We start from the raw sequence: 52,949 nt of genomic DNA, 5'->3' as shown, positions 1-52,949 counted from the left end.
ATATCCCAGGGCAGTGAGTTACTGCAGATACAAGATTCTAATCCTACCACTGGTCTTTTCCTAGAAACTGAAACCCTGGGGTAGTAATGGCTGTGATGCTAGCAATGAACAGCCTTTGACAAGCACTGAACGCTCTCAACTTCCTGGGATTCGAAAGCATCAGCATCTGGCAGCATCTCTCCTCCTTCCTTGCCTGCTTAGCTAATATCATCTAGCAATGCAGCACTCATTGTCATAGACGCTCAACACCTCTATCCTTCAGCTGCCTCTATTTGAGGCCCACATTGCTGTATTATCTATCTTTATAGCCCCTGACCCTGTAGGATCTCCATGCTGCTAGACCCATGCCCCTACACAACGCCCCATTGAAGTCAAAGGGGTTCCATGTGCGTGTCAGGAGTCATAAGAACATAAGTATGGCCATACTGGGTCAGACCAAAGGTCCATCCAGCCCAGTATCCTGTCTACCGACAGTGACCAATGCCAGGTGCCCCAGAGGGAGTGAACCTAACAGGTAATGATCAAGTGATCTCTCTCCTGCCATCCATCTCCACCCTCTGACAAACAGAGGCCAGGGACACCATTCCTTACCCATCCTGGCTAATAGCCATTAATGGACTTAACCACCATGAATTTATCTAGTTCTCTTTTAAACCCTGTTATAGTCCTAGCCTTCACAACCTCCTTTCAGGAAGGACAGGCAGGGCAGAAAAGGTGGGGGAGTTGCGTTGTATGTAAGAGAGGAGTATGACTGCTCAGAGCTCCGGTATGATACTGCAGAAAAACCTGAGAGTCTCTGGATAAAGTTGAGAAGTGGGAGCAACAAGGGTGATGTCGTGGTTGGAGTCTGCTATAGACCACCAGACCAGGGGGATGAGGTGGACGAGGCTTTCTTCTGGCAACTAGCAGAAGTTGCTAGATCGCAGGCCCTGGTTCTCATGGGAGACTTTAATCACCCTGATACCTGCTGGGAGAGCAATACAGCGGTGCACAGGCAATCCAGGAAATTTTTGGAAAGCGTAGGGGACAATTTCCTGGTGCAAGTGCTGGAGGAACCAACTAGGGGCAAAGCTTTTCTTGACCTGCTGCTCACAAACAGGGAAGAACTAGTAGGGGAAGCAAAAGTGGATGGGAACCTGGGAGGCAGTGACCATGAGATGGTCGAGTTCAGGATCCTGACACAAGGAAGAAAGGAGAGCAGCAGAATATGGACCCTGGACTTCAGAAAAGCAGACTTTGACTCCCTCAGGGAACAGATGGGCAGGATCCCCTGGGAGAATAACATGAAGGGCAAAGGGGTCCAGGAGAGCTGGCTGTATTTTAAAGAATCCTTATTGAGGTTGCAGGAACAAACCATCCCGATGTGTAGAAAGAATAGTAAATATGGCAGGCGACCAGCTTGGCTTAACAGTGAAATCCTTGCTGATCTTAAACGCAAAAAAGAGGGTTATAAGAAGTGGAAGATTAGACAAATGACCAGGGAGGAGTATAAAAATATTGCTCAGGCGTGCAGGAGTGAAATCAGGAAGGCCAAATCACACTTGGAGTTGCAGTTAGCAAGAGATGTTAAGAGTAACAAGAAGGGTTTCTTCAGGTATGTTAGCAACAAGAAGAAAATCAAGGAAAGTGTGGGCCCCTTACTGAATGAGGGAGGCAACCTAGTGACCGAGGATGTGGAAAAAGCTAATGTACTCAATGATTTTTTTGCCTCTGTCTTCACGCACAAGGTCAGCTCCCAGATTGCTGCACTGGGCAGTACAGCATGGGGAGAAGGTGACCAGCCCTCTGTGGAGAAAGAAGTGGTTCGGGACTATTTAGAAAAACTGGACGTGCACAAGTCCATGGGGCCGGATGCGCTGCATCCGAGGGTGCTAAAGGAGTTGGCGGGTGAGATTGCAGAGCCATTAGCCATTATTTTTGAAAACTCATGGCGATCGGGGGAGGTCCCAGATGACTGGAAAAAGGCTAATGTAGTGCCCATCTTTAAAAAAGGGAAGAAGGAGGATCCGGGGAACTACAGGCCAGTCAGCCTCACCTCAGTCCCTGGAAAAATTATGGAGCAGGTCCTCAAGGAATCAATTATGAAACATTTAGAGGAAAGGAAAGTGATCAGGAACAGTCAGCATGGATTCACGAAGGGGAAGTCGTGCCTGACTAACCTAATTGCCTTCTATGATGAGATAACTGGCTCTGTGGATGAGGGGAAAGCAGTGGATGTGTTATTTCTTGACTTTAGCAAAGCTTTTGATACTGTCTCCCACAGTATTCTTGCCACCAAGTTAAAGAAGTATGGGCTGGATGAATGGACTGTAAGGTGGATAGAAAGCTGGCTAGATCGTCGGGCTCAACGGGTAGTGATCAATGGCTCCATGTCTAGTTGGCAGCCGGTTTCAAGTGGAGTGCCCCAAGGGTAGGTCCTGGGGCCGGTTTTGTTTAATATCTTTATTAATGATCTGGAGGATGGTGTGGACTGCACTCTCAGCAAGTTTGCAGATGACACTAAACTAGGAGGCGTGGTAGATACACTAGAGGGTAGGGATCGGATACAGAGGGACCTAGACAAATTAGAGGATTGGGCAGAAAAAAACCTGATGAGGTTCAACAAGGACAAGTGCAGAGTCCTGCACTTAGGACGGAAGAATCCCATGCACTGCTACAGACTAGGGACCGAATGGCTAGGTAGCAGTTCTGCTGAAAAGGACCTAGGGGTCACAGTGGACGAGAAGCTGGATATGAGTCAACAGTGTGCTCTTGTTGCCAAGAAGGCTAACGGCATTTTGGGCTGTATACGTAGGGGCATTGCCAGCAGATCGAGGAACGTGATCGTTCCCCTTTATTCGACATTGGTGAGGCCTCATCTGGAATACTGTGTCCAGTTTTGGGCCCCACACTACAAGAAGGATGTGGAAAAATTGGAAAGAGTCCAGCGGAGGGCAACAAAAATGATTAGGGATCTGGAGCACATGACTTATGAGGAGAGGCTGAGAGAACTGGGATTGTTTAGTCTCCAGAAGAGAAGAATGAGGGGGGATTTGATAGCAGCCTTCAACTACCTGAAGGGGGGTTCCAAAGAGGATGGAGCTCTGCTGTTCTCAGTGGTGGCAGATGACAGAACAAGGAGCAATGGTCTCAAGTTGCGGTGGGGGAGGTCCAGGTTGGATATCAGGAAAAACTATTTCACTAGGAGGGTGGTGAAACACTGGAATGCGTTACCTAGGGAGGTGGTGGATCTCCTTCCTTGGAGGTTTTTAAGGCCCGGCTTGACAAAGCCCTGGCTGGGATGATTTAGCTGGGAATTGGTCCTGCTTTGAGCAGGGGGTTGGACTAGATAACCTCTTGAGGTCCCTTCCAACTCTGATATTCTATGATTCATTCTATTCTATGATTCCTCAGGCAAGGAGTTCCACAGGTTGACTGTGCCCTGGGTGAAGAAGAACTTCCTTTTATTTGTTTTAAACCTGCTGCCCATTAATTTCATTTGGTGGCCCCTTATATTATGGCAACAAGTAAATAACTTTTCCTTATTCACTTTCTCCACACCACTCATGATTTTATATACCTTTATCATATCCCCCCTTAGTCCTCTTTTCCAAGCTGAAAAGTCCTAGCCTCTTTAATCTCCCCTCATATGGGACCCATTCCAAACCCCTAATCATTTTAGTTGCCCTTCTCTGAACCTTTTCTAATGCCAGTATATCCTTTTTGAGATGAGGAGACCACATCTGTATGCAGTATTCAAGAGGTGGACATACCATGGATTTATGTAAGGGCAATAAGATATAAAAATAAGTCCATCCTTTCTGAGGTCGTTGTAAAATCTGGGCCTTAGATTGTCTATTCTTCAGGGCAGGGACAGTATCTTTTAAGAAGTCCATAAGGCACAACAACACACAGATGCTGCTACATCAGCAATAAAATATCACAATGAATGGATCAAGCTCTGAAAGAATTTATTTGTTTATTTATTTAAGAGCATTTTCAACATTCTTTCTTTGTGTTGGGGAAAGATCTTTGTCATGTATTTCACTGAGTGGCATTTAAAATCTCCCTAGTTCTATCCATCTCTGTCTGCATAGAGCTCAGCTCCCACACAAAGTTGACTTTGGTCACACTGTATTCCAGGTATCAGGGGGTAGCCATGTTAGTCTGTATCTACAAAAACAACAAGGAGTCTGGTGGCACCTTAAAGACTAACCGATTTATTTGGGCATAAGCTTTTGTGGGTAAAAACCTCAGCATCTGAAGAAGTGAGGTTTTTACCCACGAAAGCTTATGCCCAAATAAATCGGTTAGTCTTTAAGGTGCCACCAGACTCCTTGTTGTTTTTGTATTCCAGGGATACTCTATCTAGACCATTTGAATGAAGGAAGGCTAAAATTGATGAGTGGATATTTGCAAATTCCTTTCACTGACATCAGAAACGGGCTTAAAAGCCTAAATAAATAAATATATAAATAAATTGGCTGTGTGTTCAGGATTCCAATTCCCCAAAGTCAGTGACATTTGGATCTAGTTTTGGTTCAGGAAATTGGGGTTTTGCAAAATTAGAATCCAGGTTTGGATTTTGAATGCCTCAAAGTTCCAAAGTGTCACAAACTCCTGTGATTGCGTCGTGAGTCTCATGATATTTGCTGTTTGTCTTAAACACCCAGCTCTTGAAGACATGCAAATATGCGAGACTCTTTTTAAAATGTTAAGTTTTTAGCATTTGTGATGGCAGAGAAAAGCTTGAAAATGTGAGGCCTAAAAGCTCAGAAACCAGAAGGCAAATAAAAAGACTCCAACATGTATTATCGTTTTTAAAACTCATGAGTTTTTGGGGCCTGAGTCATGATTTTTGAACACCTGGGATCAGTAATACTGGGGTCGAGAGGATCCAGGGATTTCTCCCTTAATCACAAGTCAGGGGAGTGATCTTCCCACAAAAGGGGAGGGCCAGGAAGCAGGAGATTGTAGGGGCTTAAGGCTCAAATCGACAAAGGTATTTAGGCTCCTTAGTACCATTGATTTCAATGAGAAAGACAAGGTAGGTGAGGTAATATCTTTTATTGGACTAACCCAGACCTGAAGAAGAGCTATGGACTGATTTCAATGGAACTTAGGAACCAAAATGCTTTTGTGGGTCTAGAATGTTGGGAATTCATTAGAGAGATTGTGTAATTAATGTGGAAGTGTTGTGCAGAGCAAGTCAGTAGACTGTGGAATCAGTAATTAGACAGAGATGGCTACAGTGGTTTGGGCCTGTTATCAGGTTACCCTGGGGCAAAAGCTCCAGGTACATCTTCGATTGGATCCCATCTGGAGGGAAGAGAAGGCATGGTGGACACAGGATGACCTATCAAGAAGGATGCTGCTGTCATGGAAACAATTTATGATGGAGTCAGACATCTTGCTCCGGACAGACAGCAGTGGGAGAAATGGGTTGCCTCCTGTGCCTGTAGGCACAGGAGACTCTAAGGCCTGGTCTACACCTGAAACTTAAGTCGACCTAGCTACATTGCTCAGGGCTGTGAAGCATCTCACGCCCTGTGCGGCACAGTTAGGTTGACCTAAAACAATTGTATATGCAACTAGGTTAATGGAAGAATTCTTCCATTGATCTAACTACCACCTCTCAGGGGTGCATATACTACAGCAATGGAAAAACTCCTTTTCCATCGCCATAGTGTCTACACTACAGCGCTACAGCAGTGCAGCTGCAGCTGTGACACTGTAGTGCCGGTAACCCTCGCTCCCCGTTGTAGCGCCGGCAGTGTAGACGCACCCTCAGTAACCCTCGCTCCCCGCTGTAGCGCCGGCAGTGTAGACGCACCCTCAGTAACCCTCGCTCCCCGCTGTAGCGCCGGCAGTGTAGACGCACCCTCAGTAACCCTCGCTCCCCGCTGTAGCGCCGGCAGTGGAGACACACCCTCAGTAACCCTCGCTCCCCGTTGTAGCGCCGGCAGTGTAGACGCACCCTCAGTAACCCTCGCTCCCCACTGTAGCGCTGGTGCAGTGTAGACGCACCCTCAGTAACCCTCGCTCCCCGCTGTAGCGCTGGTGCAGTGTAGACGCACCCTCAGTAACCCTCGCTCCCCGCTGTAGCGCTGGTGCAGTGTAGACGCACCCTCAGTAACCCTCGCTCCCCGCTGTAGCGCCGGCAGTGGAGACACACCCTCAGTAACCCTCACTCCCCGCTGTAGCGCCGGCAGTGTAGACGCACCCTCAGTAACCCTCGCTCCCCGCTGTAGCGCCGGCAGTGTAGACGCACCCTCAGTAACCCTCGCTCCCCGCTGTAGCGCCAGCAGTGTAGACGCACCCTCAGTAACCCTCGCTCCCCGCTGTAGCGCCGGCAGTGTAGACGCACCCTCAGTAACCCTCGCTCCCCGCTGTAGCGCCGGCAGTGTAGACGCACCCTCAGTAACCCTCGCTCCCCGCTGTAGCGCCGGCAGTGGAGACACACCCTCAGTAACCCTCGCTCCCCGTTGTAGCGCCGGCAGTGTAGACGCACCCTCAGTAACCCTCGCTCCCCACTGTAGCGCTGGTGCAGTGTAGACGCACCCTCAGTAACCCTCGCTCCCCGCTGTAGCGCTGGTGCAGTGTAGACGCACCCTCAGTAACCCTCGCTCCCCGCTGTAGCGCCGGCAGTGTAGACACACCCTCAGTAACCCTCGCTCCCCGCTGTAGCGCCGGCAGTGTAGACGCACCCTCAGTAACCCTCGCTCCCCGCTGTAGCGCCGGCAGTGGAGACACACCCTCAGTAACCCTCGCTCCCCGCTGTAGCGCCGGCAGTGTAGACGCACCCTCCTCTTTACTCCCCTTATGCTCCCCCCAAGCCCTGTCTCCTTGTCAGGGAGGCTCCCCGTACTAGGGATGGATTTGGAGGCTTCCCCCATGACAAGGGGGGAGGGAGGATCTGGCTCAGTGCCCCCCTGGGCGGCGACTCCCCTTAATCCGGGGGTGGGGGTGGAGATGAGAGGGCCCTGGAGCGCCCTCCGGGTGGGGCCGGAACGGTAGTTCCCCGGCTCCGTGTTTCCCGCCTCCGCGGGGGGAAGGTTACACAGACGGGACCAAGATGGCGGCGCCCAGCGCTGCTGCCCCGGAGAGCGAGGAGGGGCCCGGGGGTAAACCGAAGTCCCCAGCCGTCACCCCGCAGAAGATCCGGGAGCTGATAGACGGGGGCATCGCCCCGGAGGAGCCCGGCCTGGAGGGGTGAGCGGGGATCGGGGGGGGACATCTCCCTGGTTACCCCCCTGGGCACCTGCGTTGGGCCCAGTGGCGGGGGTTCAGCCCCACACAGGGTCCGCCAGGCCCCCAGCGTGGGCACCGTTGCGGCCACATGGGCCCAGACAGGCGAGTGTCCCTCTCAAGCCGGGCTGGAGTGAGGCCCCCGGGCGGTCCAGTCGCTCGCGGTCTGGGGGGAGGGCGATGGACCTGGCCGAGGCTTTAGGAGCATTGTTTGCCTGGCCAAAGGCAGGCGGCTGCCCGTTCGGCCCCGGCATCTCGGAGGAGGCCGGTGTTTGCCTTGCGATGGGCCCTATTGTAGCTGCCACGTTGTCAGCACAGCCCCGTGGTTGGGTCCAGTCGGTGATGAGCTCCCAAAATCCTAAGAACCGGTTCCCTACCGGGTCCTCGGCAGCACTTCGGCGGGGGGGGCCTTCACTCACTCCGGGTTTTCAGCGGCATTTCGGCGGCAGGTCCTTTACCCGGAGCGAGTGAAGACCCCTTCCCCCACACTGCCGAAATGCCGCTGAAGACCTGGTAGGGAACCGCGCAGTGAGTACAAGCCCCACGTGCCTGTCTTTCCCCCCTCCCCCCATCCGATCCACCCCCTACTCAACTCGCCCCGCTCCCTGTCTTCTGACACACACCCCTCCTGAGACCCCCCACCCTAACGGCCCCCCAGGACCCCACCCCCTACCCAACTCGCCCCGCTCCCTGTCCCCTGACTGCCCTGACCCCATCCACCACCACCCCGACAGACCCCTGGAACTCCCACACCTACCCAACCCCCCTGTTCCCTGTCTCCTGCCCGCCCGCCCCCAGAACCTCTGCCCCCTCCAACCACTCCCTGCCCCTTATCCAACCCCTCCTCCCAACCCTGGCTCCCTTACTATGCTGTTCAAAGTGGCAGGAGCTGCAGAGCTTCCCAGAGTGCTGGCGCCAGCGGCGTGGTGTGCTGGGGCTCTGCGAGGGGGGGAAGCGGGGAACCTCCCTAGCTTGGAGCTCAGGCGGGCCGTTCAGGACGGTCTCACCCGCCAGCCCCTTTAACAACCGGTTCTACACCGACTTCTAAATTTAACAACCGGTTCTTGCGAACCGGTGCGAACTGGCTCCAGCTCACCACTGGGTCCAGTTTGCACAAGCCTTTGTGTTTACAGCAGCTGACTCTCAAGTGGATTTCTTTTCCCATTGTGAGTCAAAATTGACTCCCTGTGTGGCTAGACTTAAGCACAGCCCTGGTTATGAGTGGTGAGGAAGTGTAGGAGCTGAAGATGGCCCCCAAGTTTTTTGGCTGGGGTGACATGGAGGGTTGTGGTATTTTTTAAAGGTGACCAAGAATGGGTGGAGTGGGGAAGGTTTCAGAGAGGATATTTAAAGTCCAGGTTTGGCCAAAAGTTAATTTAAAATTGACAGCAACGTATCAGGGAGGTGAAGTCTATGTACCAGGCTCTGATGTGGAATTGGATGGAGGCTCACAAACGAAGAAAAAGGTTTGTAATTCATTAGTGAAAAGTCGGTGGTTGAAACCATCTAGCAAGAAGATCTAGAAGGAGAAGAGGACAAGACAAGGGGGGACTCTCACATGGAGAGGGGAGGAGGAAGACCTACCAAAAGAGATGTCGAAAGGAAAAAAATAGAGAAATAGGAGGAGAACCAGGGGAGGACAGAGTTATAGAAGCCAACAGAGCACAAGGTTTTAAGGAGGGCGTTATTGGTGGTGTCAAAAGCAGCACAGGGAGGCCTCTGGGTGCTACCATAAGGAAATAGTAAATAAGAAATTCATACTTTTTCTTTAACAGTGCCTCACAGTCTCTTTTTCACCCCAGAAGCTAATGTAGCCTCGAGATGGGAAGAGAACAATGTCGTCTTGCTCAGAGTCTTGTGCCCTGTCATAGAATCATAGAACTGTGGGACTGGAAGGGTTGAGGTTGAGAGGTTATCTAGTCCAGTCCCCTGCACTCAAGGCAAGACTATGTAGTAGCTAGACCAGGGGTTCTCAAACTGGGGATTGGGACCCCTCAGGGGCTCATGAGGTTATTACATGGGGGGTTGTGAGCTGTCAGCCTCCACCCCAAACCCCACTTTTCCTCCAGCATTTATAATAGTGTTAAATATCTAAACGAGTGTTTTTAATTGATAAGTGGGGGGGTTACACTCAGAATCTTGCTATGTGAAAGGGGTCACCAGTACAAAAGTTTGAGAACCACTGAGCTAGACCATTCCTGACGGATATTTGTCTAACCTGTTCTTAAAAATTCCAATGATGGAGATGCCCCGGTCTCCTTAGGCAATTTGTGCCAGTGCTTAACTATCCTGATAGTTAGAAAGTTTTTCCTAATGTCCAACCTAAACCTCCCTTGCTGCAATTTAAGGCACTGAATCATGCTGCTCCATTGCAAAGTTCTCAGATTTCGTATCCGTTTTCCATATTACTTCACCAGATTTGGGAAAGAGGTGGGGGAACCCTCATGGCAAATGCATATCACCAGCTATTACTGATCAGTGTCAGGAGATTGAGCGCTGATGTTTAGTGTACATCTTTGTTCCGTTTTCTCTTAATTGGCCTTTGTTTCGTTAACCCTTCTTAGAATCTGGGGTTTGTAGGGCTTATGGAAGAAATTTGTTTGGAGGTTAAGCTTGAAGGGTGAGACTGGTAGAGGTGTTGTGGACTCATTGCTGTAATATGCATTTTTCTAGAACGCTAATGAAATCTTTACACAGAGGGCAAAGGGACTTTGCTTGCTGACCTGTTGCTTTATTTTAGAAAGGACACATCTGCATTATCAGAATCAACTAATGGCTCTTCGCAAACAGATGCTCTTCCTTTTGAGACAACTAGTAAAGAAGCCTTCTTCAGCAGAGTAGAAACGTTTACTATATCCTTTTTGGTGCTGAGCTTTCTGTATCAAAAGCTGACCTACCCCTACACTCCCGCCAAAAACCAACCCAGAATTTCTCCTGGCAGTCAGTCCCCATGCGTGTCTCTTCACCCAGCCACTCTGTTTCTTAAAAGGTGGAAACGGTGTCCTTCAATAAAGACCCAGGGGAATTGTTTGGTTGGCCCAAGTATTTAGCTGAATACAGTTGTGATGTCTCTGTATTGTTGTCCTTAACATGAGCACTCTTTGAAGTGGGCAGGCAAACCTCATGAGCTGTCCCCCCTGATATGTGCCAAATATGGATGGACCAATATAGAGAGTGACATGCTGAAGTGCTCCAGCTGCCAGGCCTTCCTCTGTGCAAGTTTGCAGCTGGCATTTGACTTCAACAAGTGTACGTACAACAGTCTCTCCATGCGGCTGTTCGCTTTGTTCCTAATCTGGAAATAAAACTACAGATTTCACAGCGAAGGGCCTAGAGCAGGCACCTAAATTCATACTTGGGCATTTACATTTGGTATTTTCTCTGGAAGCTGGGGCCTCTCTGAAAATGGAGCCGCTTGTTTAGCATGTTTAAGTTCATGCACCCAAGTTTAAAAACACCCTTGGGTTTTAAAGGTCATAAAACCTCCTGCTTGAGGGCATCAACTGAGCTCTACTACCAGGGGCTGGGAAGAGATTTCCCGGTGGGCAGGTTATTCCACTGCAGGGTTACTTGCACCATCTCCTGAAGCAGCTGGTAACTGACCACTGCAGGGACGATCTTTTTGTTCTGTGCTTGGACAGCGCCTAGCACAAAGGTATCCTGGTCCTTGCGTCGGGCTCCTAGATGCTATGGCCATACAAATAATAATGGGCCTCTGCTCTGAGCCAGTCTGGCATTTCCTTTGTAACAAAGAATTTATGGGGAATTGTTAGCAGTTAAACTCTCTCTACCTGTTATGTTCACTTTATGTTGTTTTTTCTAGTCTAGCAACCAATCTCAAGTTTTTCCCTTAGCCTTGGAGTACGATGGTTTCACCGCCCTTTAACTTGCTTTCCTTCCCTGTACATTCCTTTGCCTGGAGACCATATTAACCCACACCCGCAATTGAAACTGGAGCTTTCTGCTTCTTTTGGTCAAGCAAACGCTTCTGGCCAGTGATTCTCTCTCCTTTTTGTGTCTACTATGGAGATGAATACATCAGCGTGTGATAAATAACAATAATTTATCCATTCATATCACTTTGCTTTAAATAAGTAACTGATCTTGTTATTTGCATGTCCACTAGGGGGCATATAATTGTTTGCATAACACGTACCAACACTTGGATTACTAATGATGTCTGAGACAACTTGTGGTTGTGTTTTATCATGCATCTCTTTTAGGCCCTTTCTTTTTTTTTTTTCAGTTTCATTCAGACTGTTGACCCCTCCTTGTTAATTAAATAGTTACATTAATTTGACCAGTAGCTACTTAAAGTATTGATAATAGTACCTGCTTAGAATCATATATTCTTTGTATTACTGTAGCGTCTCCAACGGTGCTAGGCGCTGTACAAACACAGACCAAACAGGTGATCCCTGCCCCACAGAGTTTACAATCTAAGTAACCTGAGGCGATCAAAGCACAGGGTAGAATTTTTTCATTTTATTACTAAATGATTTGGTTCTGTGGGCAGGAGAGGGGGAGGGGTTCGATCAACTTAAAAGGAGAATTAAATGTATCCTTAGCCAAGTCCCCATCACCTGGACGTTGGCAAACGCCTATGGTTTCATGGTGACCACTTGGGAGCAATGCGCCAAGGAGTAGGAGGGTTTGTGGCTGCAGGGAGGTGGAATAGGTTTTGCCTGGCTGAGAATGTCCCCTTCTTTCCCTCGTAACGTGCCCTGCTCCCCACTGCTGCTGGTTCCTGACTGCTCCCTCAGAGCATGAACCAGTGTGGGAAGAGAGAGCAAGGATGAAGGTAAGACAGGGCGGGGAGAAATGAGTGTGGGGCCCAATAGAGTTATCTGCAGGGAAGAAGAGCTGGTGGAGCAGAGCGCATGAGGCAGTCTGCCCCCAACGGGATGGGGTTCCGCTATAGGACAAGGGGAAGGGAAAGGGAGGTGGTTTAAGATGAGACGTTAACATCTGCAGTCAGTAACTTTTCAGGGTTTCTGCAGGGCAGATTTGTATGCAGCCATCCATGCAAATATCAGTCAAAATGACACCACCTTAGACATTAGAGCTATGGACACCCTGTTAGCTCTCCTCCAGCCATCCCTCTGCCAGTGCGGTGTCTTCTCCTGAGCTTTGTCCAACTAGATTGAAATGTCCCACAGGCTTCCTGTGGAAGATAATTCCGCAGCTACCTAGCTTGCAGTGCTGTTTGCCTTTCAGACAAGGAGAGGTGTGCGGTGCTGAAGAAAGCTTTGTGTACTGCCCATGAGAAGTTCTGTTTCTGGCCAGACAGCCCCTGCCCAGGTAGGTGTCACTCAGTCCAACCTGGGCAACAGTCCAAGAATATGCTCTTTCTTCCTTTCTAGTCTTACCGCCCTCTCCTTTCGTATTGGCCTTCTCATAGCATTGCCTTCAGTAGCACCTACCTACGAGGTTGTTACAGTCCCTTTTTACGGAGAGAGATGACTGTTAAAAACTCTAATCGGGATGTGGAGGGGATTGCATGACTTAGGGCACGTGTAAAGGGTTAGAGAATTTATCTTTTTTACAGCCCTCACTTCACTAGGAAGTTGAGCCACGTTTCAGCAATGGATCAGGCTTAAAGGTGACCTGAAAGAGAACAAAATAGTAGGTCCATGCTCCTTATTGTGCTTGGCCTTTTAATGGCAGGAAGACCCTTATTTTTAATTTGGCATCACTGATGCCTGTTCTCTCTCTCTCTCTGTGAAATGACGAGAGGGCAGGGATCTGCATCGAAACTGAAGCCTCCTGCTTTTTGCTTCCTAATAGATCGCTTTGCTGTTTTACTGGTTGGCGAGCCCATAGCCCTTGTCAGTGACTTCCTGGATCGCTTTCAAAGCCTGTGTCAGCTAGAACTTCAGCTGCCCTCCCTGAAACCAGAGGATCTGAAAAATATGGTGAGTTCGTGCTCACCATTGGGAAAAGTGGGAAGGGTCAGATGAAGATGCCTGGCATGCCCGGCACTATCTAAATCCATATAAAAATGACAGTAAGGTTGAGACGTCAGAAGCCAAGGAAGGCTAAAGTGACAGTTGCCTGGGTAACCTTAGCTCTGCCCCTTGCGCATGCATCGTCCTACAGTTTTAATAGTCTGCATGAGTAACCTGAGGTGCTCGCTGATGTTTGAGCGCTTAATTTTGCAACCGCAACGTTCTCCTAACAGAGGTTTTGGTGTGGAATTTCCTAAGGTTTTTTAAAGACGGTTTTCAAAATTGTGTCCAGTAATTGCACAGTTTGGGGAGGCAGCCCCCGAAAGTGGGTTTACATGTCCCAATGTTGCAAATGTGCATAAAGATGTCAGCAGCCTCGGGTTCCCACTGCTTCATGTGGAAAAACGCTCCATGGGAAGGAGACGGTGGACTCCTTTTTGTACAGCATGCCCTTAGCTGCAGAGGGAAGGAGGCCAGCCCTACCAGCAGACCCTCACCTCATTAACAGTTACTCACATTAATCAGTGAGGTGTCCTGAGCAGGAAGTAGCCACCAGCCTTGTCTCGTTAGCTGCAAGGTGATTGTAAGATAGAGCGACCAGAAAGTCTCAGCCTATAAACTCTCATCTTCTAATGGTTGCCCAGAGCACTGGGTCTAGTGCCCATCAGCCATGTACCAAGGCCCATTGCTATAGTCAGGTGTTTGGTTGTCTCTCAGTATGACATCAGGGTGGGACTTATTTGCTGGAACCAAGGGTTCATCAGTTGGTTGTAAAGGAATAACAGTGGAGATGGTTGACTTAGCTACCTCCATGGATAGCATATATATTGGCTTAGGTTTAAAAGCCATAAGGGGCGTGGGCAATAGGTGTTGCCAAGGCAATGGGCACTGAACACATTTCTGTATCCCATCTGTGTCCTTCCTAATGTTCTGTTCTGAAAAGGGCCTCCCCGACAATGGGACCCTGGGGCTCCTTCCTCATTGTGTCTCAGTGATTCCCCATCAATGTGCTCAGTTTACACACACACACACACACACTGCCCCCGCCCTTTGGGATCTGAGAGTCAAGCTGGGTTCATTCTGGCTCCTGCATCCTCGTCAGTAACGAAGATTCTGCAGGCCACATTCCACTTTCCATTTCACCTGTGTGGCCTTCTGGGGGTGGAGGTTAGTCCGGCGATCAGAACTTAGTTCATGATTCTGTTGCTCGTGCATGAGGCAGGATAGAATCCATCCCCCTCTCTGTGTTGGTTCTGAAGAGCTAAGAGGAGTAGAACCTTACAACAGTCGCTAACGTCAGCAGCCCGGATTCTGAAAACACCCAGGGAACCCATTTGAGGAGTAAGAAGGTGACATTTTTTCCCATAGCCACTTTCCTGATTGCAACATTGTAATCATTTATTTGTAGTACAGTAGTGCTGAGATCAGAGCCCCGCTGTGCTAGGTGCCATACAACTAGAGACAGTCTTTGCTCCACGTGTGCCCCGAGTATTGGAACTCTGTTTGAGGGAGCCCAAGCATGGCTCCTGACCCTCCCAGACCGTGACTGAGTCGTGTGTCCTTTGCAGTCCTTGACAGAAGATAAAATCAGCCTTCTCCTGCATCTGATCGAGGAGGAACTCGAATGCAAAACCGAAGGGGAGAAAACACCAATGAAATTGGGCTCTGACCTCTTTCAAGTACATGTCCCCGCCTGCATCCTGGCCCTCTGCGGCTGGGCTTACAGGTCAGTAGGCGACTAATCTCGGACGGTGAAAGCTAAAATGCTGTTTGTAAATATCAGACACACGCTTCAAAATGTAGGTAGCACTTCGCTAAAATTTGCTATGAAACCTGTCAGAAACTGAGGGGGCTGGAGCACAAAGGACTGTCCTCTCCAATATTGCCTCTCTAGGGCCTGAGCTTCCAGTCTTTAAAAAGTGTCAGCCTCTAGCTCAGAAGTGGGCAAACTACGGCCCGCGGGCCACGTCCTGCCAGGCCCTTGAGCTTCTGGCTGGGAAGGCTTGCCACCGGCCCCTCCCCCGCTGTCCCTCCTCCCCCGCAGCCACGCCGCCACGCGGGCAGCGCTCTGGGTGTCAGGGTTGTGCACTCCTGCCGAGCAGCGCGGCAGCATGTCTGGCTCCGGGCGGTGCGGCTGCCAGACATGCTGCTCTGAGCAGCATGGTAAGGGGGCTGTGGCTGAGGGGCTGGATAAGGGGCGGAGGGTCCCGGGGGACAGGGAGCAGGGGGCGGTTGGATGGGGCAGAGGTTCTGGGGGGTGGTCAGGGAACAGGTGGGGGGTTGGATAAATGTGGGAGTCACGGGGGGCCTGTCAGGGGGCGGGGGTGTGGATGGGGGACGGGGAACGGGGGGGGTGGATAGGCGTGGGGTCTCGGGGGCCTGTCAGGGTGCGGGGGTGTGGATAAGGGTCAGGGCAGTGAGGGGCCTGGGAGCAGGGGGGTTGGATGGGTCCAGGAGCGGGCGGTCAGGGGACAAGGAGCAGGGGGGGGTTGGATGTGTTGGGGGTTCTGAGGGGAGCAGTCGGGGTGGGAAGTGGGAGGGGTCAGATGGGGGCGGGGCCAGGCTGTTTGGGGAGGCACAGCCTTCCCTACCCGGCCCTCCATACAGTTTTGCAACCCCAATGTGGCCCTTGGGCCAAAAAGTTTGCCCACCCCTGCTCTAGCTGCTGTGGTTGCAAAGAAAACCTCCAAAACCATGAAGTGAAGTAACTGATGCAGAGATAGACATCTGCCTGAGTTTGCAGAGAGCCTGAAACAATAGCTCTGAGCTGTCAACTGCCCCATTAACTTAGATGCCAATGATGCTGGCTTAGATGCCAATGGTGCTATTTCAAATAAACGTCAACACTGTTGATTATTTCACTGCTCATCAAAGCATGAAAGAAAGGTAACGAAGGACCATGCAAAGAGCTAACTGAGGGGTGTGTGCAGGTTGGTGTATAGATTAAAATGTGTAGACTTTTAACAGTGCATGGCGGGGTGGGTGTGATTGGTTTCCCGGAAGTGGGAGCTCAGCTTTCAGAAGTTTGGGGAACACTGAACTAAATGTTTAGTCCATCAAATACGTCTGTCTGTTCTAATAATCAGTATCCGTTTTGAGGAAGTGCCTAGATTTGTTCCTGACTTTCTCTCCTCACCCCACTCTACCCTGCCTCCAACACACAGCCCTTCGTCAGGGTCCATGCACCTCCCGGTGATCACGTGTTCCCGCTGCATGAGGAAGGTGGGGCTGTGGGGTTTCCATCAGATTGAGTCTTCCATGCTCGAACTGGACTCTTCCTTTGGATTCAGCAGCACTCCCACCACGCCCACAGAGGCACGCTCGGACCGAGCCCCACTGGTGCCCACGTCTCCCCACAGGATGATCACGAGAAGCCAGGACACGACGTTTCCTCCGGGCTCGGAGCAGGTACGCTTCGCCCCCTCGCTCGGAGAGGTCCCTCCAAGTTTCTTTGGGAGGGAGGTTTGGAGAGACCTGGAGACACCTAGCAAAGCTGTGTGCGCTGAAGCCCTGTGGCCTTGAGAAAAGGCCTGTAATTGTGATGTGTATGGAAGGCCTTCGTGGCAGTGTATTTACTATCCCAGCGTCAGACGTGCTGTTTGTATGGCGCTAGATGTCCGTCCTAGGGAAGGAGAAATATCTGGGCCAGCATCATGGTCTAGTGACAGCCCCCTGTGTTGCCACTCATGGGATCAGGGTTTGGGTCCTGCTCCCGGCTGCTGAGCCAGGTGGGTTAGGAGTGCTGCAGCAGAAAAGACGCGTGGGCTTATCACGGTCTAGAGACCCCCCTCTCCTTTGGCCAACTGAAGCCACATCCCTGATTGCCGAGAGCTCTAGGCAGCCCTCCACCGGTGCGTTGACTTGCTGGGGTGGAGCTCCCTGCGTAGATCTGAAATTAGAACGTCCCTCGTGGGAATGTTAAAGCGACGTGGTCAGGTAGTTTAAGGCCAGGCAGGGACTTACCTTAGCGCTGTCGTAATCCTGCTGGAAAGCAGCCTCCAAGTGCCAGCTGGTGGGGATGGGGGGAGGCTGTGGGAATCAAGCATTTTGCTGAGAGGTTAAATCCCCCAAATGCCCACTGCCCTGGCCCGGGTGCTAGACAAGAGCCTGGGCTCGGTTGTGATGAACATGCCGGGGACTCTTTATTTAGGCCACTGAGCGTGGACAAAACCCAGTGGTTTTCTCTGGCTCCCAATTCCAGAAACTAAACGTAGCCGGTGCTGCCTGATCACATGGGGTCTCCCTAAATTCTGGCCTGGACTCTGCAGGTAGGGAAGTGGCTGTTGACTATATTACAGCACCGTGCTCTGCGGCTACTCCAGATTTGCACCAGTGTAACTGGGATCAGGATCTGGTCCCAGGCGGGTACTTGTGGTGGATTTCTGATTGACGGCACAGTCGCTGGCAGCATCCTTTTGCCATTGCCCCCCAGTGAAGATGGCTCCTTGTTTGATCCGGATCTGCAGACACGAGCGTTCTTTCCAGTGGAACCTGGTTCCGATTCCCAAGCGTCGCTTTAAGTTGGTTATTGAGTGCACAAGCACCAGCGGAAAGCTCTCAAGGCAGCTCTCCCCCAGCCCGGGCTCCGTCGTGCTGCCACGTTTCCAATCTCGCCGCTTTTATGGGGCGACCCCCTGCAGGCCCCTCCTTTCATCCCTCTCCTGTGGGGTGGCATGAAAGGGAGCTTTGGTGCCGTTATCAAGGCCAGGTTCACAGCGGAGCCCCAGCTTTGTTGCTGCAGAGTAACAAGGGGATGAAACTGCAAAAACAGCAGGACTGAAAGATTTCATGATAAATCAGGGAGCATCGTGTGCTGTGAGCACCGATCCCTCTCACCCATGCAGATTTCTGAAGCCAGGTCCCTGGGAGAGACCACTGGGGAAGAGGAGGAAGGGGTTACTTCTGTCTCTTTTTAAAGGGGACGCAGTGCCGGTGGGAGGTGCCTGACTGTGGGCCCCACAGGCTGGAATTTTCTCTACGGCCCAAACTTTCCAAAGTGGCCGTCGATTGCCTGCATTTTAGGCCAGGTTTGCCGAAGTGCTAATACCCGCGGCTCTCAGTGACTTACTCGGAGCTGCAGGTGCTCAGCGCCAATGAGAATCCGCCCCCGCAGGGTCTCCGAAATCCAGGCACCTCCATCAATGCGGCTTTTGAAAATGTTGGCCTCTGGCTATTTTTATTTATAGACACTTCTGGGGCGGTCAAGATCCTGCAGTGAGTCAGGGGGAAAATGCCCCAATGTGCGCTCGGTCCGTCATCCCAGAGCTACCCCTGAAAATTCAGCGAGCAGGCTAGTTCTGGGAGTGTCTAGTGGAGCCGCAGTGTAGTGCCCCACGGGGGCAAGGTCTACGTCTCACTCTTCCATCGATTTCCCGGCCAGAAGGGACCATTGTTATCCTCTGGTCTGACCTCCTGTATAACACAGGCCAGAGAATGTCCCTAAACTAATTCCGAGAGCAGATCTCAGAGAAAAACATCCCATCTTGATTGTAAAATTGTCAGTGAGATGGAGACTCCGCCATGACAAGTTATTCCAATGGTTAATTACCCTCTCTGTCAAAAATGTGCCTTCTTTCCAGTCCGACTGTTTAGCTTCAGCATCCAGGCATTTAATCCCTGTGCTGGGGGGATCTCTCACGCTGCTTTGGACTTGAGCGACCCCTCTGCCCACTTTGGGAGTAGCACTGAAGTTGTATCCAGGCCATTGGCGAGGTACCTGTGGCAATGCCTAGAGGGTGGGGAGAGCCCCACCCTTTGTTCGAGAGCCCCAGCGGGTTTTTTGAGGAGTGGGGATGCGAAATACTGTCGTTTGCTCAGGGAGTCTGAAGGCTAGTGGCGTTGAGATACCTGAGGATGAGCGTTGAATGAATCCCAGGGTGTTCTGTAGCACCCATCTAAACGCTCATTTCCTGGCTGGGTGGTGGTTGGGTTTTGATGCATTTTTACAATTGCACCTCCTAGGATCAGTCACTCACATCACTGCGTTGACTCTGCAGAAACTGCTAAAACCCTTACCCCGGGCACAGCGCCACCTCCTGTGGGGGAGGAAGTATGACAGATAGTCTCAATGCAGCACTGCCACCTCTCCTGCAATGGTGCTGGCACCAGAGGTCCGGAAGCCTCAGCAGGGCCTGGCAGGTGGAAGGCTCGGGGCAGCAAGCAGTGTTTGTTATGGGCAGTGGCCTGTGCCGTCTTTCGTCCCGCCCACATGGGTATTTTCAGGCTGGTTGTCTGGGGCCAGCCCTGGGGAGGTGCTCTCAGAACAAAGCTCTCCCCAAAAGCGTAGGGTCTCGTCAGGCTGCGCTTGGGTAGGACTGACTGTGTATGGATCGGTTGGACTGGGGGAGAGAGGTAAGTGATGTGCCAGTCACTCGCCCTGGATCTGCTCCCTACAGCGCCTACCCAGGCTTTCGAGCTGGGGCGTGAGTAGTAATAGGCATGAGGATCTGCTGTGCTTCGAGTGCAGGTCCCTTCCTCCAGCAGCTGAGGAAGTGCTGGTGACCATAAGAACTCTGCTAGCTAGTGCTGTCCATCAAGAGCTAACTTTCCCCTCCCTCTCCTACCCACTGGTAGCACGAGAAGAGCCCATCCCCCGTGACAGCCCGTATGCGGAGCTGGGATGGCTCGAGCCCCATGGACCGGGCCGAGCCGGAGGCATCAAGCCCGTCGCCGAGGAGCCGCCCGGTGACCCGCAGCATGGGGCAGGGGGACAGCGTGGAGGTGCCATCCAGCCCTCACAGGAGAGCCAAGCGGGCGCGCCTCTGCTCTTCCAGTAGTTCGGTGAGTGCCTGGCCACGCGCCAGGGAGAACGACAGAGAATTTGCCACTCTCTCAAGAATCCAGGTCAGGTTTTCCCTGCTGCTAGCAAAGTCTTTGCAACTTGCTTCCTCAACCATGTGTTGCTCTGTCCTGGCTCCATCCCCTGAAGCGGAGAGAACATCACCCCCCCCCCACACACACACACACACACACACTCTCTCTCCCTCCGGTTAGTTTCTATCTTTCTATCCAGTTTGGGGAAATTACACCTTTTGCCTCTTCTCAAATCTGGCAAAGTCAGATCCTTTTGCAGGCCCAGGAGGGATCGGAAGGAAGGTAATGGGATGTGGGGCCTTTCACACCTCTGGGTTGTGGGTTTGAATCCAGATGGGCCTGGTTGTGATGGGAAGTCGCTTCCCTCTGGCAGCTGCGTGGTGGCCTTCGTGTAACGAATCAGGGTCATGGAGCGGTGCCCTTGGTGGTGGGACAGGTATCGCCTTATCAAAGCACCATCATCGCGGTGAATTTGCTCCTTTAAGCCTCAACGGAGGGTCCACGGAATCACTCTAAAGACGGCCCCTGCAACTCAGGGGCACTAATGGGAGATTTGAGAGGGCTGCTGCAGGGTCCACTGAATTGGCTTCTTTCACTGGCAGTTGTCAGATACTTTCCCCTGGGACAGTCCTGGGCTGCAGGATGGAACCTACCCTTCCCCAGACAACCCTGGAGATGAATGACACCCATGTCCTGTTCTCTGCTGCCCTGGAGAGGCTCCCCAGTGAGGCTTTGGAGGCTGGAGTTGGGGGTGATTTTAAATCAGTGTCTGACTGTATTATTGTTAATAACGTCTCTTTAAAACAAGTCGTCACTCCCCTCCCTGGTTTAGACCCATTCTCCTCTCCTCTCCCTGCAGGACACTTCCACCAGAAGCTTCTTCGATCCCAGCTCTCAACACCGCGACTGGTGCCCTTGGGTCAACCCAGTGCAGGAGAAGGCCGTCTCAGAGGACACCGGCGACCAGTCGGAGCTGACATCTGGGAAGGCGGAGCCTGGCTGGCGGGTGGTGCTGAATGTTCTCCTGGCCGCCAGGAAATCAAACAGAGCAGCTGACGCAGAGCTTGTGGTGAGAGCTGAAACCCACCTCAATCTTTGAACCCCCCGATCTCCCGAAGGCCTACTCTAGTTTGCTTCAAACTTGGCCTTAAAATTCTACCTTGGGCTGAGATCCTACGTACAAAATTTGGGGCAGCTTGGTTCTGATCTGGCAGAAAGGGTTTTGATCGCTAGTAGTCCTGACGCATGCTGCCTGTCGTCTACGTGCCCATTCAGAAACAGCTGGAGCGTCCTCCACTTTCCAGCTCCACAAACCCACTGACTCAAACTGCCCCAGCTCTGTAAGGGAAAAATTACCTGGAGCTTGAAGCTGCTAGTAACTTCCACAGCTGGAGTCTGGTGAGTCTGTCTATCCAGGGGGAAAGTGAACGTGAAACCAAAGCCTGGCAAGTGTAGAAGGTGCTGAAGATATTTATAGCGACCCCGTATGCAGCACACATGCGTATATAAATACACCATGTCAGAGAGGGACTGTCAGCATAGCTATGGAGAGATGCTAGTCTCTCTAGAGAAGGTTGAACCTAGCTTCCCATTATAAGCCTGATTTTGACATCACCACCTCTATCTTAGCCAAAACTGGCCCGAGCTACCCCGAAAGAGAGGCGTTGTTTGTCAGTTTTACTCCCCCCAGACCTCTTGTGTTGGAGAATGACCTTTGTTCTAACTCGGGAGGTGGGGTGGGGGTTTCAGCATTTGTCGTTGAAGATTCAAGTGATTTGTATCACGGACAGGATAGCTGGGTGTCTGTCACAGATGTGGCACGTACAGCTGCCGTCTGGGCAAGCCTCTGGAAGCTGGTAGAGTTTGACAGATAATTTATCAGGATGCTAGAACAAGCATAGGCTGGAGGCTAGAGCCCAGGCCTGGGAATCGGGAGATCTCAGTTCTATTTCTGGCTCTAACTCTGTCACTCCCCCATTCCATGCCTCAGTTTCCCCTCCAGTAAAATGGGATTATGTAAAAAGGCTAGTGTCTGTAAAGCAAGTGTGACTCTGGGATGAACGTGCCAGTGCTTCTGTCCTGCACTTTCGCTGCCTGTCCTCTCTCCTGGGGCTTTAGAGGGAACCCCCGAGCTGGGCCATTGTGGGGAGGAATAGCTCAGTGGTTTGAGCATTGGCCTGCTAAACCCAGGGTTGTGAGTTCAGTCTTTGAGGAGGCCATTTGGGGATTTAGTTGAGGTTGGTCCTGCTTTGAGCAGGGGGTGGGACGAGATGACCTCCTGAGATTCTATGATTGGGGTGCGACTCCCCGCTGGAGTGACTTGACCTCTGATTGTCCTCTTGTTTCCTTCTTGTTGCAGAGCATCTCGGTAAAATCCTGCAAGGTGTTCCGGATCTTCCGGCAGTGGGAAGCCATGTGCTCCTCCTGAAGACCCCCGGCCAGGGAACGCCTGCCAGGCGGGCTGCATGGGACATTGGGTTGGATTAGAGAGCTGTTTGCAGTTGCTTGCCAGGCAGCTCCTGGAGCCGCTCCTCCAGGCCCGGCGAGCAACGGGAGCCCTTTCCTGGGGGATGTAGGTAATTTGGGGGTGCCCAAAGCACGGTGTGAAGGCCACACTCGGCCCTGGCTGTAAACCGCACCCACTGCAGCTCTCAGAGCCGTTGGCTTGGGGCAGCCCCCCGCCGGCTCTGCCTTTTCCCCCACCTCCAACCAGAGCAGGCTCCAGGCGGGGAGGATCTTTTCTGCCAAGGAACTACGTCCATTTCATAGATTAGTGCAGCAGACGGGCCGAGGCCTGTCCCTCACTGCACACCATACAGGGGCCTATGAGCCAGGGCCCCGCTGGCTTGGGGATGTGATGACAGGTAGTAATAAAATCTTTCACTGTTGTTTTATTTTTTTCTTAGCTGTCTGGCGCTCCTTCCTGCGGGGGTGGGGCTGATCAGTGACATGCAGCCTTAGGCCTGGGCAGTCATACACAGATCTGTTCTGCTGGGGTCCCTGCTCCCCACACACGGGCACAGCACCTCCCCCGATTCCCTGCCAGCAGACCCATAGTGGGGGGAGTTCCCCAAGTACCTTTCCTGCTCCACCGCCAGGCTCGGGGTGTCTCGCCAGAAGCTCTGGCACCTCAGAGCCGGGCTGGCTTTGTCCGCAGGCTGGCACGAGGGAGCTTAGAGGAGGGGGAGGATCCAATCGCAGCTGCAGGGTCATTTTCTACAAGGCCCCACAGAACCCGTGATGCCTTGACTGCACTTCTGCCGTGCTCACGGTGACCCAGGAATCGCACCGTGAACTTCCAGCATGGTTTGGCCAACCCAAGAAGTTTGAAGAAGCATCTGCACATGCAGGAGCTTGGCTCTCCAGCAGGTCAACGCAGAGAAAGAGGAGGCCGTTCTGTAGCCAGAACTGGTTCCCTAAATCTACCCCCGCCAGTGTCTCTTCTTCCCCCTACTCCTTTCTCTCTGGAAAGTAGTTGTAATTCTGAATTCAGATGGTGCCACTCATCCCATAGATCCCAGGATGCTTCACATGTTATACCCCCTGGCATCACTAAAATGCAGCTACCTCTGGTGTGGAGCACGGCAGCGAGCCAGTGCAATGCACAACGTTGGCAGAGGCTGTTCAAGGACACTGAGCAAACCCTCTTGAGAAGGAAGTTGCAAAGCTCTCTAATAGCCACACTGCACAGGTTGGACCTCTGCAAATTTCATGTCTGCCCTGCATGGAACTCTGCCTTGGAGGATGACAAACTAAGCTAAGATGCCCCTGCTGGGATTCAAACTCCCGCTTCTAGGGAATCTGGGCATGTCCAACTGTCTTGAAAGGCTTTTATAGACTAGTCTATTGACAAGGCCCTTTTGGCCATGGCTAGATGTGCCCTTGATGTATCCCCGGGTGCCCCCTGCAGCTGTCATGTCTGCTCTTTAGTCCACCAGCTGGGGATCAATCAGAATATGGCTTAGGTGCAAAGGAGATATCCTATCTCCTAGAACTGGAAGGGACCCTGAAAGGTCATCAAGTCCAGCCCACCGCCTTCACTAGCAGGACCAAGTACTGATTTTGCCCCAGATCCCTAAATGGCCCCCTCAAGGATTGAACTGCCAACCCTGGGTTTAGCAGGCCAATGCTCAAACCACTGAGCTATCCCTGCCCAAATGGTGGCACAAGAGCTCCCAAGCCCCACAAAATACATGCTGGAAACTACCTGTGTTCAAGCCCCTGAATGCAGCCAACTGAGAATCCTAAGAGCCGGCCAAGTAAAACCCCCCGCCGGGAAACTTCTTCCACAAGAAGGGTTGTGGTTATGGACAGACCTGGCTCCGGCTGATTCACGATCAAACAGCCGGCTCGCTGGCAGCGCAGGGGTAGGTGTCACATGGCCACTCCAGCCAGAGGCCTTGCAGTCAGTGCAGGATTGGTGCCTGCTAGCACCACCTACTGTTGCTGTTGCAGCATGCGCGTCCCTTCCAGGGGATCCCCCCCGACTTGCCCCACCCCGGCTGTGCTCCCTTTTGTTTCTATCGGGGGTTCCTCTCCTTTCACCCAAATTGGACTCTGTCACCTACATTTTTTCTCAGCTACAAGCTGAGGTTTAATATTCCTATGTCCACCTCCAGCCTCTTTACCAACATGGATTAAAACCCATAATGCCCCTATCAGGTAGGTCATATTATATTATCCCCATTTTACAGTTGTGGAAACTGAGCCAGCGAAGTTAAGATTTGCCCAGGGACCTAAAACATGACCACGAGCTGGGAATAGAATCAGACCCCAGCAACCCCCTGCTTTAACCTTCCCAGAACTGGGCGTAGAACCCAGGAGTCCTGATTCCAACTACCTGATCCAACCACCCAATGAGACGGATTCAAACTAATATTGTTTTTCCCTCTGCATTTAAGGCACCTACTTTAAAAAACAACAACTTGTTATTGGGGTAAAGTTACGATAAAATGTTTAACAAACGCCATCAGACGTTACTTACTCGGGATCTGAAGTTTGGGCTGAGCGGAAAAGGGGAGTTGAACTTTAACCTACTGTCCCTCTGGATACTCCGCACCCTGCTGGGTTTGTTAATTTTAGACCTCTGGCCTTTGCACTTGGCAGCATCTCCTCTCGCGCCTGGCTGGAGTCTAAGGCTCTAGCTTCACTTGGGTGATACAAAATTCAACTCCCTTCCCTGGGGCTGGGCTCACCCGGCACCCTCCTGGCTTGGAAAGCTGAGCGGGTTCACGCGACGGTGAGTGGGTGTGTGTGTGACCTTTCGAAGCCTGATCTCTCAGCCGCAAGGGCTCTGCCTTCCAATGAGAAATCAGCAGGGGGAAGGGAACTCAGCTTGGGATTTTGCCAAAACCACAAACACCAAGCGAACCAGCTGTTTTATTGAAAAAACCTCCAGCCAATTCATAGGCCGCGGGCTCTGTCCGCAACGAGCTGTTGCTCCAACACTTGGCATGTAACTGTTCCCCAGGCGCTTCTCCTTAGGGGACGCTTCCTTCCACTCATGATCCTCTGAGCCAAGGAGCTGGGAGCAGGACCATAATGTGTAACTAATCGTTAATCGTGAACTCCCGGCTAAGTGCGCTCCCCAGCCGTGCCTCTGCTGTGTCCTTTGTGGAGGGGGGTGAACCGCTCAACCTCAGTGTTAAAGCACTCGCAGCTTCTTTCCATTGTGCGATGGGTATGGCCCAGATCCCACCCTGGGCCCCACGGGGGTGCTCGCTAGCGGAGCCAACAGCAGGAGCAGGGCCTACAGCTGGAAGACAAGTAGCCGGGTCTTGCTGTCACCATCTGGGTCCTTCCACGCTGCCTCCGGTGCTAGATTGGAGCATCCTCCCCCGGATTGGTCTGCTGAGCCTCCAGCCCCTCTTTAAAGGGTGGCTCTGCCCCGAGGCGAGTCCGTGTCCATGTTTGTCTCCAATACTCACTTGACAAGTCAAAAGCTTCTTTCCCTAACACGTCCCGCCCCCCAAAGCTGAGAGCCAAGCTGGGCTCTTTCCTTCTCACATCATCCCCAGGAATCAAGTTGCTGCACCCCAAATGTTGCCTTCCCTGATGGGACCGCAGCAAGCGAGTGAGCTGCTGATGTGCAAGGAGGAAGAGAATCCCGTTGGCTTTCCTGTAGCTGGGGTGGCTTTAGGGGAGTGAAATGCTGGGACGTCGTCTCCCAACATTGTCTATTCAGACTGAGCCTGCGCCCGATCTTCTTGCTCCCCTTGAGTCGTGCCTTACTCCTGGAGTAGTCCCGTTGATTTCTGACCCTAAGCTCCTTGGAGCAGGGACCTAGAGGCCCGGCCCAAGCTCAGAGCCCCCTTGTGCTGGGTATTGTACAGCCCTGCTCTGAAGAGCTCCCCAGCTAAACAGAGGACAGACACGGTGGGAGTGGAGACAGGCGCAGAGAGGGGGAAGTGTCTTCCCCAGGGTCACGCAGCAGATCTGTGCCCACGCGGGGAACAGAGCCCAGGTCTCTGCTGGGTCCCAATCCTGTGCCCTGCTTGCCCAGTTGTCTGTGACGTGCCAGCACGCTCGTGGTCCTATATAAACATGAGCTCTTTATTTGTGTATGTGCTGAAAGCCGTGGAAAGGCGCAGCCCAGGCCGGAGGGACAATGAGCCGGCAAATACCCATTCCAGTGATGTATTAACCCTGCTGCTTGTCACCCTTTCATTTTCATTGCCACGCTGCCAGGGCTGCAGGTTGTCCATTGTCCTTCGAGGCCTGCCCAACAAGAATCCAAGTTAGAGCAGGGTTCGAGTAATGCCCTAGCCTAGGCTCCTCTGGGGGCTGGGCCATTGGTGGGTGATCTCCCATAGCCTATGCATGAGGTTCCATGGATGGGTGGTCTCTCCTGGGCCAGGGAGAGGGTGACCCATGCAGGCAGTGTGGCCTAGTAGCTGGAGACCTGCTGGGGGATGCTGGAGACCTGCGTTCTAGTCCTGGATCTGTCACTGCCCTGCTGGGTGATCTTGGGCAAGGGGCAAGGGATAGCTCAGTGGTTTGAGCATTGGCCTGCGAAACTCAGGGTTGTGAGTTCAATTCTCAAGGGGGCTATTTACAGATCTGGGGCAAAAATCTGTCTGGGGATTGGTCCTGCTTTAAGCAGAGGGTTGAACTAGATGATCTCCTGAGGTCCCTTCCAACCCTGATATTTTATGAGTCTCTGTGCCTCAGTTTCCCCTTCTGTAAAATGGGGATAATGAGCTTGACATCCTTTGTAAAGTGCTTTCTGATCAGTCTGTCTTTTATGGGAGTCCTCTGCTACGGAGGCCCTGAAGCTCCATCTGGTCTCCCATTCAGCATCTAAGGGAGGCCACTAGAAGTGGGTGCATTGATAGAGCGAGGGAGGGAGCCCCAGGCTGGGACAGCAGCGGGGGGTTTGTTAGTATATAGGCCTGTTTGTTAGCCTGAGATAGAATTTTGGCTTTAATTTTTGATACTCTTATAGCCTTACTAATGTGTGAACAAAGACGCTGTGTGTTGCTTCTGCCCAGCCAGATGGATTTGTTAATATAATGAGAAAAAAAAATAAGAAACAGACCTAAAATGTTCCTGGGTATGGTGGGAGTGTAATATACAAGCGTACGCTGGAAGGCTGCCTGGCTTCTCTCTCAAGCCAAGGTTAAGCAACCAGTTAGGAGGGGCCAGGGGGAGGCATAAGAAACACTCAAAGCCAAAGAAATGCCTGTTCCTGCCCGAAACACCACCTCACTCCTTACCCCTGCCATGGGATACAAAAGAGATGGCGCCGAAGCTCGCAGACTCACAAGCCCCCAAAACGGAGCATGACCATAAACTGTCAGGGGTGGGACCAAGGGCGGGCACTTCCGGGATAATTATGCCTGCTAAGAAGGGGGGAACTGGGACATGGGAAACAAGGCCCTGCGGTGTCAGAGTTCTGGATATGCTTGCTTAAAACTAACCCCAGTAAACATCGCGTTGCCTGCACTTCGGACGTCCGGTCCTCTGCTTTCTGGCTGCGTGACAAGAACCAGGGGACGGGGTGAAGGGAAAGCCCCTAACAGGGTCCCAGGGCACGAGTAAAGTGAATTAGCAGAGCTGGGTGGGGGAACATTGCCCGGCACCTGCCCTCCTTGGAAGACGGCTGGTGATCTCGAGATAGAGCCACGTGACAGCGCAGCTCCTTTTCTCTTTGGAGCACGGCTGGCCGCCCCTTGGCTCAGCGGTGTGGGGATGGGCCCCTGGGGAAGAGAAGGTGCAGGCTGGGGAGTCAAATCCCAACGCAACCCCCCCTTCCAGGCTGTGCAGGGATATGTGTAACTGGGAGCCACCTGCCTCGGTGGCAGCTGAGCCCCCGTGCCGGACTGGGCTGCTGGGTATTAGCATGTTCTGGGGGCCAGATGAGCGTGAGCCACTGGCAAACCTACAGGGAAGTTTTCTTCGTGCGGATTGTGGCGGTAGATCCGGCACAGATGCCGGGGCAGCCACACCCCGGGGCTTGGAGCGTGTGTGGCGTTTGAACCCAGGACCTCTGGATCTAACAGCATGAGCTGCTGCTGCCCGTGCGAAAGATCCCGGGCCATCAGTGGGCTCATAAACCTCTATATGTTGTCTAGCCACTAGAGCGGGACAGAGAGAAGAGTCTGTATCAGAAGGACCAGAGCAGCCTGCCAAACAGTAGAAATCCTGGTCCCACGTCCCGTCTGCCTGTCTTCTCTTTAGCACTAGGAGGGAGAAACTCTTACCAGTTCCTCCAGGAGAGGGAATGGGGGCGAGTGGTTAGAGCGTGGGCACAGCAGTCAGGACTCCCGGGTTCTCTTTCTGGCTCTGAGGACGAGGTGGGGTCTAGTGGTTAGAGCTCGGAGAAGTCACAACTCCTGTTTCTTGTTCTGCCGTTCACTCACTGTACAATCGTGGGCAAGTCCCTTCAAATCCCCGTGCTTGTTGCCTACCTCCCAGGGTGGGCAGAGAGACTTAGTTAATACCTCTGAACGCTCTGCGACACCGCCAGGGTGATAGGCAGCTGAGCGAGGGAGCTCCTGGGATGAAAGGAGCTACGAAGCGGTACTGGTCCGTAGGAACTGGCCCCCCCACCCCCTCCCCCTAGAGTCCAGCTCAGACCCACTGAATCCAGCTCTGCAGCAGAGACAGGCTCTGTACGGGGCTGGCTGCAGCCCAGGCTGGGCCAGCTCTGATTTGGTTTGCAGCAAAGTGATTGATGGCTCCCTCCCCTGGGCGCTCCTCCCCCCCCCCCCCCGTTGGTGCACCCCTCTCTCCCCCACACAAAGCACCCTGCCTTCCCCCAAGTTCCTGCACTGACATTCAGGCCAGCGGAGAGGCCCTTTCACCTACTTTCCTGGCCTGTAAACCAAGAGTCCGTGCCAGGCCCATGCCGCCGAATGGCACTCCCCGCTGCCTCTGCCTCTGTTCCTGTTCCTGGAACACGCTCCAATGCAACCTTTCTCAAATGCGGCCACTGTGGCCGCGTGCTGCCACCCACCGGGGGGGTTTGTGCCGTCCGATAGCCTTCTGGGTGACGATGGATGGGCGGGGGGCAAAGCATCGGCCCCTTCCCCACCCCCCTTGTTGCTCCTGGCTGTGGCCCCTGCACCGCTCTGGAGAGAGGTGGGGCACAGCACTGCACGAGCAAGGCGAGTTCTTGGCCCACCTTGGGGGACGGGGTTTGGGCGGCTGGCTCCAGCAGCGGGACTTCAGGAACCTGGTCACGCGGCCCCAGTTCTCCGACCGTGGGGCTGTTGGTGCTGACCCCCTCCACTGCCTCCCGGCTCAGGCCACACGGCCCTGGCCCCCAGCTGCGGGGCTTCAGGAACCTGGTCATGCGGCCCCAGTTCTCCGACCATGGGGCTGTGGGTGCTGACCCCCTCCACTGCCCCCCGGCTCAGGCCACAGGGCCCTGGCCTCCAGCTGCGGGGCTTCAGCCTCCAGCCGCTGGTTCCCGCTGGGTGGCAGCAGGTGCTAGCTCCAGTCCTGAGCTCGGGCCGCGCAGTGGCAGGCGCTGGCCCCTGGCGCCGACCCCCAGCCCCAGCTGCACGGCAGGCTGCGGTCTCCAACCACGGGGCTTTGTGCTGACACCCTGGCTCCGGCCAGGGCGCTTCGGTCGGCCTCTGGCCCCCAGTTCCAGCCATGCGGCCCTAGCCCCTGGCACTGATCCCCTCCCTCAGCTGCACGGCAGCAGGCGCCAACCCACAGCTCTGTTCCCAGGCTCCGACCACGCGGATGGGCCTGTGCCTTTAATAGCCAAGCGTCACCCATAGACTCTTGCCAAGGTGCTGTGAGGCGCTTGTTACGTGCAGCCAGTTGGAACCAGCCACAGAATAAAGCAGATTCCTTGCAAGCTTCTTAAGCACCGAGGGTACGTTTATAATGCAATAAGAGAACCCGCGGCAGCGAGTCTTGGAACTCGGATCAGCTGACGTGGGCTCACGGGGCTCGAGCTGCAGGGCTCAGAATAGCAGTGTAGACATTCGGGCTTCAGCCCAAGCATTCGCACTCGTATTTTACGGCCCGGCAGCCCGAGCCGTGTCAGCTGACCCGGGCCAGCCACTGGTCTTTTCCTGCAGCACAGACATACCCTGGAATGCGTTGCCAGGGGATGGTGTGAAGGCCAAAAGCGTAACAGGGTTCAAAAAAGAACAAGATACATTCAGGGAGGATTGGGTCCATCAATGGCTATTAGCCAAGATGCTCAGGGATGCAACCCCAGGCTCTGGGTGTCCCTGAACCTCTGTTTGCCAGAAGCTGGGAGTGGACAACAGGGGATGGATCACTCGATAACTGCCCTGTTCTGTTCATTCCCTCTGGGGCACCTGGCATTGGCCACCGTTGGAGACAGGATGCTGGGCTAGATGGACCATTGGTCTGACCCAGTGTGGCCGTTCTTATGTTCACTGACCATCAAAGCTCCATTATAGTAATCTAACCGCCCCCCGGTCATACCTCATTTGTCTATCTTAGGTCTGACCTCGATCACCATCATCTCTGAGGGCTTTTCCCTCTTTAGTGCAACCTGAGACAAACAGCCTCAGGGGCGTGTCCACAGTCATACCAGGCATCTGGGTGGAGCAGACCCTTGGGCGCAAGTCTCCCAAGCACCCTAATCATTAGACCAGCCTTCTCCACCCTGAGCGCAGGAGAATGTCGCATCTTTAAGCGTCTCCACCTTTCTGATGCACCCAGATGGGAGCTGGACTCTCCACGTCCACATCACGCTGCCCTGTGGCATCCCGCCAGCTGCTCGTTAATCATTCTCCACGATATTTCACTTTTTAAATGGGCTACTCTTCTTTTTTGGCAGTCAAATGTAGGGATCAGCTACTCTGACCTGTTAGTATTGTTTGCACTGAACTCAGGAGAACGCCCGCAGTCATGTGCATTGCGCCAAGTCAGCCTTGCTGAACCTTTGAAACAAGGGGACGCTAACCTATGCCCAGATCTGAGACTCTCTCTAGACGAGGACATTGATGTGTCTTTCGCAAACATGTCAGTTAAGCGTGTTGATTAACACAAAGGCTGGTGTTTCAACAACAAAGGTTGCTACAAGGACGAGGGAGAAAAATTGTTCTTCTTAACCTCTGAGGATAGGACAAGAAGCAATGGGCTTAAAATGCAGCAAGGGCGGTTTTGGTTGGACATTAGGAAAAACTTCCTAACTGTCAGGGTGGTTAAACACCGGAATAAATTGCCTAGGGAGGTTGTGGAATCTTTATCATTGGGGATTTTTAAGAGCGGGTTGGACAAACACCTGTCAGGGATGGTCTAGATAATACTTAGTCCTGCCTTGAGTGCAGGGGACTGGACTAGATGACCTCTTGAGGTCCCTTCCAGTCCTATGATTCTATGATTTCAAAATAAATAAATAAAATCATTTCATTTGCCTTTTCCCCCCTGAATTCTTTGGGGTTTTTTTTTTTTTAATAAAATGATAAATTTCCAGTTTTTCATAGAAAACTTTCAGAACCGGAAGGGACCTCTAGAGGTCATCTGGTCCATCCCCCCATGCTAAGGCCAGACCGAGTCCACCTAGACCACCCCCAATGTGTATTTGTCTAAACTAATCTTAAAAACCTCTAGTGACGGAGATTCCACAACGTTTCTTTCCCCTCCGTTCATTTTCTTGTCTCCCCCCGCCCCCCCCCCCCCGGGAGAGGTGGGGAAATCCCCCAAACTCCAGAACATTTGGCTGCCCAACCCCGTTTTTTAAAAAAAACAAAAAGTTTTGATCAAAATGAAAATTTTCATTGAAAATATTTGGTTTGGGTTAAACAGCCTTTTTTTTTTTTTTTGGTCAGACCAAAATGGTTTGGCCCGTTGCTCCCCATGCAGACACAGCAGTGGGACTCCAAAACCTATTCACTGGTCCTGGTGAGCCCCAGGACAGAGTGCTTGGAAACCATCACCGGTGCAAACCTTCTCTGCTGACACGGGGGAGTTCTTGCTAACGTGCAGCTTCTCTTGTGGTAGCACCTGGGTGCCCCAGTCATGGATTAGAGGGGCCCATTGTGCTGCCCACACACAGAACAAAGTGATACAGCCCCTGTCCCAAAGAGCGTCCATGGTTTGTCGTCTCTGCAGAATTAGCACTTACCTGGGGGGCTGCCCTCCCACCCATACATAAGACCCTCTTGCCTGAATTTAGTGGTGCTTTCAAACCGGGCTAGCTCGCCCAGGTGGGGATAGGTTAGAGCCTGGGCGTGGCTTTCACTCGGATGGGTAACCCGCCCACTTTGCAATGAGGGCAAAGGTCAACCACTCCAATGCCGAGGTCCTCCAGCGCCTTCCCACCATGCCCCCTGCATGCCCAGCAGGACGAGCAAGTTGTCCCACAAGTCACTGGGGGGAAAAAATCATAGAGCAGCTCAGCTCACAGCGGCACAAAGAGCCAGGCGATGTGCCCGCAGAAGACCTAGTGACGCCCGTGGGAGAGCGCAGCACCAGTTTGAGGGCACAGTCGGGCACGAAGCGTCTTGGTGCCGTCGGAAGGGGCGAGAAACCGCGCTCTCATGGAGAGGTGGAACGTCTCCTGAGGACAGGCTAGAGTGAGAAGGTGGGATGTGCACACCGGCAGGTTTGGGCCGAGTCCGATCTCCACTGGCAAGGAATCCCCTCCTTGCTTCCACCTTTGGCAAGGTGACCAGCTGCTGCGCACCCCTGTTCCCCGTATCTAGGGCTCTATCTGCATTGGCCCGGCCCCATGGAGGATAAGCTGAGCGCTGAGGTAGCCAGGTCTTGATCCATTAGGGCCTTTGAACCCGGAGCGCTGAATTCAACCCGCCGTCAAGCTGGCCTGGGAGATAGTGACGTCGGCCTTTGGTTCTTCTGAGGCACAGTGCTGAGGTTCTGCAGCCGTTTCACCTGGAGCTAGGGTGACCAGATGTCCCGATTTTATAGGGACAGTCCCGATTTTGGGGTCTTTTTCTTATATACACTCCTATTACCCCCCACCCCCGTCCCGATTTTTCACAGTTGCTGTCTGGTCACCCTACCTGGAGCAGGTGCTCTCAGCCCCAGGCAGGGGGAGTTGTCATGCCTAACCCTGGTGGTGGTAGAAACGTGAGTCCGAGATGCTGGGTGTTTGTCCTAGAGAAAAGGCCCTGGTCTTCTGGGCAGGTGCATACAGAAGGCGTTCCTCAACCCCAGGACAGAGTGGGCACCAGATGCATCAAGGAACCCAGCAGGACTCCGGAGCTTTGCATTATTGTGACGCAGCCGAGTCTGAGGCCCTCGATCCTGGCTGAGGTTTGAGTATAAGTGACTTTCTCTTTCTCCTAGGAGCTCTTGGGAGGCTGCGGGGGAGCTCGTGCTCTGAAGAGAGGAGGGCTTAAGAAGAATCCTGCATTAATGTCGCAGCCTGTGTGCTCTCTCAGCATCCAGCAGGGAGCTTTCTACCTGCTGTGGTTCATTTCAGAATCCAGCACCACTGCTAATGGGAGACGCAAACAGCTCATTCGTTAGCTGAACACTGCTAATTAAAAAATGCTGCAGCCCTTGATCCTCCCTGAGATCCCTTGAATGGCCTGGCATGTGAGTCACACACAGGTTTCCCCTGGGTTTCTTTTAAAGCCCCCGGTATGACATTCTGGGGTGCAATCCAGACCAGTGAGGGGCTGTGTCACCCCTGCCCTGCAACCTGGGGTGCCCCACAATGCTTTGCTGCTGTAGCTCCCAACCTGGGCTCCACACAACCAGCCAAACAGCATGCAGGTCACACCCTGAGTATCTGTGTCTAGCCACGGCCCTGGTCCAGCAACTCTGACCCCAACCGCCTGCCAGTGAACACCAGCCACACTCTGGCTTCCACCAGCCTGGGTTACTACCTGGAGGGTGGCCCCAACATACTCCCAGTCCCAGATTTTCCCCAAAAAGTGTGTTCTGCACTGACCAGCCCTCTCTTGGACAGTCCAGATATAGTAGGTCCGTTGCCCCTCTACGGAGATCAAGATACAACAGTCTGCCCCCCTAAATGGAGCTAACCACACAGTTCACAACACTGGATTAGTTTGGTTGAAAGAATAAAACAAGTTGATTTAACTACAGAGAGAGAGGTTTTAAGTGAGCACATGTATTAAGGCATGAAAGTCAGAAATGGTCACAAGAAAAATAAAGAGAAAAGGCATCCTAGTACTAAGCTTAACAAACTAGACTTGGTTCAAGATGAAATTCCTACCACAGGTTCCCAGGAACATTGCTGACTACGTTTTAGGCCAGGATCTGCTCCTGAAGTCTATAGACTGTTTCCTTTGTCCTGAATGAGAGAGAGATGGATAGGGAGAGATCCCTTGTGGGGGCTTGCCCCTCCCTTTTATAGTTCAGTCCCCCTTTGAAATGCATTGGCTTGAGGGTTACCCCTAGATAAAGTTAATTCCCGCTGGGAGGATGGAGACAAAAAGTCTGGGGGTGGTAAAGGTTCCATGCTGTTGTTGGCTCAGATGCAGACCTGTTTGTTCCTACCCACCTTCCTTGCTGAAGAATGGCCACTGGACAGATGATGGCCCTTTCCTCTTCGATGGCACCTGGCTAGAGGCATCAGCGTGTCGTTTGTCTTTGGGAAACTGGTTCACCCCATCCCCCGACTTGGCTGATAAACACACGTCAGTGGTGATTTCAGATTCTGTTCATAGCTTTACACACAACGTTGCCAAACACATTACACCACGATATTATTGCCCAGCAAGGTGCTGGTTTTCAAATGAAACCTCCCAAGGCATATTTTGCACAAAGATTATTTACAGCCGCGTGCAGGGCGGGAATACAGAGGCGCATTCACTCCCGCTGGGCTAAGTGGGTTGTGTCTGGGCGGGGTGTCGATGCCAGGGTCACACTTGTGAGGACATCTGGTTCCTGTGCCAGGTGCGAGCCAGGGCTCTAAACCGCAGTTCTCAGGCTATGGCGCGGGAAGGTGTCAAAGGAGACGCGAGCTGTGTGCTCTTTTGGGTGTGTGTAGAGCTCAGGTTGTCAGCCCGGGGTGGCCGGGGCTCGTGCAGAAGGGCCATGCACACATGGAAGGCGAGGATCGAGGGACAGCCAGAGACCCGCCACCCAGGCTTTCCTTCCCCCCCCCCCAGTCCCTCATCAGGAGGCAGCCCATGCTCGGGCTCTCCTTCCCGCACCCCAACCCCTCACCTGGAGGTGGTGGGGCTCCGGCTGCCAGCCCCGGGGTGGCAGCAGCAGTGTAGAAATAAGGGTGTCAATGGGGCACTAAGTCTGCTGTGAAAAGTGATATCGACAAATATCACTTTTCTCTTTGCCACCCTTCTGCGCTGCTGCTTTCCGCTCTGCCTTCAGAGCTGGGTGGTGGTATATGTATTTGGGGGGCGGCATAAAACGACGCCAGATGCAAAGAAGGGGGGTCCGATCAAATAGGTTTGAGAATCACTGCTCTAGCCTGATCAAAATCTACAGCCACCTGGCAGTGCGCAGCTGTCGTGGCACTTCCTGGCCATGCAAATCTTCCCTTACGCAGCTGGGGCAGAATGCAGACCCTCTTGTTCCAAAGCACAGGTTCCTGCCACTTGAACGGAAAGCGAATGTCCTCTAGTGCTCCCAGTATAGAGCCTATGATGCACAGTTGAGTTCTGGGTCTGTCCAGTAGAGGGCAGTGGAACACATATCATCTGACCTCCACGTTGCTGTACAGGTGGTTTGTAGGGCAGTATAGTATCATAGATCATGGAAATATTGTTTCCTTCTACTGTGAAGTGAACCAGCCCAGACAGCATCCTTAATTGAAGTCTGGGAATGGATTATTTCAGCTACAGATGCCTATCTAAAGGAGGGGGGATGGGATATTCCAGTGGCCACCCTGAAATAAAGATTGGGAACGCTAGTCCTTCCCCATGGAAACATGGTCTGGGCAGATCAGAATACAGGATGGGGAGTCAGGACACCTGGGTTCTGTTCCTACTTGTGCAAGCTTGGGTGAGTCACGTCGCCTTTCTGTGCCTCGGTTTCCCCACTTGCGAAATGGGACGGTACCGAACTATGTAAATTGCTTTGAGACCAATTCTAAATATGTGCTAAGACGTCTTACTAAAGGCCTGGGCGCACCCCAGCTGGGAGGTGCGATTAAATCCAGGTGGCCAGAGTCACAGACTGTAACAGGCTATAGAGCCTTTTAAACTCCAGATGGCCCGTTGTGCCCATTTACCGAGAGTTGTTCCCAGCTAGTGGGAGGCAGGAGGGGTTTTGCGGTGACCGCAGTGGTGAATGGAGAGACGGTCTAGTGGGCAGATGCCTGGGTACAATTCCCTGCTCTGGCCCAGGCGTCCTATGTGATCGCTGCCAAGTTACTTCACATACCCCGCTGCTCCGTTCTTAGAGCTAGGGGCTGTGGGATAAAATCCAGGCGTGCACATGAGTTGCTCAGACGCTGTGTGATGGGGGCCAGCTGGACCAAAGAGGAGTTTCCTCGGTGTCCTGGCCAAATTCCTATGAGGCTAAATATATTCTACTTCCCTAAAAGTCTCCATGTGTTTCAGCTGCATACGGGGGCGAGGGGTTCTTAACATCCTGTCCTAAACTTCAGCGCAGTGTTGTTGTGCGCTGGTTCCCCCGCCGCAGCATTCCACCCCAGAGGTGGCTGCATTTTGGAGGCGGGTGAAGAGGTAGCTTGGAAAGGTCTTGGGGATCCTTAGGAAAGGGGCTGTTTGTGATGGCCGATGATGTGATCATTCGAAGGGAGGGTTCGTCTGTGGCCCGTGAAGCGCTGGTCAAGTCTATGGGGTGAGATGAATGTCTGAGCCCTGCCCGCGTGGCTGCCGCACAGCTCCTGCCAGGAAGCTGTTACTCGGCAGCGGCAGCTCCCTAGCTGGCTGCAGCCGCTGCTTGTCCCAAACACCTCTCGCTTCTAGCAATATCCCACATGACCGCGCCACGTCACTTGTACACCTTCAGCACACGGCTGCCTGTGCATTTCCCCGGCAGCAAATACAGCCCCAAACCCAATTACATTAAAAGAACGTTAAGGTTGCAAAATCAAGCACTCAAAAGTTAGGAGATGCCAGTATTAAGGGTGCCCAGGCTTCCCTGCGTGTATGCATTATGTACAGCCTTTAATTACATGATCACGGGGTATTTTTTCCACAGGACCCCGGCCTCCTTCAGTGCCCAGGATGGACAGTGCTCACAGAATGAGCCTTCATTCAATCTTTCTTTATATCCTTCTCATTCAGCGTGTGGCCCAATCCATTATTTTCTGCTCACTGTCCAAACCCTGCTCTGAATAAAGAATTATGAATCCCCCATGGGCTTCTTTGTGATGCTGGCCGCATATTGTCTCAGTGCTTTGCAGACACTGAGGAATGCATCTGTTGAGGCGAGGGGGTGTTACCCCCGTTTCACACAAAGGGAACGGAGGCGCAGAAGTTATTCCCCAAATGGTCAAAAATGTCAGCTCATTTTGGGTGCCTGGGAGAGAGCAAAGGCAAGGGAGAGAGAGGGTGTGAGGGAGCTGCCTGGAAGGAAGCCTGGAGCTGGCTTAAATAAGCCAACCAGAAACACCTGGTGCGGGGAGGGCACCTCAGGCCGCTGGTATCATAGGCCAGGGCAGGCTAAGCCTCCCCTGACCTAGGCCGTGGCCCCGCCCATGTTGCAATCTGAGGCCCCGCCCTCCCTCTCTACCTGAAGCTGGAGGGGCACCAGGTACTCAGCTCCAGCCGGCCACCCTGAGCTCGGGCCCGCCAATGGCCATGGGCGGCTTGGGGCAGTGCTGGGGCCAGCGGAGGACCTACAGTTCGGGGGGGCTGGCTGAGGTGGGTGGATGGGCCGGGGCTTCTCTGGCGGAGGAGGGGGGCGCTCGGGGTTTTGGCGGGGCCTCGGGCAGAAGGGATGGGGGGGCAGGCTAGCCTCCCTGAAGGGGGGGGGTTCACCCGCCACCCCCAAGCAGCTGGTTCCTTATAAGATAGCTGAAGCAGTGCTTGGAGGCGGCTGACTCTGGGACGCCTGTAAGGGTATCATCTTTGAGGAAGGCAGCTGCAAGCCAACCCCCAGACCGGGACACCTCCTAGGAGCTGCTAAAGGACGCTGTCGAGGAGCCCTACTGCTCACCCCGGCTCGGAGGTAAGAGCCATGCTCTGGGACAGGCTTTCGGGACTTGGTGGTTTACGTCTGAATTCATCATGTTTGAATAAATCTAGCTCCCTTGATTGGATGAGCAAGTGGGTGGAGTCTGTGTAAAAGGGCCCGGAAGAGGAAGGATAAGGAGCAGGTGCACGGGGGGGGGGGGGGAGGAGGGGAGTGGCCTCCTCATTGACTGGGCCCAGTCGGAGACCCCCCGTGCCTGTGTTTTTCAGAGCACGTAGCACTTTACGCATTCAAGCACAGCACCCACTTCTGCAGATCAGACCCTGAGCGGCTCAAGTCGGGCACCCAGGAAATGAGGATCACCTGTGAAAACTTGGGTTTAAGTGACTCTCCCAGTATCACCTAGGAACTCTGTGGCAGAGGCAGGGATAGAATCCAGTTCTTCATGGCCGCCTTCAACTGCCTTAAACATGAGACCATCCTTCCTCTTCCTGCAGTTCCCTGCCTCTTTAACGGCAGAGCTTCCAACTTCTGCAACAAATGAGGCTGGGGTCCCACAGACAACAGCTTCGTTCACTACACAACCCTGATTCATTCACAGAGCAGGTTCATCCTTTGCACTGAAGGAGGCAGGGAAGCTGTGGAAATGTGGATCATGTAATTAAAGACAGCCATAAAGCATACGTGCAAAGGGGCGGAGTTAAGGTTGAACAGGCAACCTTAATTCTGGCACTTCCTAACTTCAGAGGGCTTGACTTTGCAACCTTAATGTTCCTTTTAACATACTTTTTTACATGTAATGTCCTAATATTTAAAAAAAAATACACATTTTAAAAACAGAAATTTTATCCTGTAGAGCTATAGTGACCCCACATGGGGCATCAGCAGGGTTGGGGCCTTCAGACCTATAGCACAGCCCTCCACCACTTGAGCTAAACTGCATAGTCAATCGCTCGACTGCACTTTGGTTCATTCTGACATATGTGCAAGAGCCCAGATAGCCAATATCAGTCAGGTTCATTGCTACAGCCCAATGACAATACAGTGTGACAGAGTGCAGGGAGTGAGTAGGTGAGCCTGCACTCTGATCACTTACAGTCGGGGTTCTCAAACTGGGGGTCATGACCCCTCAAGGAGTCACGAGGTTATTACATGGGGGTCGTGAGCTGTCAGCCTCCACCCCCAAACCCTGTTTCGCCTCCAGCATTTATAATATTGTTAAATGTAAAAAAGGTGTTTTTAATTTATAAGAGGCTTGCTGTGTGAAAGGGGTCACCAATACAAAAGTTTGAGAACCACTGACGTAGAGGCTGATTCGGGCTCTGGAAGAAGCTGATTGGGGTAATTATCTGATCGGGCTGGGTGAGGTAAACATTCAATTGGCCCAATCATACCAGTCTCCAAGAAGCCATCTTGTGCCGTGTTGTTACATCCATCTTATGCAGAAGGTGGGCGCCCAAAGTTAGACCCCTAAAATCAACTTTTTATACCTAACCTATTCACAAGTAAAAGGTACAGTGTACATCATCTGAAACTAGATTCAGCCAATCAGCTTTCTACCTTGTTTTTCTGGGACCTTGGTGTACCCTCTTATCTCTTGGTTCTGAACACATGCATTCCAGGGCTCGAGGGGCGTGAAGGCACCTCCTAGGTCTGTACGGGGGTAGAACCATCATAGTCTTATCCTTTTCCTTCAGGACATTCCAGCACAGACCTGTGAGAATAACTCCCTTTCTGTTACTATGGTAAAGCACTCATCTGTCCTCATCCTGACAGCTTTGCTCTAGCCAAAACTTACTTCAATGAGTGCAAAGGATTATGGGATACTTAGCAGAAGTGTGCAGGGTTATTTTAAAAGCACTGCTATTCTATTATCGTTATGTGTTTAATACATACTCGTACACGTATGGTGCAGATAATACGTACTGGTAACATGACATAAGAACATAAGAATGGCCATACTGGGTCAGATCAAAGGTCCATCTAGCCCAGCATCCTGTCTTCTGACAGTGGCCAATGCCGGTGCCCCAGAGGGAGTGAACAGATCAGATAATCATCAAGTGATCCATCCCCTATCGCCCACTCCCAGCTTCTGGCAAACAGAGGCTAGGGACACCATCCCTGCCCATCCTGGCTAATAGCCATTGATGGACCTATCCTCCATGAATTTATCTAGTTCTTTTTTGAACCCTGTTATAGTCTTGGCCTTCACAACATCCTCTGGCAAGGAGTTCCACAGCTTGACTGTGCGTTGTGTGAAGAAATACTTCCTTTTGTTTTTTTTAAACCTGCTGCCTACTAATTTCATTTTGTTACCCCTAGTTCTTGTGTTATGAGAAGGGGTAAATAACACTTCCTTATTTACTTTCTCTACACCAGTCATGATTTATAGACCTCAATCATATCCCCCCTTAGTCGTCTCTTTTCCAGGCTGAAAAGTCCCAGTCTTATTAATCTCTCCTCATACGGCAGCCGTTCCAGACCCCTGATCATTTTTGTTACCCTTTTCTGAACCTTTTCCAATTCCAATATATCATTTTCGAGATGGGGCGATCAGATCTGCACGTAGTATTCAAGATGTGGGCATACCATGGATTTATATAGAGGCAATATGATATTTTCTGTCTTATTATCTATTTCTTTCTTGATTATTCCCAATATTCTATTTGCTGTTTTGACAACCACTGCACATTGAGTGGATGTGTGCAGAGAACTCTCCACAATGACTCCAAGATCTCTTTCTTGAGTGGTAACAGCTAACTTAGACCCCATCATTTTATATGTATAGTCGGGATTATGTTTTCCAATGTGCATTACTTTGCATTTATCAACATTGAATTTCATCTGTCTTTTTGTTGCCCAGTCACCTGGTGTTGAGAGATCCTCTTGTAGCTCTTCACAGTCTGCCTGGGATTTAACTATCTTGAGTAGCTTTGTATCATCTGTAAATTTTACCACCTCGCCGTTTACCCCTTTTTCCAGATCATTTATGAATATGTTGAATAGGACTGGTCCCGGTACAGACCCCTGAGGGACACCACTATTTATTTCTGTCCATTCTTAAAACTGACTATTTATTCCTACCCTTTCTTTCCTATCTTTTAACCAGTTACCAATCCACGAGAGAACCTTCCCTCTTATCCCATGACTGCTTACTTGCGTAAGAGCCTTTGGTGAGGGACTTTGTCAAAGGCTTTCTGAAAATCTAAGTACACTATATCCACTGGATCCCCCTTGTCCACATGCTTGTTGACCCCCTCAAAGAATTCTAGTAGATTGGTGAGGCATGATTTCCTTTTACAAAAAAACATGTTGACTCTTCCCCAACAAATTACATTCATCTATGTGTCTGACAATTTTGTTCTTTACTATAGTTTCAACCAGTTTGCCCAGTACTGAAGTCAGGCTTCCCGGCCTGTAAGTGCCGGGATCAGCTCTGGAGCCCATTTTAAAAATTGGCATCACATTAGCTATCCTCCAGTCATTTGGTACAGAAGCTGATTTAAATGATAGGTTACAAACTACAGTTAGTAATTCTGCAATTTCACATTTGAGTTCCTTCAGAACTCTTGGGTGAATCCCATCTGGTCCTGGTGACTTCTTCTTGTTTAATTTATCAATTAGTGTTTAGTTTATCCATTTGTTCCAAAACCTCCTCTAATGACCCCTCAATCTGGGACAGTTCCTCAGATTTGTCCCCTAAAAAGAATGGCTCAGGTTTGGGAATCTCCCTCACCTCCTCAGCTGTGAAGACCAATGCAAAGAATTCATTTTTTTTCTCCGCAATGGCCATATATACGGTAGCCCACTGTATATTAGTCAACACAAGGGAGCTGGTAGCAGTAGAAGGTTGTTATCTTCCATGTGGCCCTGCCACTAAAGGGCAATGGTGATACACACTTTGCCAGTGGGTTTCACATCTATTTACTAGAGCAGAGGAATGTGGAGGCTCATGAATAAAGAGTTCAAGTTCTGCACAGAAATGTTCTCTAGCGGTTAAACCCTTCTGACCTGTCCCCGCAACTTCTGCTCATTCCCCCAGACTGACTCCTGCCTACGTCTCCCTCCTGCTCCCGCCATCTCTCCCAGCCCCTGCCATTGTCCCCATCTCCCTCTCTGCTCCTACTCTCCCTAGCTCTGGCCCTTGCTCCTCTCCCCCATCCCTGCTCCCCCCACCTTCTATCTCTTCCCTCTTCCCCCCATTTCTTGCCCCTCTGCATTCAAGTCAAGCCACTTCTTCAATCTCCTCCATGCTGCCTGGGTACTGGCAAGGGGAGCATTGAGAGACCATCTCCCAGCTCTCTGGTCAGGGGTCCAACAGCCCCCAGGAGCAACAATTGCTGGGAAAGTCCTTCTCAGCTGCTGCAGCCCTGGGCTGGAGCACACTCTACGCAGATGGAATCTTTGGCGAACGCTGCTGAACGGCAACGGAGATTTTCTGCGGCTCACAAAAACGAGGTCACATTTGGGCAGATTTTCATGGTGATGACAAAATGCACCTCCCTGGCCCCAGCTACATCGCAGAACCATTTCAGCTGAAATTTTCTGAAAGCATTCAGTCTGAGGGAGACACCTGGCTTGGGAAATTTCGGCTAGAACAGGGTAAGTTTGGCAACGTAATAAGCAACTGGGGTCTTAGAATGGAAAGTGTCAGGTAACCTTAACTAAAGGGGTCGTTATCTGCTCTGCCTATAATAAGACGTTTATGAAGCACGTAAAAGCTCATCTGGGGGGTTAGTGTAACGATGTTTCCCTGCCTTTTGCCATGTGCCACAATCTCCAGAATCTAACTGAAACATCACTGAAGCATGTTCCTGGAGAAGAAGGATCATCTTGTGATTAAGAGCCTGGCCCAAGACTCAAGAGATTGGGATTCATTTTCTGGCCATGCCAAAGACTCCCTGTATGACCTAGGGCAACTCACATCATCTCTGTGCCTCACTTCCCCATCTATAAAATGGGCTTTTAAGTGCTCCCTTTTTTGTCTATTTCGACTGTGAACTCGTCAGGAGAGGGATGTCTCTTTCTCAGTGTTTGTACAGCACCTTGCACACTGGGATCCTGATTTTGGTTGGGACCTGTAGGTGCGACCATAATACACATAATTCGTACAGCATCCGCCTAAAGGACCCTTAGCCCCTTTCCTCTTCGGAGCCGCAACAATGCCTTGTACTGGGAGCCAGGACTCCTCAGTTCTATTCCCAGCTGTGCCCCTGACTCCCTTTGTGACCCTGCCCAAGTCACTTAATTCTAGTGCCTCGGTTTCCCCATCTGTAAAATGGGGAGAACACTGACCTAGCTCCCCAGGTGGGCGTGTGAGAATTAATGAGTGCTCAGCCAGTGCTTTGAGATGTTTAGAGGAAAGGATCAGTCCAACTTCATTACCCATTTCCAGGGAGAGCACCCCCGACTTTCCTGCATCACCTGAAAGTGTCGCACAGGTCTCCCTTGCCAGCAGTGAGTGCTTAGCGTCGCAGAGCTGGTAAGAGTACAGAGAAGGGTCTGTCCCTTTGACATCCACCTGTGCCTCTATCCCAGGCCACAGTGTTCAGCCAACCGCGTTGTGTGGGGCTGTTTGGGCGGCCTGTCTTGTCCCAGGGGTAGTTATCATCAGACAATCGGGGCCTGTTTCCCCGTCGCTGCTGAGTCATGGAGCTCAGCCAGGCCCAGTGCTGACTGCGCCTCAGTTGATTTACCCACCGTAGCAAGTCCTGGTAAGATCAGCCCCTCTCAACGTGCTCCAGGACAACAGGCTGTGGCATCCCTAGTGGGGACCAGATCAGAGACTGAATGGACTAAGCAAGAGGTCGCCTGAGGTCCTGATTCTCACTGGAGTTTGGGGCCAGCAGAGCCCAGATCTCCCAGCAAAAGGAGATCGCTCCTTATTTTGGCCCCATCAATAGCTCCCCAAGGCACGACAATGTAAACCCAAATTCAGACCCCAGCACATGTTGGCCTTTTGCTGCATCCTGCCCTTCTCGGCCGCGTTTGGGCTCCCGTGGAAGCTCGGCTGCAGCCCCGTGGCCCTGGGGGAGACCCTCCGGCTCCCCGTGCCTCCGTTTTCCCCTCTGCAAAAGGAGCAGGATGATCTGGACTGACTCCTGAGGGCTGGGAGGTTCCACTCCCTGATTGTGCAGTGCGTGGAGAGGGTTGGCTGATGGATGCCAGAGAGGGGCAGAAAGGGGGGGCCAGGGGCACTGCTTGAAAAGAGTTGGGGGTAACCCTGGCCTCCTGAAGCAGGTTGTGGTAGCCCTGGCCTGGGTGAGAGGGTGCAGAACAAGTCTGCGCTGTCTGTGGTGTGGGGTTGTGCAGAGACTATGGGGCGGGGCCGTGGGGCTGGACTGTGAGATAGCCATGGGGCAGGTCTGTGAGGTGGCCACAGGGCGGGGCCATGGGATAGGTCTGCATGGCGGCCATGGGGCAGGTCTGTGCAGTGGCATTGGGGTGAGGCCATGGGGCAGGACTGTGAGGTGGCCAGGCAGTGCGGCCATGGGGCAGGGCTGTGAGGTGGCCACAGTGTGGGGCCATGGGTCTGATCTGAATGTCAGCTGTGGGGCAGGTTTGTGCGGTGGCCATGGGGTGGAGCCACAGGGCAGGCTGCGAGGTGGCCACAGGGCAGTGCTGTGGGGAAGGCCTGCACTGTGGCTGTGGGGTGGATCTGTGGACTGGCCGTGGCATTGTCAACAAAATCCTGAGTGGCTCCCGCAGATGGAGCAGGTGCGAAACCTGCCGTCTATTTGCCCTCCCAGCACACTGGCCTGTCTGGGGGCGAGAGTGCACTCTGCCCCCTTCTGTACTGCATGGTGGGGTAGAGATTGGGGTCAGCTGGCACAGCAGGTCCACACACCCCTGGGCCGTGGAATTCGGGGGGGCCAGCTGGGCCGGAGTTGTACTGGTGCCACCGCTGCAGATGCCAGCTCCCCTCCAAATCCACCTCTTCTTGGCCCATCTGCCCTCCCACACTACAGTGTATTCAGGATCCAGCCCTGCAGAGGGTCCCTCAGGTTCAGGGCTGCGGCCTGGCGCTAGAGCCAGGGCATCATTGCAGGTGGTGAGGGAACAAGGGCAGCCTCAGGCCAGCAGCACTGTTGAGAGCCCAGGGGCTGCCCAGTCAGCCTAGGGGCACAACTCCCCCCTGCCCTGGAGGGGGCCGTCAGGCAGCACTGGGAAGGGGTTAATAGCGAGAGCCGGGCAGTCTGGCAGTAGAGGGAACTGGGCGCATCCGCAGCAATTGCCTGGCTTTTGTTTCACGCGTGGCTGGGACGGCGAAGGGCGGGGAGGGGGAGCCCAGACAGGTGTCCACGTGGGCGAGAGCTGGGGCTGATTTTGTCAGCACAAGCTGACACAAGGCCCCATATACCCCTCCCCTGGTGACAGCTTAATATCGGGGCCTAGCGCTAGGGTAATTACAGGCAGCGCTGCCACGCGCTGCTCCCCATTAGAAGGGTGTGGACACTTGGTATGTGTACATAGGCTGCGGTCTGACACGCACACAAACGTACATATATAGGTGACCACCACCCAGACCCACTCCCACACAGCAAGCACACCCCCACCCACGCCTGTCGGGGGTGGTCTGTCTCCCTCACACGCCTGTCGGCAGTGATCTCTCTCTCTCTCTCTCACGCCTGTCAGGGGTGGTCTCTCTCTCTCTCTCTCACGCCTGTCGGCGGTGGTCTCTCTCTCTCTCTCACGCCTGTCGGCGGTGGTCTCTCTCTCTCTCTCACGCCTGTCGGCGGTGATCTCTCTCTCTCTCTCACGCCTGTCGGCAGTGATCTCTCTCTCTTTCATGTCTGTCGGCGGTGGTCTCTCTCTCTCTCTCACGCCTGTCGGCGGTGATCTCTCTCTCTCTCTCTCTCTCACGCCTGTTGGCGGTGGTCTCTCTCTCTCACGTGCCTGTCAGCGGTGGTCTCTCTCTCTTTCATGTCTGTCGGCGGTTATCTCTCACACTCACACGTATATCGGTGGTGCTCGCTCTTTCTCTCACATGCACATATGTATGTCACTTGTGGTCTCACACACGCATATGTGAGCGGTGTTCTTTCTCTTGCACAGATGTATGTCGGTGGTGATTGCTCTCACACACACACACGTATGTTGGTGGTGATTGCTCTTTCTCTCTCTCTCTCACACACACACACACACACACACACACACGTATGTTGGTGGTGCACGTTCTGTCTCTCAGACACAAACGTATGTCAGTGGTGATTGCTCTCACACACACATATGTCGGTAGTGCACGTTCTCTCTCAGACACACACGTATGTCGGTGGTGATTGCTCTCACACACACACACACGTATGTTGGTGGTGCACGTTCTCTCTCTCAGACACACACGTATGTCGGTGGTGGTTTCACACACATGGCGCAGTGGTCTCTCTCTCTCACTCCCCCACACTCATGTAGGCAGGGCCATCCTGGGGTGTGTGTGTGCAGGGCCCAGGACAAATCAGCCTGTATGGGCCCCCCTTAACATTTTTTATACAGGTGAAATCTGGTATGGGGAGGGGACACCAGTGCTGGGGGGCAAGGGACGATGGAGAGTCACAGAGTGGCATCTGTGCTAGGGGCAAGGGGGCCCCCTGTGCTGGGGGGTCCCGGAAAAGGGAGGGGTTCGGGGCGGAGGGGCAATGAATGGGGTCAGCCTGGCGCTGGCATGTTCTGGCGGCGCTAGGATGCTGGCAGATGGTGCAGCGGCGGGCGAGCAAGAAAACGAAATACAACGCGTGCGTCCCACCAGTGAGTGCAGGCCAGACCCCTGCTACTGGTGCCAGGCTCCCTGCTAACCCCCTGGGCCGGCATGGCCCCCTGAACCCCTAACCCCACACCCTTGGGCCGGCCTAGTGCCCCCCACATGACACAGGCCCATTGAAGCACGGGGCCCCCCAAAGCACGGGACCCGGAGCGGCCCTGATTCACCATACCCAAGGGACGGCTCTGCATGTAGGCGTGGGTCTTTCTCTCTCTCACACCCCCGCATATGTTGGCATGTGATGGGGTGTCCCAGCCCCATGCTGGGGAACAGAGAGTTATGGAGCAGCTCTGGGCTCCGGAGGCCCTGCCCGGCCTGCTGGCAGTGGAGGGGGAGCTGGAAAGGGCAAGGCACAGCTCGGTCAGGGTGGGCAGTGCCAGGGAGCAGAGCTGTGCAGGTAGCTCCTGCAGAGACCCAGCAGGAGTCCCTCACTGCCCGGAGCAGACCCCAAGCGGGAGCTGGGGAGAGATGGTGTAGAGCAGCCAGACCCTCTCTGGGCCTCTGGAGAGGCAAGGGTGTGTGTGGTAGGAAGTGACCTGGGGAGCAGGCTGAGGGAAACCATTGCCCCTGGAGACACATCTGAACTGCAGCCCCAGGGCCCTGGGCTGGAACCCGGAGCAGTGGAAGGATCTGGATTCCCCTACTGCTCACCCACAGGCGTGGGCCACTAGGCGCTACTGTCAGACCACAGCGTGCAGCCACCAGAGGGAGAGTGAGCTAGTGCTCCGATCACTAGGAGCCACTCCCCTCGCACACGTGTGCAGGTAGCGGTCTCTCTCGCACACACACACATGCAATTGTAGCAGCGGCTTAACAATACTCCAGTTCCTGGTGCACACCGGCCCGGAATAGCGACACGGTTAGAGGAGAGGATCTTCGCCCTCCGGCAGGGGCCCTGGCAGATCTCACCAGCTGGGCAGTGCTGAACCTGGGAGGACTGGAAGGAGAAGCCAGGTGGTACAGGGAGGCGAGGGTTGTGCGTTTTCCCGAAATCAGCCTTGCCTCCCTCTAGCACCTTCTGCCCAAGGATCCCAAAGCACTTCGAGGCCAGGGGCCAATTCAATGAATCCCACAACCCCCAGCAGGTACATCAGTATTATGATTCCCATATTACAGAGAGAGAAACTGAGCTTCCCCCATATCTCTCTTGATGTCTCTCAATCCCAACCCACAGCCCCCCTCCCTGCTCCCCAGTTATTCCGGTGCTGGGCTTTCCCCACACGCAGCTCTGCTGATGCCCCTCAATCCTGACCCGCATCCCCCCTGCTAGTCTAGTCCTGGGCTTCCCCCCTGGCCCAGTTCTGTCGGTGCCAGGCTGAGTGAAATGCAGATAGCAGTGATTTGACCCAACTAGTTGGCAATGCAGCACGAATAATCTTCTCAGAGGGACCTTGACTCGTGCTGCCCTTTCAGGCCAGGAGTGGGGTTTCAAAGAGGAAAAGACCAGTGTCAAGGACTGAAGACCCTAACAGCTTTTCCACTCAAACTCTCCTGCCTGTGCCCACCAGGGAATATGGGGCAGGTAACATCCCCATCACCAGAGCCAACAGAACCTCCCTCATCCTCTCCGCATGTCCCCAGCCCAGCCACATGGCAGGATGTGACATGCCTGCCTGGCCTGCTTTGCAGCCTGTGCCAACTGGGTGGAGTTTCCAGCCCGGTTGGTGACTCATTTGGGTCTGACACTGTGAAAGTTACCTGGTGCTGGGACAAGGAGAAATACAGGAAATACAGGCGCTTAGACAGGAAACTGGCTGTAACCAAACCCCTGGCTTCAAACCTCCTTGGGCTTTGGAGCCAAAGCTGGTCCCAATCCAAACTTTGTGGGATGGACCCATCGGTGGGTTAGAGTGAGCTCCCGGAGGAGACAAAACAGTATGGAACAAACAGCCTGCATGGTAGGAAGTATGGTCTAGTGATTAGAGCAGGTGAGTGGCTGTCAGGACTCCTGTGATCCACTCCCAGCTCTTCCACTGACTCACTGTGTAACCTTGGGTAAGAAACTTCACCGCTCCCTGCCTCGGTTTCCCCATCCGTAAAGGAGGGGTAATGATACCGCTCTAGCTCCCAGGGGAGTTTTGAAATGTGGTGAATGTTTGCCAAGTGCTGGGGCACCCTCAGCTATCTGACAGGGAGAACTAGGCCAGAGAGAAGGGAAAGGGCTTTTTAGGCCAAAGCGGACACTCAGAACCGGGCCAGCTGGAGAAGCCATTCTCCTATATCCCACTCCAAGGAGGAGTAGCTCAGGGGATTGAGTGTTGCATCTGAAGCCACCACGGGCCTTTAAATCATAGGTTTGATCCCTAGAAAGGCTCCCTCATTGCTACGGAGATAGACTGGCTTCCATTCAGTTTAATGTATTTGTTACATGAGGCTTTAAAAACACAGCCATGTCCACTCTGTAAGAATGGTAAGGATCCCTGGGCTTCTCTTTCTAAGGGATTTGCTCCACTGTTCTTGGCTCAAATTCTCCTTCCTTCCCCCAACGCTTGTGTTCTGCACTGGCGACAGCACTCCGCCCCAGAAGTGGCTGCATTTCAAGGGTGTTCGGCTACTGCCGTGATTGCGGCGATGTAAGTACCTAAATAAATAGGTCAAAATCCAACCAGGCCGAGATTCTGCGTGGTGCTGAACACTCCTAACGCTCAAGCCCTTCGCTTGTGAGATGCCTAAGGGCCCCAGCGAGATAAACATGAGGTTATGTGGAGCAGCTTTTGCTGCCGTACCTTACTGCTAGTAAGATTGCTGCTCAAAGGATTTCCTGTGGGGCACTCCCAGCAGAGAGTCACGGTGGCTGTAACTAGAATGACACCAGCACCACCCAATATTTACTGCTTGGGACACGGAGGGTCTGGTATGTAGAGCAGTGAGCTGGGAGCCAACATAGCAGGGTTTTCGGGCTGGCTCTGGGAGAGGAATGTGTGTCTAGTAGTTAGAGCAGGGGGTTGGGAGCCTGGGCTCCTGGGTTCCATTTCAGGCTCTGCCACCGGCCTGTTGGGGGACCTGGCACAAGTTGCTTCCCTGCTCCGCGCCTCAGTTTCCCCACCTGTAAAATAGGGGATGGTTTTACATCTCCCAACTTGCCGGAGTGCTTTCAGATCCTTTGAGGAGGGGCCTCGAGACGAGCAAAGCACTGTTCTAGCCCGTCCGCCCAATCTGTCCGGGCCGAGACCCCGCTCCGTGTGATCTGCCTTCTTTTATTGTGCTCCACATGGAGGCTAAGGTGTCCCTTTCCCACAGACTGCGTCTCTCAAAGCTCCTTAGAGACCTGCCTAGTTTCCCACCTTTGCTCCTGGTGTGTGAGCCTCCCCCAAACTGTGCTTGGAGGTGCACCCAGTGCCTGGCTCCTTCCCCATGCCCGCTGCCTGAGATCCCAAAGCTGGGTAGAATATTCCAAATAACTCAGCTCCTGCATCCGGGGCCAGATGTTTCCCCCGAGCTCAGGACCCTAGTTCTGAGCTTCCCCCTGGGTAGCCAAGGGACGGTTGGCATGTCTGGGGGTTGCAGCTTTCTCCGGAAAGTTTCCAGGCTCTGCAGCAGATCGGTGACTCATTTCTCCCCCAGGAAGGGGAAGGAGAAGATGAGCAAGTGCTGGAGCTGTGTCTATGACTCATCCTGTTCCTGCCTCTCTCGGGGCGGGAGCGGGGGGTCCCGCCTGGGACAGCGCAGCTTGCCACGGGGATGACCTGCCCCGTAGCGAGTCCCCGGTGTTCGTGGCGCAGCAAGGCGTCCCCACAGAAGGGCGCTGCGCTGGCTCAGGACGCAGTGCCAGGCTCTGGAGGGGCGGGTGGCTGGGTTTGCTGGTGGCTGGAGGGCGCCTTCTCCCAGCAGAGATTCCTATGGGCATTGTGTCTCAGGCAGGCCCCAGGTCCAGAGGCCCCTGCTACACTCTATTACAGGGTAGAGTCTGCATTTCCCCCCCGCTGCTGGCCGATGTCTCCTCACCCGTGGGGGGCTGGAGGCCTTCCCCGCTTCCCTCCCTAGCACCATTGCCAGTCCCAGACTGGAGCAGACCTGGTGCTCCGAGAGCAGGGGGACTGGCCCTGGTTCAGAGGCCCGAGCGGGAGTGGAAGGTGCTTGCTCCTCCGTCAGCTACACGGCTTCTCCGAGGGGCGCCACAGAGCATGCGGGGATCAGGCGGGCTGCTCCCAGCCATTCCCATCCACTCGGCAGGGCAGGGAGGGCCAGGGGACGTGCTTTTTCAAAGGCGGTCCCTCCCCTCCTACTCTTTTCCTGCCCAGGGGACAGAGGTGACTCCCTGGAGGTGGGAATCATCTGTTTCTAGGGCCCATCAGCGCAGTGTCTATGCACTGCCCGTGGATCTCAGCTGCCTTTCCCCATGGCTTTTCCGGCTCTCATCTGCCCTCCACAATGTCTGGGGGAGGGGGTATTGCAGCAAAGGGGCTATCGGTACCAAATGCCGTGCAATTTCTATAGCACCGCCAGGGCCAGCTCCAGCTTTTGTGCCGCCCCAAGCGGCGAAGAAGAAAAAAAAAAAGCCGCGTCCGCTTCATCCTTTGACAGCAATTTGGCAGCCGGTCCTTCCCTCCGAGAGGGACTGAGGGAGCCGCAGCCGAACTGCCGCCGAAGACCCGGATGTGCCGCCCTTTTCCATTGGTCGCCCCAAGCACCTGCTTCCTGTGCTGGTGCCGGCCCGGAGCACCGCCACCAGGGACATCCCTAAGACTGCTGACAACGCAAGATCCAACAGAGGGACTAGAACCCCTCCAAAACCAGGGGCCCTTCAGTCCTTCCCCCTTACAAGGGCATGTGGGGCAATACGTGGCCTCAGAGCCCATCACTCCAGTGCTCTGTTCCTTCCGTTGGTTCCCAGCTGGCTTCTCTAGTCAGTCCCAGGTTCTACTCTGCAAAGCCTTCAGTGCGGCAGAAACCAACGTACAAGCAGCATTTCCACCCACAGCCTGCTGTGCTCCTCCAGGCCAGAACGAAACGTGTAGGAGCTGGAGATGACGTGCAGCCCGCAGGTCAGGGTATGCTGGGGTCCCCACCTGAGCCGTCAAGGATATGAGTCTGGTACTGCTCCAGCTGCAGAGCCTGTCTCTTTAGCTCAAGCCGGGGGTGCTGGCTCTGCAAAGACTGGTGCGTTTAGCTTTGGAATTCCCTGGTTCTATCCCCAGCATCAGCCAAGCTGGTGGCCACAACTGCTGCCGGGTTAGGAAATTCAGCTGAGCAATAAGTTTCCAGAGGAGGTTAGTCCGGGGTCAGAATCCCTTTAGGTCCTGTGGCCAAGACCTTCCTCTTTGCCAAAGCCTTTTTCCCCCTGGCAGGAATAATTTATAATTACCCTGATATTTATACACACTCCAAGCAGAGCGGCTTCTAAGCAGGGAAGGGAGAAGAGCTGAGACTTCAGTGGGTCCACCAGGGACCTAATTATAGGCCAGTCTGGTAGCACTGCCTATTATTAAGATGCCTAACACTTCTCATTATAAGACTCTGTTTTCATTTAGGTATAACTTCAGCAAACTTTAACCCACTGGACTGAAATTTGCCACCCGAGGTGTCTACCTTGGGCTGAATTTTGTGGAAAATTTCAGCCACAGTGGTTCCGCCATTTCTGAGAACGAGGCTAGGGGAAAACACACTTTATGGCCTATGTTAAAATATTCTGGTGACCTTTTCTTTGAAAAGCTCTAGTGCCCCCATGTCCTGGAGCAGGGCATTGACATTTGACAGGAGCGGGCCCTTTG

At 53.1% G+C, this 52,949-nt stretch overlaps 1 protein-coding gene across 2 annotated transcripts; it reads left to right on the top strand.

Annotated features, from left to right (window-relative positions):
* The first annotated feature begins 6,819 nt into the window (after positions 1-6,819).
* Positions 6,820-22,876, top strand: ZC3HC1 (zinc finger C3HC-type containing 1). Of its 2 annotated transcripts, none has more exons than XM_005281310.5 (10): positions 6,820-7,191; positions 9,968-10,079; positions 10,326-10,476; positions 12,445-12,528; positions 13,015-13,142; positions 14,744-14,901; positions 16,469-16,583; positions 19,749-19,955; positions 20,848-21,057; positions 22,348-22,876. In XM_005281310.5, the coding sequence occupies exons 1-10, from the start codon at positions 7,055-7,057 to the stop codon at positions 22,414-22,416; spliced, it is 1,371 nt and encodes a 456-aa protein (XP_005281367.2). In that variant the 5' UTR covers positions 6,820-7,054; the 3' UTR covers positions 22,417-22,876. The 2 variants fall into 2 exon arrangements, with proteins under 2 accessions (XP_005281367.2, XP_005281366.2); XM_005281309.5 differs by having other exon boundaries at positions 16,340-16,583.
* The last annotated feature ends 30,073 nt before the right edge of the window (positions 22,877-52,949 follow it).

The sequence above is a fragment of the Chrysemys picta genome, chromosome 1 (genome assembly GCF_011386835.1).
Source record: "Chrysemys picta bellii isolate R12L10 chromosome 1, ASM1138683v2, whole genome shotgun sequence".
Lineage (NCBI taxonomy): Eukaryota > Metazoa > Chordata > Testudines > Emydidae > Chrysemys > Chrysemys picta.
The sequence above is the reverse complement of the archived record's forward strand: the minus strand, read 5'-3'. Positions and strand labels throughout refer to the sequence as shown.

Bases quoted from the DNA above. Each gene is read 5' to 3' on its own strand.
- ZC3HC1 (XM_005281309.5), top strand. From the start codon at position 7,055: ATGGCGGCGCCCAGCGCTGCTGCCCCGGAGAGCGAGGAGGGGCCCGGG. The intron at 13,143-14,743 runs GTGAGTTCGTGC...TGTCCTTTGCAG, and splicing joins CAGAGGATCTGAAAAATATG to TCCTTGACAGAAGATAAAAT. The intron at 19,956-20,847 runs GTGAGTGCCTGG...CTCTCCCTGCAG, and splicing joins TCTGCTCTTCCAGTAGTTCG to GACACTTCCACCAGAAGCTT.